Genomic DNA, 72,089 nt, shown 5'->3' with positions numbered 1-72,089 from the left:
AAATTTTACAACAAGTAAGGCATGACGTAGCTGAATGCGTTTGTAAACATTTCAACTATCGTAGGAGTGCGGGTTCGAATCCCACTCCCGGGAGAAAAGCCTTTGAAGAGATTTACAAGGTATAATCGAAGCAACTGTCGCTTTGTCCTTCTTGATGTCACGTTGTTTAAAATTTTCCCAATTAATTAACTAAATTATAAAATCAAAAATTGCTTGAAATAAATGTTTTCATACATTTAAAGCAATACTGGCAATCCCCGATTAACTCATACAAACAGACAACATTTGGTTAATTCGCTGTAATTCTATAAATAGAACAAAAACAGCAACAATACCAAGTTTCTTTGAAACCGCCTTACAAACATGCATAACTTCAACACATAATTAAATACGAAGTATGTGATGTGTAGAAGATTAATATATGCAAAAGCAGGCAATTGGGAGAAATTTTACAACAAGTAAGGCATGACGTAGCTGAATGCGTTTGTAAACATTTCAACTATCGTAGGAGTGCGGGTTCGAATCCCACTCCCGGGAGAAAAGGCTTTAAAGAGATTTACAAGGTATAATCGAAGCAGCTGTCGCCTTGTCCGTCCTGATGTCACTTTTTTAAAATTTTCTGAAATTATTAACTAAATTATAAAATTAATAATTGCTTGAAATAAATGTTTTCATACATTTAAAGCAATATGGGCAATCCCCGATTAACTCAAAAAAACAGACAACATTTGGTTAATTCGTTGTAGTTCTATAAAAATAGAACAAAAACAGCAACAATACCAAGTTTCTCTGAAACCGCCTTAGAAACATGCATAACTTCAACACATAATTACATATGAAATAAGTGATGTGTAGAAGAAAGGCAATTGTGAAAAACTTTACAACAACTAAGACATGACGCAACAGAATGCGTTTGTAACCATTTCAACTATCGTAGGAGTGCAGGTTCGAATCCCACTCCCGAGAGAAAAGGCTTTGAAGAGATTTACAAGGTATAATCGAAACAGATGTCGCCTTGTCCGTCCTGATGCCACGTTGCTTAAAATTTTCCCAATTAATTAACTAAATTATAAAATCAAAAATTGCTTGAAATAAATGTTTTCATACATTTAAAGCAATACGGGCAATCCCCGATTAACTCATACAAACAGACAACATTTGGCTAATTCGTTGTAGTTCTATAAATAGAACAAAAACAGCAACAATACCAAGTTTCTCTGAAACCGCCTAACAAACATGCATAACTTCAACACAAAATTACATACGAATTATGTGAGGTGTAGAAGATTAATATATTCAAAAGAAGGAAATTGGGAAAAACTTTACAACAACTAAGGCAAGACGTTGCTGAATGCGTTTGTAACCATGTCAAATATCGGAGAAGTGCGGGTTCAAATCCCACTCCCGGGAGAAAAGGCTTTGAAGAGATTTACAAGGTATAATCGAAACAGATGCCACCTTGTCCGTCCTGATGTCACGTTGTTTAAATTTTTGCCAAATTTTTAAATAAAATTATAAAATTAAAAATTGCTTGAAATAAATGTTTTCATACATTTAAAGCAATACGGGCAATCTCCGATTAACTCATACAAACAGAAAACATATGGTTAATTCGTTGTAGTTCTATAAATAGAATAAAAACAGCAACAATATCAATTACTCTGAAACCGTCTTACAAACATGCATAACTTCAACACATAATTACATACGAAGTATGTGATGTGTAGAAGATTAATATATGCAAAAGAAGGCAATTGGGAAAAACTTTACAACAACTAAGGCATGACGTAGCTGAATGCGTTGGTAACCATGTCAACTATCGGAGGAGTGCGGGTTCAAATCCCACTCCCGGGAGAAAAGGCTTTGAAGAGATTTACAAGGTATAATCGAAACAGCTGTCGCCTTGTCCGTCCTGATGCCACGTTGTTTAAATTTTCCCCAAATTATTGAATAAAATTATAAAATTAAAAATTGCTTGAATTAATGTTTTCATACATTTAAAGCAATACGCGCAATCCCCGATTAACTCATACAAACAGACAACATTTGGTTAATTTGTTGTAGTTCTATAAATAGAACAAAAAGAGCAACAATACCAAGTTTCTCTGAAACCGCCTTACAAATATGCATAACTTCAACACATAATTACATACGAAGTATGTGATGTGTAGAAGATTAATATATGCAAAAAGGCAATTGGGAAAAACTTTACAACAACTAAGGCATGACGTAGCTGAATGCGTTTGTAACCATGTCAACTATCGGAGGAGTGCAGGTTCGAATCCCACTCCCGGGAGAAGAGGCTTTGAAGAGATTTACAAGGTAAACCGTTGTAAATAGAACAAAAACATCAACAATACCAAGTTTCTCTGAAACCGCCTTACAAATATGCATAACTTCAACACATAATTACATACGAAGTATGTGATGTGTAGAAGATTAATATATGGAAAAAAGGCCACTGGGAAAAGCTTTACAACAACTAAGGCATGACGTAGCTGAATGCGTTTGTAACCATTTCAAATATCGTAGGAGTGCGGGTTCGAATCCCACTCCCGGGAGAAAAGGCTTTGAAGAGATTTACAGGGTATAATAGAAACAGCTGTCGCCTTGTCCGGTCTGATGTCACGCTGTTTAAAATTTTCTCAAATTATTAACTAAATTATAAAATTAAAAATTGCTTGAAATAAATGTTTTTATTCATTTAAAGCAATACGGGCAATCCCCGATTAACTCATACAAACAGAGAACATTTGGTTAATTCGTTGTAGTTCTATAAATAGAACAAAAATTGCAATAATACCAAGTTTCTCTGAAACCGCCTGACAAACATGCATAAATTCGACAAATAATTACATACGAAGTAAGTGATGTGTAGAAGATTAATATATGCAAAAGAAGGCCATTGGGAAAAACTTTACAACATCTAAGGCATGACGTAGCTGAATGCGTTTGTAACCATTTCAACTATCGTAGGAGTATGGGTTCGAATCCCATTCCCGGGTGAAAAGCTTTGAAGAGATTTACAAGGTATAATCGAAATAGCTGTCGCCTTGTCCGTCCTGATGTCACGTTGTTTAAAATTTTCCCAAATTATTAACTAAATTATAAAATTGCTTGAAATAAATGTTTTCATACATTTAAAGCAATACGGGCAATCCCCGATTAACTCATACAAACAGATAACTTTTGGTTAATTTGTTGTAGTTCTATAAATAGAACAAAAACAGCAATAATACCAAGTTTCTCTGAAACCGCCTAACAAACATGCATAACTTCAACGCATAATTACATACGAAGTAAGTGATGGGTATAAGATTAATATATGCAAAAGAAGGCCATTGGGAAAAACTGTACAACAACTAAGGCATGACGTAGCTGAATGCGTTTGTAACCATTTCAACTACCGTAGGAGTGCGTAGGCATGACGTAGCTGAATGCGTTTGTAACCATTTCAACTATCGTAGGAGTGTGGGTTCGAATCCCACTCCCGGGAGAAAAGGCTTTGAAGAGATTTACAAGGTATAATCGAAACAGCCAAGTTTCTCTGAAATCGCCTTGCAAACATTCATAACCTCAACACATAATTACATACGAAGTATGTGATGTGTAGAAGATTAATTTATGCAAAAGAAGGCCACTGGGAAAAGCTTTACAACAACTAAGGCATGACGTAGCTGAATGCGTTTGTAACCATTTCAAATATCGTAGGAGTGCGGGTTCGAATCCCACTCCCGGGAGAAAAGGCTTTGAAGAGATTTACAGGGTATAATAGAAACAGCTGTCGCCTTGTCCGGTCTGATGTCACGCTGTTTAAAATTTTTCCAAATTATTAACTAAATTATAAAATTAAAAATTGCTTGAAATATGTGTTTTCATACATTTAAAGCAATACGGGCAATCCCCGATTAACTCATACAAACACACAACATTTGGTTAATTCGTTGTAGTTCTATAAATAGAACAAAAACAGCAACAATACCAAGTATCTCTGAAACCGCCTTACAAACATGCATAATTTCAACACATAATTACATACGAAGTATGTGATTTGTAGAAGATTAATATATGCAAAAGAAGACAATTGGGAAAAACCTTACAACAACTAAGGCATGACGTAGCTGAATGCGTTTGTAACCACTTCAACTATCGTAGGAGTGCGGGTTCGAATCCCAGTCCCGGGAGAAAAGGTTTTGAAGAGATTTACAGGGTATAATAGAAACAGCTGTCGACTTGTCCGGTCTGATGTCACGTTGTTTAAAATTGTCCCAAATTATTAACTAAATTATAAAATTAAAAATTGCTTGAAATAAATGTTTTCATACATTTAAAGCAATACGGGCAAACCCCGATTAACTCATACAAACAGAGAACATTTGGTTAATTCGTTCTAGTTCTATAAATAGAACAAAAATAGCAATAATACCAAGTTTCTCTGAAACCGCCTGACAAACATGCATAAATTCAACACATAATTACATACGAAGTAAGTGATGTGTAGAAGATTAATATATGCAAAAGAAGGTAATTCGGAAAAACTTTACAACATCTAAGGCATGGCGTAGCTGAATGCGTTTGTAACCATTTCAACTATCGTAGGAGTACGGGTTCGAATCCCACTCCCGGGTGAAAAGCTTTGAAGAGATTTACAAGGTATAATCGAAATAGCTGTCGCCTTGTCCGTCCTGATGTCACGTTGTTTAAAATTTTCCCAAATTATTAACTAAATTCTAAAATAAAAATTGCTTGAAATAAATGTTTTCATACATTTAAAGCAATACGGGCAATCCCCGATTAACTCATACAAACAGATAACATTTGGTTAATTTGTTGTAGTTCTATAAATAGAACAAAAACAGCAATAATACCAAGTTTCTCTGAAACCGCCTAACAAACATGCATAACTTCAACACATAATTACATACGAAGTAAGTGATGGGTAGAAGATTAATATATGCAAAAGAAGGCCATTGGGAAAAACTGTACAACAACTAAGGCATGACGTAGCTGAATGCGTTTGTAACCATTTCAACTACCATAGGAGTGCGTAGGCATGACGTAGCTGAATGCGTTTGTAACCATTTCAACTATCGTAGGAGTGCGGGTTCGAAACCCACTCCCTGGAGAAAAGGCTTTGAAGAGATTTACAAGGTATATTCGAAACAGCTGTCGCCTTGTCCGTCCTGATGTCACGTTGTTTAAAATTTTCCCATATTATTAACTAAATTATAAAATTAAAAATTGCTTGAAATGAATGTTTTCACACATTTAAAGCAAAAGGCAATCCCCGATTACTCATACAAACAGAAAACATTTGGTTAATTCGTTGTAGTTCTATAAATAGAACAAAAACAGCAACAATACCAACTTTCTCTGAAACCGCCTAACAAACATGCGTAACTTCAACACATAATTACATACGAAGTATGTGATGTGTAGAGAATTAGTTTATGCAAAAGAAGGTAATTGGGAAAAACTTTACAAAAACTAAGGCATGACGTAGCTGAATGCTTTTTCAACAATTTCAACCATCGTAGGAGTGCGGGTTCGAATACCACTCCCACGAGAAAAGGCTTTAAAGAGATTTACAAGGTATAATCGAAGCAGCTGTCGCCTTTTCCGTCCTGATGTCGCTTTGTTTAAAAATTTTTGAAATTGTTAACTAAATTATAAAATTAAAAATTGCTTAAAATAAATGTTTTCATATATTTAAAGCAATAAGGGCAATCCCCGAATAACTCATACAAACAGACAACATTTTGTTAATTGGTTGTAGTTCTATAAATAAAACAAAAACAGCAACAATACCAAGTTTCACTGAAACTGCCTTACAAACATGCATAACTTCAACACATAATTACATACGAAGTATGTGATGTGTAGAAGATTAATATATGCAAAAAGGCAATTGGGAAAAACTTTACAACAACTAAGGCATGACGTAGCTGAATGCGTTTGTAACCATTTCAAATATCGTAGGAGTGCGGGTTCGAATCCCACTCCCGGGAGAAAAGGCTTTGAAGAGGGTTACAAGGTATAATCGAAACAGCTGTCGCCTGGTCCGTACTGATGTCACGTTGTTTTAAGTTTTCCCAAAATATTAACTAAATTATAAAATTAAAATAAAATTTAACGCAATACGGGCAATCCCCGATTAACTCATACAAACAGGCAACATTTGGTTAATTCGTTGTAGTTCTATAAATAGAACAAAAACAGCAACAATACCAGGTTTCTCTGAAACCTCCTTACAAACATGCATAACTTCAACACATAATTACATACGAAGTATTTGATGTGTAGAAGACTAATATATGCAAAAGAAGACCGTTGGGAAAAATTTTACAACAACTAAGGCATGACGTAGCTGAATGCGTTTGTAACCATTTCAACTATCGTAGGAGTGCGCGTTCGAATCCCACTTCCGGGAGAAAACGCTTTGAAGAGATTTACAATGTATAATCGAAACAGCTGTCGCCTTGTCCGTCCTGATGTCACGTTGTTTAAAATGTTCCCAAATTATTAACTAAATTATAAAATTAAAAATTGCTTGAAATAAAGGTTTCCATACATTTAAAGCAATAAGGGCAATCCCCGATTAACTCATACAAACAGACAACATTTGGTTAATTCGTTGTAGTTCTATAAATAGAACAAAAACAGCAACAATGCCAAGTTTCTCTGAAACCGCCTAACAAACATGCATAACTTCAACACATATTTACATACGAAGTATGTGGTATGTAGAAAATTAATATATGCAAAAGAAGGCAATTGGGAAAAACTTTACAACAACTAAGGCATGACGTAGATGAATGCGTTTGTAACCATTTCAAATATCGTAATAGTGCGGGTTCGAATCCCACCCCCGGGAGAAAAGGCTTTGAAGAGGGTTACAAGTTATATTCGAAACAGCTGTCGCCTTGTCCGTACTGATGTCACGTTGCTTAAAATTCTCCCAAATTATTAACTAAATTATAAAATGAAATAAATGTTTTCATACATTTAAAGCAATACGGGCAATCCCCGATTAACTCATACAAACAGACAACATTTGGTTAATTCGCTGTAATTCTATAAATAGAACAAAAACAGCAACAATACCAAGTTTCTCTGAAACCGCCTAACAAACATGCATAACTTCAACACATAATTACATACGAAGTATGTGATGTGTAGAAGATTAATATTTGCAAAACAATGCTATTGGGAAAAATTTACAACAACTAAGGCATGACGTACCTGAATGCGTTTGTAACCATTTGAACTATCGTAGGAGTACGGGTTCGAATCCCACACCCGGGAGAAAAGCTTTGAAGAGATTTATAAGGTAAAATCGAAACAGCTGTCGCCTTATCCGTCCTGATGTTACGTTGTTTAAAATTTTCCCCAAATTATTAACTAAATGATAAAATTAAAAATTGCTTGAAATAAATGCTTTCATACATTTGAAGCAATACGGACAATCCCCGATTAACTCATACAAACAGACAACATTTGGTTAATTCGTTGTAGTTCTATAAATAGAATAAAAACAGCACCAATACCAAGTTTCTCTGAAACCGCCTTACAAAGATTCATAACTTCAACACATAATTAAATGCGAAGTATGTGATGTGTAGAAGATTAATATATGCAAAAGAAGGCAATTGGGAAAAGCTGTACAACAACTAAGGCATGACGTAGCTGAATGCGTGTGTAACCATTTCAACTACAAACATGCATACGAAGTATGTGATGTGTAGAAGATTAATATTTGCAAAACAATGCTATTGGGAAAAATTTACAACAACTAAGGCATGACGTACCTAAATGCGTTTGTAACCATTTGAACTATCGTAGGAGTACGGGTTCGAATCCCACACCCGGGAGAAAAGCTTTGAAGAGATTTATAAGGTAAAATCGAAACAGCTGTCGCCTTATCCGTCCTGATGTTACGTTGTTTAAAATTTTCCCCAAATTATTAACTAAATGATAAAATTAAAAATTGCTTGAAATAAATGCTTTCATACATTTGAAGCAATACGGACAATCCCCGATTAACTCATACAAACAGACAACATTTGGTTAATTCGTTGTAGTTCTATAAATAGAATAAAAACAGCAACAATACCAAGTTTCTCTGAAACCGCCTTACAAAGATTCATAACTTCAACACATAATTACATGCGAAGTATGTGATGTGTAGAAGATTAATATATGCAAAAGAAGGCAATTGGGAAAAGCTGTACAACAACTAAGGCATGAAGTAGCTGAATGCGTGTGTAACCATTTCAACTACCGTAGGAGTGCGTAGGCATGACGTAGCTGAATGCGTTTGTAACGATTTCAACTATCTAAGAGTACGGGTTCGAATCCCACTCCAGGGAAAAAAGCTTTGAAGAGATTTACAAGGTATATCGAAACAGCTGTCGCCTTGTCCGTCCTGATGTCACGTTGTTTAAAATTTTCCAAAAATATTAACTAAATTATAAAATTAAAAATTGCTTGAAATAAATGTTTTCATACATTTAAAGTAATACGGGCAATCCCCGATTAATCATACAAACAGACAACATTTGGTTAATTCGTTGTAGTTCTATAAATAGAACAAAAACGCAACAATACCAAGTTTCTCTGAAAGCTCCTTACAAACATGCATACCCTCAGCACATAATTACATACGAAGTATGGGATGTGTAGAAGATTAATTTATGCAAAAGAAGGCAATTGGGAAAAACTTTACAGAAACTAAGGCATGACGTAGCTGAATGCGTTTGTAACCATTTGAACTATCGTAGGAGTGCGGGTTCGAATCCCACTCCCGGGAGAAAAGGCTTTGAAGAGATTTACAAGGAATAATCGAAACAGCTGTCGCCTTGTCCGTCTTGTTGTTGTTGTTTTTGTAGCAATGCTCGCCCCACCTAATAGCCGCGACCGATCACAAATTGTCATCAATATCCTCTAACGGGAGTCCAAGGAAACTTGCCGTTTCAACAGGGGTGGACCATAAGGAAAGGGGTGTTAGAGGCGTTGGTTCCACATTACAATTAAAGAGATGGTTGGTGTCATGTGGGGACACATTGCAAGCAGGGCATACATTTTGTATGTCGGGGTTGATTCTGGATAGGTAAGAGTTTAACCTGTTACAGTATCCAGAACGAAGTTGAGGATCCCCCGTTTCCCTGGGGAGTATGCGTTCCTCTTCTGCGAGTTCTGGATATTTTTCTTCAAGTACTGGATTCACCGGGCAATTCCCGACATAAAGGTCCGACGCCTGTCTATGGAGTTCACCAAGGACCTACTTGTGTTTTACCGCTTCATACGGCTGGGTTCTCAGGTGCCGTATTTCCTCAAAATGCTTACGGAGATGACTCCTTAGGCCCCTAGGCGGTGCTGGTTGAAACTGTTTGGTCAGCATCTCATTTCTCTCCCTGATGGGGAGTATTCTCGCCTCATTATGCAGATGGTGTTCTGGGGACATAAGAAGACAGCCCGTGGCGATTCTGAGAGCAGTATTTTGGCAGGCCTGTAGTTTCTTCCAGTGGGTGGTTTTTAGGATTGGCGACCATATGGGTGACGCGTAGTACGTAATCGGCTGGCTAATTGCTTTGTATGTGGTCAAGAGCGTTTCTTTATCTTTTCCCCAGGTACTGCCAGCAAGGGATTTGAGGATTTTATTACGGCTCTGAATTCTTGGAACAATTGCGGTTGCGTGCGCACCAAAATGTAGATCCTGATCAAACGTCACACCCAAGATTTTGGGGTGTAGGACAGTCGGTAGCGTAGTGCCATCGACGTGGATGTTCAATATGGTCGACATTTGGGGCGTCCATGTTGTAAATAAGGTCGCGGAAGATTTAGTCGGTGACAGTGTCAGGTTTCGCGAGGTGAAAAAACTGGAGAGATCAGGGAGATACCGTTTATTTTATTGCATAGCTCATCAATCTTTGGGCCTGGGCCTGTGGCCATTATTGTGCAGTCATCGGCGTAGGAAACGATTGTGACTCCTTCCGGTGGTGAAGGTAGCTTAGATATGTAGAAATTAAACAAAAGCGGGGATAGGACACCACCCTGTGGCACCCCTTGTTTAATTCTCCTTTGTTTTGATGTTTCGTTTCTGAATTGCACCGATGCCTGCCGACCACCCAGATAATTTGCGGTCCACCTTTTAAGACATGGGGGAAGGGTGGACCCTTCCAGGTCTTGCAGTAACGAGCCATGGTTGACCGTATCAAAAGCTTTTGATAGGTCTAACGTTACGAGAACTGTTCTATGGTGGGGATATTGATTCAAACCGCAATTTATCTGGGTGCTAATGACATTTAGCGCGGAGGTAGTGCTATGGAGTTTTCTGAAGCCATGCTGATGAGGGGCTAGCTGCAAATGTGCTTGGAAATAAGGGAGCAAAATGGCTTCAAGCGTCTTTGCCACTGGCGATAGGAGAGATATCGGACGATATGACTCACCTACGTTAGCTGGTTTCCCAGGCTAATTGCTTTGTATGTGGTCAAGAGCGTTTCTTTATCTTTTCCCCAGGTACTGCCAGCAAGTGATTTGAGGATTTTATTACGGCTCTGAATTCTTGGAACAATTGCGGTTGCGTGCGCACCAAAATGTAGATCCTGATCAAACGTCACACCCAAGATTTTGGGGTGTAGGACAGTCGGTAGCGTAGTGCCATCAACGTGGATGTTCAATATGGTCGACATTTGGGGCGTCCATGTTGTAAATAAGGTCGCGGAAGATTTAGTCGGTGACAATGTCAGGTTTCGCGAGGTGAAAAAACTGGAGAGATCAGGGAGATACCGTTTATTTTATTGCATAGCTCATCAATCTTTGGGCCTGGGCCTGTGGCCATTATTGTGCAGTCATCGGCGTAGGAAACGATTGTGACTCCTTCCGGTGGTGAAGGTAGCTTAGATATGTAGAAATTAAACAAAAGCGGGGATAGGACGCCACCCTGTGGCACCCCTTGTTTAATTCTCCTTTGTTTTGATGTTTCGTTTCTGAATTGCACCGATGCCTGCCGACCACCCAGATAATTTGCGGTCCACCTTTTAAGACATGGGGGAAGGGTGGACCCTTCCAGGTCTTGCAGTAACGAGCCATGGTTGACCGTATCAAAAGCTTTTGATAGGTCTAACGTTACGAGAACTGTTCTATGGTGGGGATATTGATTCAAACCGCAATTTATCTGGGTGCTAATGACATTTAGCGCGGAGGTAGTGCTATGGAGTTTTCTGAAGCCATGCTGATGAGGGGCTAGCTGCAAATGTGCTTGGAAATAAGGGAGCAAAATGGCTTCAAGCGTCTTTGCCACTGGCGATAGGAGAGATATCGGACGATATGACTCACCTACGTTAGCTGGTTTCCCAGGCTTTAGTAGCGGGACCACCTTGGCCATTTTCCATTTCTCGGGTATGACAAAGGTGGAAAGAGACAGGTTGAAGACATGTGCCAAATATTTGAAACCCTCTTTCCCTAGGTTTTTAAGCATCGGCATGGCTATGCCGTCTGGGCCCACTGCTTTGGATGGTTTAGCGCGACCAATGGCGTCCCCAACCTCTCTAGCGGTGATGGTAATTGGTGACGCGCTGAGTTTGTGTTTATGTGCGTGTCTATTGGCTCTCCGTCTATCTTTGTCGACCGTAGGATGCATTATATATTGTCGGCAGAAAGCGCTCGCGCATTTTTTCGCATCCGACAGCACCTTATCGCCAAAGGCGATGGAAACTTTGTCTTTGTGCTTAGTCGGATTCGATAGGGACTTTACGGTGGACCAAAGTTTACCTACACAGGTAGAGAGGTTACAACCTCTTAGGTGCTCTTCCCATTTCGCCCACTTGTGTTCGTCCACAAGCAATCTGATGCGTTGGTTTATATCCCTTATTTGGGGGTCGCCTGGATCGAGCTGTCTTATAAGGTCGCGTTCCCTCGCTAAGCTCGCGGCCTCCGCCGGGAAGTGGGGCCGGATTTCGGGAATTCTCCCGGCGGGAATGAAATGTGCCGAGGCGGATTCAATGACCTTACGGAAGGCACGCTCCCCTTGGCGGGCATCAGTCGGGATAGGGAGGGCAGCAAATCTGCTGTCTGTTGCAGATTTATATTCTTCCCACTTTCCTTTTTTGAAGTTTATGAAAGTGCGTTTTTCGGTGACGATGAAGTCGGCGGTACGCTCGAACGAAATAAGTATGGGCAGGTGGTCGGATGCCAATGTTACCATCGGCTGCCAGTTGACGCAGTTTACGAGTTCTGCGCTCACGATTGAGATATCTGGCGAGCTATGACAGCTTCCTACCATACGTGTGGGGGCGTCTCCGTTTATTGTCCTACGCTGTTGTACGCTTCCCAAGGCAGTCGGTTCTATGTACCGGAGCGACTCGGGATTTTTCCCGACCAAGGACTGTCATTTCAGTGTGACCCCATTTAATTTGTTTGACCCCTTTTCCGTCTTAATGTCACGTTGTTTAAAATTTTCCCAAATTATTAACTAAATTATAAAATTAAAATTTGCCTGAAATAAATGTTTTCATACATTTAAAGAAATACGGCAATCCCCGATTAACTCATACAAACAGACAATATTTGGTTAATTCGCTGTAGTTCTATAAATAGAACAAAAAGAGCAACAATACCAAGTATCTCTGAAACCGCCGTACAAACATGCATAACTACAACACATAACTACATACGAAGTATGTGATGTGTAAAAGATTAATATATGCAAAAGAAGGCAATTGGGAAAAACTTTACAACAACTAAGGCATGACGTAGCTGAATGCGTTTGTAACCATTTCAACTATCGTAGGAGTGCGGGTTCGAATCCCACTACCGGGAGAAAAGACTTTAAAGAGATTTACAAGGTATAATCGAAGCAGCTGTCGCCTTGTCCGTCCTGATGTCACTTTGTTTAAAATTTTCTGAAATTATTAACTAAATTATAAAATTAAAAGTTGCTTAAAATTGAAGTTTTCATACATTTAAAGCAATACGGGCAATCCCGGATTAACTCATGCAAACAGACAACATTTGGTTAATTCGTTGTAGTTCTATAAATAAAACAAAAGAGCAACAATACCAAGTTTCTCTGAAACCGCCTTACAAACATGCATAACTTCAACACATAATTACATACGAAGTATATGATGTGTAGAAGAATAATACATGCAAAAAAGGCAATTGGGAAAAACTTTACAACAACTAAGGCATGTCGTAGCTGAATGCGTTTGTAACCATTTCAAATATCGTAATAGTGCGGGTTCGAATCCCACTCCCGGGAGAAAAGGCTTTGAAGAGGGTTACAAGTTATATTCGAAACAGCTGTCGCCTCGTCCGTACTGATGTCACGTTGCTTAAAATTCTCCCAAATTATTAACTAAATTATAAAATTAAAAATTACTTGAAATAAATGTTTTCATACATTTAAAGCAATACGGGCAATCCCCGATTAACTCATACAAACAGACAACATTTGGTTAATTCGTTGTAGTTCTATAAATAGAACAAAAACAGCAACAATACCAAGTTTCTCTGAAACCGCCGTACAAACATGCATAACTACAACACATAACTACATACGAAGTATGTGATGTGTAGAAGATTAATATATGCAAAAGAAGGCAATTGGGAGAAATTTTACAACAACTAAGGCATGACGTAGCTGAATGCGTTTGTAAACATTTCAACTATCGTAGGAGTGCGGGTTCGAATCCCACTCCCGGGAGAAAATCCTTTGAAGAGATTTACAAGGTATAATCGAAGCAACTGTCGCTTTGTCCTTCCTGATGTCACGTTGTTTAAAATTTTCTGAAATTATTAACTAAATTATAAAGTTAATAATTGCTTGAAATAAATGTTTTCATACATTTAAAGCAATATGGGCAATCCCCGATTAACTCATACAAACAGACAACATTTGGTTAATTCGTTGTAGTTCTATAAAAAGAGAACAAAAACAGCAACAATACCAAGTTTCTCTGAAACTGCCTTACAAACATGCATAACTTCAACAAATAATTACATACGAAATATGTGATGTGTAGAAGAAAGGCAATTGTGAAAAACTTTACAACAACTAACACTTGACGTAACCGAATGCGTTTGTAACCATTTCAACTATCGTAGGAGTGCAGGTTCGAATCCCACTCCCGGGAGAAAAGCCTTTGAAGAGATTTACAAGGTATAATCGAAGCAACTGTCGCTTTGTCCTTCCTGATGTCACGTTGTTTAAAATTTTCTGAAATTATTAACTAAATTATAAAATTAATAATTGCTTGAAATAAATGTTTTCATACATTTAAAGCAATATGGGCAATCCCCGATTAACTCATACAAACAGAGAACATTTGGTTAATTCGTTGTAGTTCTATAAATAGAACAAAAATAGCAATAATACCAAGTTTCTCTGAAACCGCCTGACAAACATGCATAAATTCAACAAATAATTACATACGAAGTAAGTGATGTGTAGAAGATTTATATATGCAAAAGAAGGCCATTGAGAAAAACTTTACAACATCTAAGGCATGACGTAGCTGAATGCGTTTGTAACCATTTCAACTATCGTAGGAGTATGGGTTCGAATCCCATTCCCGGGTGAAAAGCTTTGAAGAGATTTACAAGGTATAATCGAAATAGCTGTCGCCTTGTCCGTCCTGATGTCACGTTGTTTAAAATTTTCCCAAATTATTAACTAAATTATAAAATTGCTTGAAATAAATGTTTTCATACATTTAAAGCAATACGGGCAATCCCCGATTAACTCATACAAACAGATAACTTTTGGTTAATTTGTTGTAGTTCTATAAATAGAACAAAAACAGCAATAATACCAAGTTTCTCTGAAACCGCCTAACAAACATGCATAACTGCAACGCATAATTACATACGAAGTGAGTGATGGGTATAGATTAATATATGCAAAAGAAGGCCATTGGGAAAAACTGTACAACAACTAAGGCATGACGTAGCTGAATGCGTTTGTAACCATTTCAACTACCGTAGGAGTGCGTAGGCATGACGTAGCTGAATGCGTTTGTAACCATTTCAACTATCGTAGGAGTGTGGGCTCGAATCCCACTCCCGGGAGAAAAGGCTTTGAAGAGATTTACAAGGTATAATCGAAACAGCCAAGTTTCTCTGAAATCGCCTTACAAACATTCATAACCTCAACACATAATTACATACGAAGTATGTGATGTGTAGAAGATTAACTTATGCAAAATAAGGCCACTGGGAAAAGCTTTACAACAACTAAGGCATGACGTAGCTGAATGCGTTTGTAACCATTTCAAATATCGTAGGAGTGCGGGTTCGAATCCCACTCCCGGGAGATAAGGCTTTGAAGAGATTTACAGGGTATAATAGAAACAGCTGTCGCCTTGTCTGGTCTGATGTCACGCTGTTTAAAATTTTCCCAAATTATTAACTAAATTATAAAATTAAAAATTAATAAATAGAACAAAAATAGCAATAATACCAAGTTTCTCTGAAACCGCCTGACAAACATGCATAAATTCAACACATAATTACTTACGAAGTAAGTGATGTGTAGAAGATTAATATATGCAAAAGAAGGTAATTCGGAAAAACTTTACAACATCTAAGACATGGCGTAGCTGAATGCGTTTGTAACCATTTCAACTATCGTAGGAGTACGGGTTCGAATCCCACTCCCGGGTGAAAAGCTTTGAAGAGATTTACAAGGTATAATCGAAATAGCTGTCGCCTTGTCCGTCCTGATGTCACGTTGTTTAAAATTTTCCCAAATTATTAACTAAATTATAAAATAAAAATTGCTTGAAATAAATGTTTTCATACATTTAAAGCAATACGGGCAATCCCCGATTAACTCATACAAACAGATAACATTTGGTTAATTTGTTGTAGTTCTATAAATAGAACAAAAACAGCAACAATACCAAGTTTCTCTGAAACCGCCTAACAAACATGCATAACTTCAACACATATTACATACGAAGTAAGTGATGGGTAGAAGATTAATATATGCAAAAGAAGGCCATTGGGAAAAACTGTATAACAACTAAGGCATGACGTAGCTGAATGCGTTTGTAACCATTTCAACTACCATAGGAGTGTGTAGGCATGACGTAGCTGAATGCGTTTGTAACCATTTCAAGTATCGTAGGAGTGCGGGTTCGAATCCCACTCCCTGGAGAAAAGGCTTTGAAGAGATTTACAAGGTATAATCGAACAGCTGTCGCCTTGTCCGTCCTGATGTCACGTTGTTTAAAATTTTCCCATATTATTAACTAAATTATAAAATTAAAAATTGCTTGAAATGAATGTTTTCACACATTTAAAGCAAAAGGCAATCCCCGATTACTCATACAAACAGAAAACATTTGGTTAATTCGTTTTAGTTCTATAAATAGAACAAAAACAGCAACAATACCAACTTTCTCTGAAACCGCCTAACAAACATGCATAACTTCAACACATAATTACATACGCAGTATGTGATGTGTAGAGAATTAATTTATGCAAAAGAAAGTAATTGGGAAAAACTTTACAAAAACTAAGGCATGACGTAGCTGAATGCTTTTTCAACAATTTCAACTATCGTAGGAGTGCGGGTTCGAATACCACTCCCACGAGAAAAGGCTTTAAAGAGATTTACAAGGTATAATCGAAGCAGCTGTCGCCTTTTCCGTCCTGATGTCGCTTTGTTTAAAAATTTTTGAAATTGTTAACTAAATTATAAAATTAAAAATTGCTTAAAATAAATGTTTTCATATATTTAAAGCAATAAGGGCAATCCCCGAATAACTCATACAAACAGACAACATTTTGTTAATTCGTTGTAGTTCTATAAATAAAACAAAAACAGCAACAATACCAAGTTTCACTGAAACTGCCTTACAAACATGCATAACTTCAACACATAATTACATACGAAGTATGTGATGTGTAGAAGATTAATATATGCAAAAAGGCAATTGGGAAAAACTTTACAACAACTAAGGCATGACGTAGCTGAATGCGTTTGTAACCATTTCAAATATCGTAGGAGTGCGGGTTCGAATCCCACTCCCGGGAGAAAAGGCTTTGAAGAGGGTTACAAGGTATAATCGAAACAGCTGTCGCCTGGTCCGTACTGATGTCACGTTGTTTTAAGTTTTCCCAAAATATTAACTAAATTATAAAATTATAAATTGCTTGAAATAAATGTGTTCATACATTTAACGCAATACGGGCAATCCCCGATTAACTCATACAAACAGGCAACATTTGGTTGATTCGTTGTAGTTCTATAAATAGAACAAAAACAGCAACAATACCAGGTTTCTCTGAAACCTCCTTACAAACATGCATAACTTCAACACATAATTACATACGAAGTATTTGATGTGTAGAAGACTAATATATGCAAAAGAAGACCGTTGGGAAAAACTTTACAACAACTAAGGCATGACGTAGCTGAATGCGTTTGTAACCATTTCAACTATCATAGGAGTGCGCGTTCGAATCCCACTTCCGGGAGAAAAGGCTTTGAAGAGATTTACAATGTATAATTGAAACAGCTGTCGCCTTGTCGGTCCTGATGTCACGTTGTGTAAAATGTTCCCAAATTATTAACTAAATTATAAAATTAAAAATTGCTTGAAATAAAGGTTTTCATACATTTAAAGCAATAAGGGCAATCCCCGATTAACTCATACAAACAGACAACATTTGGTTAATTCGTTGTAGTTCTATAAATAGAACAAAAACAGCAACAATGCCAAGTTTCTCTGAAACCGCCTAACAAACATGCATAACTTCAACACATATTTACATATGAAGTATGTGGTATGTAGAAAATTAATATATGCAAAAGAAGGCAATTGGGAAAAACTTTACAACAACTAAGGCATGACGTAGATGAATGCGTTTGTAACCATTTCAAATATCGTAGGAGTGCGGGTTCGAATCCCAGTCCCGCGAGAAAAGGCTTTGAAGGGATTTACAGGGTATAATAGAAACATGCGGCCACCGTGGTGTGATGGTAGCGTGCTCCGCCTATCACACCGTATGCCCTGGGTTCAACTCCCGGGCAAAGCAACATCAAAATTTTAGAAATAAGATTTTTCAATTAGAAGAAAATTTTTCTAAGCGGGGTCGCCCCTCGGCAGTGTCTGGCAAGCGCTCCGATTGTATTTCTGCCATGAAAAGCTCTCAGTGAAAACTCATCTGCCTTGCAGATGCCGTTCGGAGTCGGCATAAAACATGTAGGTCCCGTCCGGCCAATTTGTAGGGAAAAATCAAGAGGAGCACGACGCAAATTGGAAGAGAAGCTCGGCCTTAGATCTCTTCGGAGGTTATCGCGCCTTACATTTATTTTTTTTTTTAATAGAAACAGCTGTCGCCTTGTCCGTCCTGACGTCACGTTGTTTAAAATTTTCCCAAATTATTAAATAAATTATAAAATTAAAAATTGCTTGAAATAAATGTTTTCATACATTTAAAGCAATACGGGCAATCCCCGATTAACTCATACAAACAAAAAACATTTGGTTAATTCGTTGTAGTTCTATAAATAGAACAAAAACAACAATAATACCAAGTTTCACTGAAACCGCCTAACAAACAAGCATACGAAGTATGTGATGTGTAGAAGATTAATATTTGCAAAACAATGCTATTGGGAAAAACTTTACAACAACTAAGGCATGACGTACGTGAATGCGTTTGTAACCATTTGAACTATCGTAGGATTACGGGTTCGAATCCCACACCCGGGAGAAAAGCTTCGAAGAGATTTATAAGGTAAAATCGAAACAGCTGTCGCCTTATCCGTCCTGATGTTACGTTGTTTAAAATTTTCCCCAAATTATTAACTAAATGATAAAATTAAAAATTGCTTGAAATAAATGCTTTCATACATTTGAAGCAATACGGACAATCCCCGATTAACTCATACAAACAGACAACATTTGGTTAATTCGTTGTAGTTCTATAAATAGAATAAAAACAGCAACAATACCAAGTTTCTCTGAAACCGCCTTACAAAGATTCATAACTTCAACACATAATTACATGCGAAGTATGTGATGTGTAGAAGATTAATATATGTAAAAGAAGGCAATTGGGAAAAGATGTACAACAACTAAGGCATGACGTAGCTGAATGCGTGTGTAACCATTTCAATTACCGTAGGAGTGCGTAGGCATGACGTAGCTGAATGCGTTTGTAACGATTTCAACTATCTAAGAGTACGGGTTCGAATCCCACTCCAGGGAGAAAAGCTTTGAAGAGATTTACAAGGTATATCGAAACAGCTGTCGCCTTGTCCGTCCTGATGTCACGTTGTTTAAAATTTTCCCAAATTATTAACTAAATTATAAAATAAAAATTGCTTGAAATAAATGTTTTCATACATTTAAAGCAATACGGGCAATCCCCGATTAACTCATGCAAACAGATAACATTTGGTTAATTTGTTGTAGTTCTATAAATAGAACAAAAACAGCAATAATACCAAGTTTCTCTGAAACCGCCTAACAAACATGCATAACTTCAACACATAATTACATACGAAGTAAGTGATGGGTAGAAGATTAATATATGCAAAAGAAGGCCATTGGGAAAAACTGTACAACAACTAAGGCATGACGTAGCTGAATGCGTTTGTAACCATTTCAACTACCATAGGAGTGCGTAGGCATGACGTAGCTGAATGCGTTTGTAACCATTTCAACTATCGTAGGAGTGCGGGTTCGAATCCCACTCCCTGGAGAAAAGGCTTTGAAGAGATTTACAAGGTATAATCGAAGCAGCTGTTGCCTTTTCCGTCCTGATGTCGCTTTGTTTAAAAATTTTTGAAATTGTTAACTAAATTATAAAATTAAAAATTGCTTAAAATAAATGTTTTCATATATTTAAAGCAATAAGGGCAATCCCCGATTAACTCATACAAACAGACAACATTTGGTTAATTCGTTGTAGTTCTATAAATAGAACAAAAACAGCAACAATGCCAAGTTTCTCTGAAACCGCCTAACAAACATGCATAACTTCAACACATATTTACATACGAAGTATGTGGTATGTAGAAAATTAATATATGCAAAAGAAGGCAATTGGGAAAAACTTTACAACAACTAAGGCATGACGTATATGAATGCGTTTGTAACCATTTCAAATATCGTAGGAGTGCGGGTTCGAATCCCAGTCCCGCGAGAAAAGGCTTTGAAGGGATTTACAGGGTATAATAGAAACAGCTGTCGCCTTGTCCGTCCTGACGTCACGTTGTTTAAAATTTTCCCAAATTATTAAATAAATTATAAAATTAAAAATTGCTTGAAATAAATGTTTTCATACATTTAAAGCAATACGGGCAATCCCCGATTAACTCATACAAACAAAAAACATTTGGTTAATTCGTTGTAGTTCTATAAATAGAACAAAAACAACAATAATACCAAGTTTCACTGAAACCGCCTAACAAACAAGCATACGAAGTATGTGATGTGTAGAAGATTAATATTTGCAAAACAATGCTATTGGGAAAAACTTTACAACAACTAAGGCATGACGTACCTGAATGCGTTTGTAACCATTTGAACTATCGTAGGAGTACGGGTTCGAATCCCACACCCGGGAGAAAAGCTTCGAAGAGATTTATAAGGTAAAATCGAAACAGCTGTCGCCTTATCCGTCCTGATGTTACGTTGTTTAAAATTTTCCCCAAATTATTAACTAAATGATAAAATTAAAAATTGCTTGAAATAAATGCTTTCATACATTTGAAGCAATACGGACAATCCCCGGTTAACTCATACAAACAGACAACATTTGGTTAATTCGTTGTAGTTCTATAAATAGAATAAAAACAGCAACAATACCAAGTTTCTCTGAAACCGCCTTACAAAGATTCATAACTTCAACACATAATTACATGCGAAGTATGTGATGTGTAGAAGATTAATATATGTAAAAGAAGGCAATTGGGAAAAGCTGTACAACAACTAAGGCATGACGTAGCTGAATGCGTGTGTAACCATTTCAATTACCGTAGGAGTGCGTAGGCATGACGTAGCTGAATGCGTTTGTAACGATTTCAACTATCTAAGAGTACGGGTTCGAATCCCACTCCAGGGAGAAAAGCTTTGAAGAGATTTACAAGGTATATCGAAACAGCTGTCGCCTTGTCCGTCCTGATGTCACGTTGTTTAAAATTTTCCAAAAATATTAACTAAATTATAAAATTAAAAATTGCTTGAAATAAATGTTTTCATACATTTAAAGTAATACGGGCAATCCCCGATTACTCATACAAACAAAAAACATTTGGTTAATTCGTTGTAGTTCTATAAATAGAACAAAAACAACAATAATACCAAGTTTCACTGAAACCGCCTAACAAACAAGCATACGAAGTATGTGATGTGTAGAAGATTAATATTTGCAAAACAATGCTATTGGGAAAAACTTTACAACAACTAAGGCATGACGTACCTGAATGCGTTTGTAACCATTTGAACTATCGTAGGAGTACGGGTTCGAATCCCACACCCGGGAGAAAAGCTTCGAAGAGATTTATAAGGTAAAATCGAAACAGCTGTCGCCTTATCCGTCCTGATGTTACGTTGTTTAAAATTTTCCCCAAATTATTAACTAAATGATAAAATTAAAAATTGCTTGAAATAAATGCTTTCATACATTTGAAGCAATACGGACAATCCCCGATTAACTCATACAAACAGACAACATTTGGTTAATTCGTTGTAGTTCTATAAATAGAACAAAAACGCAACAATACCAAGTTTCTCTGAAAGCTCCTTACAAACATGCATACCCTCAGCACATAATTACATACGAAGTATGGGATGTGTAGAAGATTAATTTATGCAAAAGAAGGCAATTGGGAAAAACTTTACAGAAACTAAGGCATGACGTAGCTGAATGCGTTTGTAACCATTTGAACTATCGTAGGAGTGCGGGTTCGAATCCCACTCCCGGGAGAAAAGGCTTTGAAGAGATTTACAAGGAATAATCGAAACAGCTGTCGACTTGTCCGTCTTAATGTCACGTTGTTTAAAATTTTCCCAAATTATTAACTAAATTATAAAACTAAAATTTGCCTGAAATAAATGTTTTCATACATTTAAAGAAATACGGGCAATCCCCGATTAACTCATACAAACAGACAATATTTGGTTAATTCGCTGTAGTTCTATAAATAGAACAAAAAGAGCAACAATACCAAGTATCTCTGAAACCGCCTTACAAACATGCATAGCTTGAACACTTAATTACATTCGAAGTATGTGATGTGTAAAAGATTAATATATGCAAAGAAGGCAATTGGGAAAAACTTTACAACAAGTAAGGCATGACGTAGCTGAATGCGTTTGTAACCATTTCAACTATCGTAGGAGTGCGGGTTCGAATCCCACTACCGGGAGAAAAGACTTTAAAGAGATTTACAAGGTATAATCGAAGCAGCTGTCGCCTTGTCCGTCCTGATGTCACTTTGTTTAAAATTTTCTGAAATTATTAACTAAATTATAAAATTAAAAGTTGCTTAAAATTGAAGTTTTCATACATTTAAAGCAATACGGGCAATCCCGGATTAACTCATACAAACAGACAACATTTGGTTAATTCGTTGTAGTTCTATAAATAAAACAAAAACAGCAACAATACCAAGTTTCTCTGAAACCGCCTTACAAACATGCATAACTTCAACACATAATTACATACGAAGTATATGATGTGTAGAAGAATAATACATGCAAAAAAGGCAATTGGGAAAAACTTTACAACAACTAAGGCATGTCGTAGCTGAATGCGTTTGTAACCATTTCAAATATCGTAATAGTGCGGGTTCGAATCCCACTCCCGGGAGAAAAGGCTTTGAAGAAGGTTACAAGTTATATTCGAAACAGCTGTCGCCTCGTCCGTACTGATGTCACGTTGCTTAAAATACTCCCAAATTATTAACTAAATTATAAAATTAACAAGTAAGAACGGGACTGTCTTCGGCTGTGCCGAAGACTTCATACCTTTCATGAATGGGGCTGAACAATAATCTTATCCCGTTCGTAATCTCCGAATAATCGGATGTATAAGATAAGAAATATATAGTGAACAGATCTGCATACCTTAACGATTTTTAAGATAAATATAAAATAAAAAACAGGTAGGTACTTTGTGTGAGGATGCAAAGTTTCTGGTTTTTTGTGGTCTGCGTGTAAAAACTACGACTGCTAATCACGTATTTCAACAATATATGACGTAAACGTAACTATTTGATGAAATTTGATGAATTTTGAAGCTTCTAGCCGTAAAAAGGGGGCAAAAATTGAGTTTATATGTGGTATATAATATATATACCACCGATCTCTATGATTTTTTCAGACAACAATATATGCTATACACGTAAGCATTTGGTGAAATTTGAAGCTTCTAGCTGTTAAAATGGGGAAGAAATTGCGCAAAGTTTCTTATCTGAACAATCGGTTGTATGGGATATATACTATATATACCACCGGTATCTATGATTTTCTCAGACAACAATATATGCTATACACGTAAGCATTTAGTGAAATTTGAACATATCTAAACGATTTTTAAGATAAATATAAAATAAAAAATAGGTAGGTAATCTGTGTGAGGATGCAAAGCTTCACGTTTTTTGTGGTCTGCATGTAAAAACTATGACTACGAATCACGTATTTCAAAAATATATGACGTAAACGTAACTATTTGATGAAATTTGATGAATTTTGAAGCTTCTAGCCGTAAAAAAGGGGCAAAAATTACAGTTTATATGAAGTATATAATATATATACCACCGATCTCTATGATTTTTTCAGACAACAATATATGCTATATACGTAAGCATATGGTGAAATTTGAAGCGTCTAGCTGTTAAAAAGGGGCAGAAATTGCGCAAAGTTTCTTAACTGAACAATAGGTTGTATGAGATATATACTATATATACCATCGATCTCAATGATTTTTTCAGACAACAATATATGCTATACACGTAAGCATTTGGTGAAAGTTGAAGCTTCTAGCTGTTAAAATGGGGAAGAAATTGCGCAAAGTTTCTTATCTGAACAATCGGTTGTATGGGATATATACTATATATACCACCGGTATCTATGATTTTCTCAGACAACAATATATGCTATACACGTAAGCATTTAGTGAAATTTGAACATATCTAAACGATTTTTAAGATAAATATAAAATAAAAAATAGGTGGGTAATCTGTGTGAGGATGCAAATCTTCACGTTTTTTGTGGTCTGCATGTAAAAACAATGACTACGAATCACGTATTTCAAAAATATATGACGTAAACGTAACTATTTGATGAAATTTGATGAATTTTGAAGCTTCTAGCCGTAAAAAAGGGGCAAAAATGAGAGTTTATATGAAGTATATAATATATATACCACCGATCTCTATGATTTTTTCAGACAACAATATATGCTATATACGTAAGCATTTTGTGAAATTTGAAGCTTCTAGCTGTTAAAACGGGGCAGAAATTGCGCAAAGTTTCTTATCTGAACAATCGGTTGTATGAGATATATACTATATATACAACCGATCTCTATGATTTTTTCAGACAACAATATATGATATATAGTTAAGCATTTGGTGAAATTTTAAGCTTCTAGCTGTTAAAATAGGGTAGAAATTGCGAAAAGTTTCTTATCTGAACAATCGGTTGTATGAGATATATACTATATATACCACCGATCTCTATGATTTTTTCAGACAACAATATATGCTATATACGTAAGCAATCGGTGAAATTTGAAGCCTCTAGCTCTTAAAATGGGGCAGTAATTACGAAAAGTTCCTTATCTGAACAATCGGTTGCGGGGGATATATACTATATATACGACCGATCTCATCAATTTTTTCAGGCAACAATATGTGCAATATACGAAAGTATATGGTGAAGTTTGAAGCTTCAATCTGTTAAATTGGGTAGGATATTACAAAAATCCTCTTTTTCTGAAAAATCGGTTGTATGGAGGATATATGCTATAGTGGTCCGATCCGGTCGGTTCCGACAAATGTCTAATCGGACACCCAAATACACCCGCTCACCAAATTTTATCAAGATATCTCAAAAATTGAGGGACTAGTTTGCATACAAACAGACAGACGGACAGACGGACATGGCTAAATCAACTCAGCTCTTCAACCTGATTATTTCGGTATACTTAATGGTGGGTCTAGCTATTTTCCTTTAAGGACTTACAATTTTCGGTTTCGTGACGAAATTAATATACCATTTCATTTTCATGAAAGGTATAAAAATTACTTGAAATAAATGTTTTCATACATTTAAAGCAATACGGGCAATCCCCGATTAACTCATACAAACAGACAACATTTGGTTAATTCGTTGTAGTTCTATAAATAGAACAAAAACAGCAACAATACCAAATTTCTCTGAAACCGCCGTACAAACATGCATAACTACAAGACATAATTACATACGAAGTATGTGATGTGTAGAAGATTAATATATGCAAAAGAAGGCAATTGGGAGAAATTTTACAACAACTAAGGCATGACGTAGCTGAATGCGTTTGTAAACATTTCAACTATCGTAGGAGTGCGGGTTCGAATCCCACTCCCGCGAGAAAAGCCTTTGAAGAGATTTACAAGGTATAATCGAAGCAACTGTCGCTTTGTCCTTCCTGATGTCACGTTGTTTAAAATTTTCTGAAATTATTAACTAAATTATAAAATTAATAATTGCTTGAAATAAATGTTTTCATACATTTAAAGCAATATGGGCAATCCCCGATTAACTCATACAAACAGACAACATTTGGTTAATTCGTTGTAGTTCTATAAAAATAGAACAAAAACAGCAACAATACCAAGTTTCTCTGAAACTGCCTTACAAACATGCATAACTTCAACAAATAATTACATACGAAATATGTGATGTGTAGAAGAAAGGCAATTGTGAAAAACTTTACAACAACTAACACTTGACGTAACCGAATGCGTTTGTAACCATTTCAACTATCGTAGGAGTGCAGGTTCGAATCCCACTCCCGGGAGAAAAGGCTTTGAAGAGATTTACAAGGTATAATCGAAACAGCTGCCACCTTGTCCGTCCTGATGTCACGTTGTTAAAATTTTTGCCATATTTTTAAATAAAATTATAAAATTAAAAATGGCTTGAAATAAAAGTTTTCATACATTTAAAGCAATACCGGCAATCTCCGATTAACTCATACAAACAGACAACATTTGGTTAATTCGTTGTAGTTCTATAAAAAAAAAACAAAAACAGCAACAATACCAAGTTTCTCTGAAACCGCCTTACAAATATGCATAATTTCAACACATAATTAAATACGAAGTATGTGATGTGTAGAAGATTAATATATGCAAAAGAAGGCAATTGGGAAAAACTTTACAACAATAAGGCATGACGTAGCTGAATGCGTTTGAAACCATGTCAACTATCGGAGGAGTGCGGGTTCAAATCCCACTCCCGGGAGAAAAGGCTTTGAAAAGATTTACAAGGTATAATCGAAACAGCTGTCGCCTTGTCCGTCCTGATGTCACGTTTTTTAAATTTTTCCCAAATTATTAAATAAAATTATAAAATTAAAAATTGCTTGAAATAAATGTTTTCATACATTTAAAGCAATACCGGCAATCTCCGATTAACTCATACAAACAGACAACTTTTGGTTAATTCGTTGTATTTCTATAAATAGAACAAAAACAGCAACAATAACAAGTTTCTCTGAAACCGCCTTACAAACATGCATAACTTCAACACAAAATTACATACGAAGTATGTGATGTGTAGAAGATTAATATATTCAAAAGAAGGAAATTGGGAAAAACTTTACAACAACTAAGCATGACGTAGCTGAATGCGTTTGTAACCATGTCAACTATCGGAGAAGTGCGGGTCCAAATCCCACTCCCGGGAGAAAAGGCTTTGAAGAGATTTACAAGGTATAATCGAAACAGCTGCCACCTTGTCCGTCCTGATGTGAAGTTGTTTAAAATTTTCCTAAATTACTAACTAAATTATAAAATTAAAAATTGCTTGAAATAAATGTTTTAATACATTTAAAGCAATACAGGCAATCCCCGATTAACTCATACAAACAGACAAGATTTGGCTAATTCGTTGTAGTTCTATAAATAGAACAAAAACCGCCTTAAAAACATGCATAACTTCAACACATAATAATATACGAAGCATGTGATGTGTAGAAGATTAATATATGCAAAAAAGGCAATAGGGAAAACTTTACAACAACTAAGTCATGACGTAGCTGAATGCGTTTGTAACCATTTCTGTAAAAACCTCTTGGGGCTTCGATAGCTCTACAATGAGTTCCCAAGGGGTTTTTGCGCTCGTTGAAAAAAGAGAAAAAAGGAAAAGAACACACCGCAGATTAAATTCAAGAATTTAACAATTTAATTATTTACACTTCAAAGCTAACTCACAATATATATTTCAAAATCTAATTCACAAGTTAATTAATTATACATAGGTTAGGTTATACAAACGAAAAGAAAATCTTACCTATAACAGGGCTGATGGCTGCAGTGATCACGGAGGTTTCCAAAAAAGAAGTGAAAGAGTTTCTTTCTTATAAAACGCGTTCAACCCTCAATTCCGTCGAAAAGCGGTTTTGAGGGGTAATTGAACGAAAGTAAGTTAAATTGGAAAGTTAAATTGGAAAGTCGCGCACCAACACATACACATACGTCTGCACGGATATATATAGCCGTTGGTGTTATTGCGCGAAAGTAGATAGAAGCAAACGCAGATAGTTTAATTTAGGCTGGGTCACTATTGGCCGTGCTCATTCTTGGGTTTAGCTTGATGGCCTAAACATGCCGGCCCCCCTTGCTAGAAGCAACATCGGTAGACTCCTGCGGCCATCTTCCCTGATCAACTTAATACTAACTAATATATATAAATGAACAAAATTCATGGATGTCCCAATAAGGGCAGCGGCATGGCGGTCTTTTGCTTGACACAGTAATTAGTATTTCGGTTCCATCCGTAAACCGTGGAGCGGTAGTAAAGAAAAAATAAGCGTTAGGAAATAGTACGTGGTTGAGTTCAATTTTTTGCACCTCTTCTCACACGAATGGGACGTGAAGCTAGTTCGAATGTTGGGGAAGATTTAGGAGCGGCATGCCCCAGACAAGAGCCAGCCAAATATACTGCTCTGCGCTAAAAAAGGGCCAAACGTAGATGGCAATGTGCCCGGCAGTATCAGCTCCGGATATATATCGGCTCCCAACACGAGTCGAACCGGACTTGACACAAAAAAGGTTGGATCGGCAAGCTTCATATGGGTATACGGTGTCGCGACCGAGGGGTCGACATTCGCGCTTGGACTCACACGGACGTAGTTGGGAACGATCGTAGCGTGAATCGTGAGGCTACGGTTCTGCCCATGTTTACCCCTTATTCGCAAGAGGCACCTTTGTTGTGATCCGTAGTTTTCCTCGTCGAGGTGTAACTGTCGAGCCAGGTCGCGTGAAATTATCGAAGTTGTGGCGCACGCGTCGATGAGTGCGCGTATCAGGTGCAATCGCCCTCGCGCCTCGATTTTGATCACGGCAGTTGGCGATATTGATGTAAAGGGCCGAAGTGCTACGATCTCCCGCGTGATTTGCCCCGTTCTGAAGGCCGCTGGCAGTCGTCGAGAGTGCCGTTCAAGCTGGGCCTGCGAACCTATTCTCTCCAACTCGTATCCTTGACGGGGGCGGAAAGTCCGGGATTCCGCTCCTCGTGCGTGTTGACGCCGGTTCGGGCTGCGGAAAATCCGTGATTCCGCTACTCCCTTGTGACGATCTGAGCCCCGCTTCCTCGCTCTTTGATGACGTTGGTGTGTAATTGATGGGCGGAAAGTCCGTGATTCCGCTCCATCTTTGCGGCGTTCTTGTGCGAGTGGGGGCCGAAACTTCCTTGGTTCCACCTTCCTACTGGTGGCTGGGCGGAAAGCCCGTGATTCCGCTCCGGCTTCGTCCAACTCTCCTTCTTCTAGCTCGCGTGGCCCGCTGTCAGTTCCTATTTCGGATGCTTGAAGAGACAAAATGTGTTCGTCTTCTCTATCCATCTGAACGCTCCATGGCCTGGTATCAACTTCCTGGGGCTCCGGATTGTCGAAGCTCTGGTGCAACGTGGTGTGATGGTCCCCTTGGCACTGGTGACAACGTCCTTTGCTCGTGCAGTCGGCGGTGCGGTGTGCTACTGATAGGCAGTTGCCGCAGTATCGTCCTAATGCGGCTTCCCTTTGCCTTTCCTCGGGCGATTTGGCTCGGTAGACCGGGAATAACCGGATCGGGTGTCGCTTGTCGCACAGGTGGCATTGTTTCGGGTACCGCTGGGCCATGCGTTCCGCCCTCCTGCGTAGAGTCGTATACCGGGTCATATTGGACCTGAAAAAGGGTAATTGTCATTGGTCAGGGTTTAGAAGTTGAGGGGATTTCATCATGCTTGAGGGGAGTTGGGTGTTGAGAAGATATTCACAAGAGGTTGGCAACAAGCTACAATTACTTAGGCAGTTAGCTGCACAAGAGCTTTGATTTTGTGTTTTTTTTTTTTTTTTTTAACACAAATCCGATATACAACGTGGTTTTTATTTAAATTATCTTAATGTCCACGCGATTTGTTTAAAAAGGCAAACGGGCAAAAGGGGGGTTGGGGGGGGGGGGGGGGGAGGGCATCGGTTGAGGCGTTCTGCCCATAGCATTATTTAGTTGATTTTTTGTATGCCGATCAGGAAATTATTCAAATTTGGAGGAATTTGTACGACAGATAGGCTATGAAGCTTACAGAATTAGACAAATGCTAGAGCAATTTAATGAGTATGTCCTTCGTTGCCCATCACTAACCAATAAGCAAAAGGCTTTAATCTGCGATAAACTGGGTGAATGCTCATTTCGTCTACAGGATGGTGGCTCTGAATATCTCCGAATCATGGATTTGGGATGCGCAATCATACTAGCACTTAAGTGAAAATACAAACTTATACTTTGAAAGCAAAGTTTTCCGCCAGGAGGGTAGAATCGGGCTTGGAAGAGGTGCTCACAAAGTGTTTGTCACGTTTCGCAGACGAGGAGCGATACTTCCAGGATAGGCGAATGGTGAAATTGTATATGAAATTTATTGAGGGTCATCAGCATCCTATGGAATGCTATGAACAACTATTCAATGCAGGTATCGGAACCATGGTTGCGGATTTTTATATATGCTGGGCATATCATTATGATTCATGTGATAATACACGTAAAGCCGATGTAATCTTTCGCCGTGGCATAGCATGAGGGACAACGTTCAGTAATTTTTTTGTTTAATTTTATTTACTCATTCTCTAATTTTTGGCTTTCTTTTTTATAGATATCAAAATCGTCTACCTTTAACGTCACTATGCAAGGCCAAACTCGGAGTAATTCCGGTGCAGAGTGTCCTCCACCTCCACCACCAATGGCCATATCTTCCACCAGCTGTAAATGAAGATAATTTAATGCGTTCTTCTGGTGGTGAAAGTCCACATAAACAAGGATCAGCAATCCAGCCGAATCCAGTAGGGGCCACCACCACCATTTCCAGCACGCCGTGGATCGCCGCCAATTCCAAATCGAAGCGGAAATGCACCACATTTACCTACTAGTCCAAATAATAACAATTAAAGGCCGAAGTGAGAACGGATTCAGCGAGGCTGTGCATCAATGCCACAAGGTAATATTTCTGGCTGTTAAATAACTGCGATTTTGCTTTAAAAGGGGGGGAGGGGGCTTAACTCTCATAATTAGTGGCGAACCTGCAGAACTACATGGCAATGTTTCATTTTTCATTTCATTTCATTTATTTAACAAATTTGTACAACTAAGAACTTAAGTCTTTTATATGTATTTTAGTCAAAATATAGAGGAAATATCAACTTCTGCGAAGTATTTCAATATAATGCTTTTGAAGTTTCTATTATTCAGCTCTACTTTAATTGATTCGGGAATAGCGTTCCAAAGTCTAACAGCGCTAATAAAAAACAATCTGCTAGACCCTAAGTATTTGAACATCGGAACCACCAATTTACGGTTTCTTTGAGACCTGGTAAAATGCAGTTTGTCATAAAGATACTTGGGGAGCTTACATTCTAATAGTTTAAACATGAACATGCAGTTTCTGGCAGCCAAGTAATTAAGGATGTTGCATCCCAGAATTTTATCCCTCCAGGGTGATATGTGATCGTATCGACCTACCCCATACACGTACCTGGTAACATTATGAAGGTTACATTGATCTTGTTGGCTGACTCCGAGTCAAGTTTAGTATACACAAGTTCAAAGTATGTGAATTGGGGTACAATTAGCTGCATTGCAAGCTTGCGACGAGTTTCCTGTGGTGTGAACGGTGCCGATATGCGTAAGGTCCGCAGTATAACATAAACATTGCGGACTACTTTATTAACGTGGTCGAAAGAAGTAAATTTGTTATTTAATACAAAGCCTAAATTTTTAACTTTGTCAGTGGTACTAAGTGCCTGCGAGCCAATCTTTAAAGATGGAATACTTTCAGGGTCGATTTCATTTTTGGATATCGGCATAACGTACGATTTTGCAGCGTTAAGACATAAAGCATTGTTTTTAGCCCAACAGAAAACAGCAGACAGATCACAGTTTACTTTGAAGCATAAGTCTTCAACGAGGCCAACACGAATGTTCTTCCTGAAAACTTGGTTTTAGTCGCTAACTTCAGATTTTGGGACTATATTAGAAGTTCTGAGTATACAGTTTTTGTATACTTTATTGTCGCACAGTGTAATCAAGACGAATTTTATTCCAGAAATTTTATGCAAATAACGAAGCGAACTCTGATATAGAACGCACGAAATGTCACTCAATGGCAATTCATCACTATATTTAATCGATTTACGTGCAGAAGGTTGTATGTTTCGGTTCTGGGTCGTGGGTTCGGTTACTGCTCTCTGGATCCCTGATCCTCTTCGCTGGATGGGAGTAGCACGAGTTTAGTGAGGGATCTTGTAAACTTTTCCTTTGCTGTCATGAGATCCACTACTCGTACTCGTCCACCCGATCCCGGATGGAGGTTGATAACCCTCCCGAGCCTCCACTCATTGGGTTGCAGGTTGTCTTCTTTTATGACAACTAGATTGTCAAGCTTCATATTTGCTTTAGGGTTGGCGCCATTTGTTCCTTTTTTGAAGTTCGACGAGGTATTCCGTCTTCCATCGTCGACAAAAGGTGTGGTGTAGGGCTTTTAGTCGCTGCCAGCGGTTAATAATTGATGCGGGGTTTTCGTCCGCGTCTGGCTCCAGGGTGCTAATAGGTGTCCCCCTATTAAAAAGTGACCCGGGGTTAATGGTTCTAGGTCGGACGGTTGATTTGAAGAGGGCGTTAGGGGGCGGGAGTTGAGGCAGGATTCTATCCTGCAAAGCAGGGTAGAGAATTCCTCAAAGGTGTATTTAAGGTTGGATGCTACCCTTTTGAAGTGAAATTTAAAACTTTTCACTCCCGCTTCCCACAATCCCCCCATGTGAGGAGCAGACGCAGGAATAAAATGCCAGTTCAGATTTTGGTATGTATAGGTTGTTCATGTTTAGGCCATCTAGCTAAACCCAAGAATGAGCACGGCCAATAGTGACCCAGCCTAATGTAAACTATCTGTGTTTGCTTCTATCTACTTTCGCGCACTAACACCAACGGCTATATATATCCGTGCAGACGTATGTGTATGTGTTGGTGCGCGACTTTCCAATTTAACTTTCCAATTTAACTTACTTTCGTTCAATTACCCCTCAAAACCGCTTTTCGATGGAATTGAGGGTTGAACGCGTTTTATAAGAAAGAAACTCTTTCACTTCTTTTTGGAAACCTCCGTGATCACTGCAGCCATCAGCCCTGTTATAGGTAAGATTTTCTTTTCGTTTGTATAACCTAACCTATGTATAATTAATTAACTTGTGAATTAGCTTTTGAATTATATATTGTGAGTTAGCTTTGAAGTGCAAATAATGAAATTGTTAAATTCTTGAATTTAATCTGCGGTGTGTTCTTTTCCTTTTTTCTCTTTTTTCAACGAGCGCAAAAACCCCTTGGGAACTCATTATAGAGCTATCGAAGCCCCAAGCGGTTTTTACATGGTCCTACTACACCGGAATAATTATAGAAACCATTGAATTACCAACGACCAACTGGATAACCACAGCACACAAAAGCGTTTCAAAAGTCAACCATTAATATTACCACACAAAATCGTTTCAAAAGCCAGCTGTTAGCAGCACCACACGAAAGCATTTCAAAAGCTAGCCGTTAGCAGCACCTGAGCGTTTCAAAAGCGACAAGCACTACACCAGCAAACAAACACGAGCGGTCAAACAAAGGCACAAATGTACGTGGTTTGAGTTCAACTTTTTTTTGTTCTTTGCACTAGTAGGGAAATTACAATTAATTTAACTTCCCGGCGTACCAATATCGCGATTTTATTAATAAAAACAAATTATACGTATGTGTGGCAATTAAGTTACACAGATTTACATAAAGTCTTTGATTTAGTAGTTTGTTTGCTGTAACGCATATTTTCGAGGAATATCGCAACCAGCTGCACAAATTCAACATAACCCCACTTTTCACTGTAGTGTGGCAATTTATTTGCAACAACACTTTAACGCAATTTATCGCAAGTCACTGCCAATATTTTAGCACCATTAAACACTTAAGTGTAATAAATTTAACCAGTTCTTTAAGTTGTGACATAAATCAGCGTTACTGCCATTAAATCAAAGTCACTTAACCTTATCTTCTTATACACACAACACTAACACTGCAGTGAGATTGGTGACAAGAGTGTTCGCATAAAGCATAATTAGCTGAAAAAATTAAAGGCAATATACACAGAGAATAATTTGCGTGTTTACCCCTTGGCGACAATCCATTATATTGGGCATATACCCACTAGCTACATCGTCCTATCTTAAGCTGAACGTGCCTTCGTGAGCTGCCCTATAACAAGTTAGATCCATTTTGCCCTTAATCTCAGTACTGATATCATGTCGAAAGCGATGGAAAATTACATAAGGATGGCTGATGAAGTCATAGAATTTGAAGCTGACTTCAACACCACACCCGACTCCGAGCATACCAAGTATACTCTGGCTATCCAACAAGAAGAGTTAAAGGCAAAGTGGAAAAAAGCAAAAACAGCCCATGACGACATAATAGCTGGGGACACTCTAGAGGGAAAAAATATATCAGCTGTTAAGATAAAACACAAAAGTGCTTACGCAGTCTACTTGCGTTGCATGTCAAACATATCAAAGCGACAGGCCACATTCAACAAACCCGACCCTAAGCCCGAAGAACAGCACGAACGGGATACAAATATGCGTCTACCCCCGTGTGACACTGATGTGTTTAAAGGAGATTACTTATCTTGGCCTACATTCAGAGACCTCTTTACGGCCATATATATTTTATATAGGCGACTCACCCCGGTAGAGAGATTGTACCACTTGATACAAAAGACCCAGGGTGAGGCTAAAGAGATAGTGCAAAAGTGCCCACTCACAAACGAAGGCTTCGGTATAGCGTGGCAAAATCTGGTAGACAGATACGAAAACAAACGCATACTAGTGAATACTCAGCTGAAGACACTGTTCAGCTTAGAGGCGGTCGAAAAGGAATGCGGCACTTCAATTAAAAAGCTGCAGCGAGACATCAACAACTGTATCGCCTCCTTAAAGACACATCAAATCGATGTGTCAAATTGGGATGCGATTATAACTTATTTGTGCTCAACGAAATTACCAAAAAGCACACTAGCCTTATGGGGGCAAACGGTTCAAAATAAAATAGAAATATCCAAGTGGGAAGACATGGATAAATTCTTACAGAACCGTTTCCAGACACTTGAGTTAGTCTCTGGCATAACTGAGGATAGCCTGGAAACCAAGAACCCGAAAACCAATAATGGTAGACAATCCACTGAAAACTCTCACAGGAAGCTAGGTGCTTTTAAGACGAGTGTAACCAAAGGTGCGTGCAAGATGTGTAAATCCACTGAGCACAAACTACAACATTGCCAACGGTTCCGCACATTGGCGGTTTCCGATAGTATCACCTTCATTAAAAACAAGAAAGGGTGTATTAACTGCCTATCCTCAGGACATACTGTGTCTAGGTTTTCAAGCTCCTATAATTGCGCCACCTGCAAGCAAAGACACAATACGCTCCTACATATTCAGGCAACGGACAGCAACTAAAACGCAAACAACAATAACACCCACCCTGGCCCATCAGCCCAAGCGCAACAAAGGCGCACCTATTCCAATAATCAAAGCACTGGAAATAACCAAAGCAATGGAAATAACCACTTCAAGGCCTGCTTTACAAACACAAGTAAAGGGGTTTTACTAGGTACGGCCCGCATCAATATATTCTACAACAACACCAACTTCTCCGCGCGGGCACTTATAGATTCGGGGTCAGAATGTACTTTCATAACTGAAAGACTTAAACGTCGCATAAACTTGCCATCTCAGCGGATGTCTGCGCATGTTTCAGGAATCACCAATCAAGTGTCAGCACAAGTAAAGGAGGCGTGTCATATACAACTGCGGTCTCCAATTGATCCGACAATAAACATTGCCACCACCGCGCTTGTACTGCCGCAACTAACTGGCAATCTACCAACATGCAAGGTGGATGCCATGGCCATGCAGGCCTTCCCGAACCTAGTATTAGCTGACAAACGTTTTTTTTGTCAATTAGCAAGTCGACCTGATATTAGGAGGCGACATTTATGCACAGGTGATGCTAGGGGGAATAAAAAAAGACGTGTTAGGAACACTGCTAGCCCAAGAGACGGTATTCGGCTGGATATTGACCGGCCAAACCGAAACAATCTCACCCAGCGAGAAATATGTGTCGTTTGTCAGTGAAGTGCAATTAGACAGAGAGCTACGATCATTTTGGGAAACAGAGGAAGTCCCCAAGGACAAAACGTACAACCATGATGACAAGTATTGTGAAGAATTGTATAAGAATACAACGATTCGAAATGATAAGTGTAAATATATTGTATCCTTGCCTTTTAAACAGGAATTCCAAAATATAAACAATTAGGTCCCTCATTAAAAATTGCGCGATTTTTCCTAATGGAAACGCGTTTAGCTAAAGACCCACCATTACAGTCAGTTAATTAATTATACATAGGTTAGGTTATACAAACGAAAAGAAAATCTTACCTATAACAGGGCTGATGGCTGCAGTGATCACGGAGGTTTCCAAAAAAGGAGTGAAAGAGTTTCTTTCTTATAAAACGCGTTCAACCCTCAATTCCGTCGAAAAGCGGTTTTGAGGGGTAATTGAACGAAAGTAAGTTAAATTAGAAAGTCGCGCACCAACACATACACATACGTCTGCACGGATATATATAGCCGTTGGTGTTAGTGCGCGAAAGTAGATAAAAGCAAACACAGATAGTTTACATTAGGCTGGGTCTCTATTGGCCGTGCTCATTTTTGGGTTTAGCTTGATGGCCTAAACATGCCGGCCCCCTTGCTAGAAGCAACATCGGTAGACTCCTGCGGCCATCTTCCCTGATCAACTTAACACTAACTAATATATATAAATGAACAAAATTCATGGATGTCCCAATAAGGGCAGCGGCATGGCGGTCTTTTGCTTGACACAGTAATTAGTATTTCGGTTCCATCCGTAAATCGTGGAGCTGTAGTAAAGAAAAAATAAGCGTTAGGAAATAGTACGTGGTTGAGTTCAATTTTTTGCACCTCTTCTCACACGAATGGAACGTGAAGCTAGTTTGAATGTTGTGGAAGATTTAGGAGCGGCATGCCCCAGACAAGAGCCAGCCAAATATACTGCTCTGCGCTAAAAAAGGGCCAAACGTAGATGGCAATGTGCCCGGCAGTATCAGCTCCGGATATATATCGGCCCCCACACGAGTCGAACCGGACTTGACACAAAAAATGTTGGATCGGCGAGCTTCTTATGGGTATACGGTGTCGCGACCGAGGGGTCGACATTCGCGCTTGGACTCACACGGACGTAGTTGGGAACGATCGTGGCGTGAATCGTGAGCCTACGGTTCTGCCCATGTTTACCCCTTATTCGCAAGAGGCACCCTTGTTGTGATCCGTAGTTTTCCTCGTCGAGGTACAACTGTCGAGCCAGGTCGCGTGAAATTATCGAAGTTGTGGCGCACGCGTCGATGAGTGCGCGTATCAAGTGCAATCGCCCTCGCGCCTCGATTTTGATAACGGCAGTTGGCGATATTGATGTAAAGGGCCGAAGTGCTACGATCTCCCGCGTGATTTGCCCCGTTCTGAAGGCCGCTGGCAGTCGTCGAGAGTGTCGTTCAAGCTGGGCCTGCGAACCTATTCTCTCCAACTCGTATCCTTGACGGGGGCGGAAAGTCCGGGATTCCGCTCCTCGTGCGTGTTGACGCCGGTTCGGGCTGCGGAAAGTCCGTGATTCCGCTACTCCCTTGTACTCCCTTGCTTCCACCTTCCTACTGGTGGCCGGGCGGAAAGGCCGTGATTCCGCTCCGGCTTCGTCCAACTCTCCTTCTTCTAGCTCGCGTGGCCCGCTGTCAGTTCCTATTTCTGATGCTTGAAGAGACAAAATGTGTCCGTCTTCGCTATCCATCTGAACGCTCCATGGCCTGGTATCAACTTCCTGGGGCTCCGGATTGTCGAAGCTCTGGTGCAACGTGGTGTGGTGGTCCCCTTGGCACTGGTGACAACGTCCTTTGCTCGTGCAGTCGGCGGTGCAGTGTGCTACTGATAGGCAGTTGCCGCAGTATCGTCCTAATGCGGCTTCCCTTTGCCTTTCCTCTGGCGATTTGGCTCGGTATACCGGGCATAACAGGATCGGGTTTCGCTTGTCGCACAGGTGGCATGGTTTCGGGTACCGCTGGGCCATGCGTTCCGCCCTCCTGCGTAGAGTCGAATACCGGGTCATATTGGACCTGAAAAGGGGTAATTGTCATTGGTCAGGGTTTAGAAGTTGAGGGGATTTCATCATGCTTGAGGGGAGTTGGGTGTTGAGAAGATATTCACAAGGTTGAGGCGTTCTGCCCATATACGCCGCTACATCAAACTATTCACTTCCGCCCCTAAGTTTACATTTGTATAGTGTAATCAACAAAAAAAAAAAATTGTAAGGTCTGACAAATAAATTATACATTGACCGCACTATAAGAAATCAGGTGTATTTGATCTGGGTGGTAATAGGATATTTGAAGAAGATCATTTATTTCAGGTTATAAATTCATAAAACACGGCCCAAAAAAAGAAGGCAGGGGGAAAAAAAAAATGTGATCGCGTTTTTCCCGGTTTGCCGCCTTAGCATCTGGCAACACCATATGAATTTTTGTAGTGTACATTGTGTTATTGTGAAAGTGGATTGTGTTACCCTTCAATGAAATTCCTGTCATTGATGAGAAAAAACGAGGTACGCATCAGTTTATTTTTTTACACACAATACTAATTCTCTTTTCTTTCTTTTTCTTTCAGGTGAGCTGCACAGTTTGGGAGCAACATGAATTTAAATCCATTACAATGAGATATGGTTTGGAAAAACACCATATACCATTGTAATGGATTTTTTTGGACCATTTAAAGGGTTTGCAAAGCTTATGGCGCGATCGAAACAAAGATTATGACAACTACGATAGAGATCTTACCAGTCTTAAAAAAAAATAATGAAAATTAAATGGGAACTTAATCTGACAGTGAATTCGTTACATGAACGATTAGAAAATATTAAAACCTGGTTTTACAATATAAGAGCAGCGATGGATATTAATGGAAATAATAAAATACATACTTTTTTCCATGAATATTATGAAAAATGTGCCGAATTTTTACCATTTGGCAAAGGTAACACTAGACATACTTTCAAATGTGATTTGTGCAATTCTTGCCATGTTAAGCTCATAAAATTGCAAGCGCACAGATATCGCAAACATGGTATAGGTGAATTACATTTTAGTTGTAGTAAATGTTGCAAACGTTTTAGTCGTATCCAAATTTTGCTTAATCACAAAAAAAAGGCATTTACTAAAACGGCCGTTAAGGAAGAGAAACAAGAGGCTTGTTAAGGAAAAAAATACAAAAGGAAGCCAAATTATTGAGAAACCAACACAGTCTGAACTAACGTTCAAATGTTATATGCGATAAGAGTTTTGAATGTGCAAATGAATACAAACTACATTTGGATATACATCCAAAAGGCGATCGCAAATACGCTTGTGAGGAATGTGGAGGTACGCACAAAAATCAAAAGCTTCGCACAATTAACCGCAAGCAATACGCGGCCGGATGGTCGTCCTTGTCCGCCCTTCAAAATTATCATACTCGATGGAGCTGATTCAATGACACATGCTGCACAGGCTGCCCTACGTCGAACCATGGGGAAGGAAAGTCGTAGTACACGTTTCTGTTTAGTGCGCAATTATGTGTCGCGCATTATTGAGCCGATTACATCGCGTTGCACAAAATTTCGTTTTAAAGCGTTGGGTGATGAACAAATCATTGCGCGTTTGCGTCATATTTGTGAGTTGGAGGGCGTCAAGATAGATGATACTGCTTTTCAGTCGATTGTACAAATACCTGGTGGTGATATGAGGCGCGCCATAACAACACTTCAATCATGTTAGCGCCTCAAAGGAACAACAAATACTATAAGCACTGCAGATTTGTTGGAAATGTCTGGCATTGTGCCCGAGCATTATTTAGTTGATTTTTTTTTTTTGGATGTATGCCGATCAGGAAATTATTCAAATTTGGAGGAATTTGTACGACAGATAGGCTATGAAGCTTACAGAATTAGACAAATGCTAGAGCAATTTAATGAGTATGTCATTCGTTGCCCATCACTAACCAATAAGCAAAAGGCTTTAATCTGCGATAAACTGGGTGAATGCTCATTTCGTCTACAGGATGGTGGCTCTGAATATCTCCGAATCATGGATTTGGGATGCGCAATCATACTAGCACTTAAGTGAAAATACAAACTTATACTTTGAAAGCAAAGTTTTCCGCCAGGAGGGTAGAATCGGGCTTGGAAGAGGTGCTCACAAAGTGTTTGTCACGTTTCGCAGACGAGGAGCGATACTTCCAGGATAGGCGAATGGTGAAATTGTATATGAAATTTATTGAGAGTCATCAGCATTCTATGGAATGCTATGAACAACTATTCAATGCAGGTATCGGACCCATGGTTGCGGATTTTTATATATGCTGGGCATATCATTATGATTCATGTGATAATATACGTAAAGCCGATGTAATCTTTCGCCGTGGCATAGCATGAGGGACAACGTTCAGTAATTTTTTTGTTTAATTTTATTTACTCATTCTCTAATTTTTGGCTTTCTTTTACTAGAGATATCAAAATCGTCTACCTTTAACGTCACTATGCAAGGCCAAACTCTGAGTAAATCCGGTGCAGAGTGTCCTCCACCTCCACCACCAATGGCCACATCTTCCACCAGCTGTAAATGAAGATAATTTAATGCGTTCTTCTGGTGGTGAAAGTCCACGTAAACAAGGATCAGCAATCCAGCCGAATCCAGTAGGGGCCACCACCACCATTTCCAGCACGCCGTGGATCGCCGCCAATTCCAAATCGAAGCGGAAATGCACCACCTTTACCTACTAGTCCAAATAATAACAATTAAAGGCCGAAATGAGAACGGATTCAGCGAGGCTGTGCATCAATGCCACAAGGCAATATTTCTGGCTGTTAAATAACTGCGATTTTGCTTTAAAAGTTTTAGGGACGTTTTCTGAAGTAGACTTCAAAGATTTTTCAAAATTTGTGCTTATAAGGTAGATCAATTTTTAAATTCATATAAGAAAACGGCCTTAGTTTTAATTTTTTTTGTTTTATGCTTGTGCTCAAACAAATATTGTTTAACTTTGCAACATCGTATAAATAAGAAGGTAGTCCACTCAAATTTTTTTGACGTATTTGAGGATTTTTGAAGTTTCACAATGTTTGTTGTTTTGCTAAAAGCATTGGCATACTATTACTGTTTAGGTCGAAATTGTGGTTTTCCGGGATTGAAATTTTCTTCAGGATGAAAACGCCATGGTCGTCTGAGACAATAATAATATGCTTTAGTACGATTTATGTGCATATATATCGATTTAGAATACAGTAAAACATGCAAGTTTCATATCAGTGCTAAAAAGGCACAGAATATGTGTCGGGGGGGCTTAACTCTCATAATTAGTGGCGAACCTGCAGAACTACATGGCAATGTTCTCCCTGCAAACTTGGTTTTAGTCGCTAACTTCAGATTTTGGGACTGTATTAGAAGTTCTGAGTATACAGTTTTTGTATACTTTATTGTCGCACAGTGTAATCAAGACGAATTTTATTCCAGAAATTTTATGCAAATAACGAAGCGAACTCTGATATAGAACGCACGAGATGTCACTCAATGGCAATTCATCACTATATTTAATCGATTTACGTGCAGAATGGTGCTTCCATACAATCTCGTGAGCCAATCATTCTGAATTACGAGATGAACAATGACAGCAATTCCTATTTAAAATGTAGTATGTAAGTATGAATTAATATTATATATTTCCATTAAATTGCATCTAATTTTTTATTAAAGTAGCATCTTTTATCTGCATGCCAGTTAATAACTAGCATGCAGCACAACAGATAGATATATCTTTGAAAAGGGGGGGTCGTAGGTTGTATGTTTCGGTTCTGGATCGTGGGTTCGGTTACTGCTCTCTGGATCCCTGATCCTCTTCGCTGGATGGGAGTAGCACGAGTTTAGTGAGGGGTCTTTTAACCTTTTCCTTTGCCGTCATGAGATCCACTACTCGTACTCGTCCATCCGATCCCGGATGGAGGTTAATAACCCTCCCGAGCCTCCACTCATTGGGTTGCAGGTTGTCTTCTTTTATGACAACTAGATTGTCAAGCTAAATTTTTGATTTAGGTTGGCGCCATTTGTTCCTTTTTTGAAGTTCGACGAGGTATTCCGTCTTCCATCGTCGACAAAAGGTGTGGTGTAGGGCTTTTAGTCGCTGCCATCGATTAATAATTGATGCGGGGTTTTCGTCCGCATCTGGCTCCGGGGATGCTAATAGGTGTCCCCCTATTAAAAAGTGCCCCGGGGTTAATGGTTCTAGGTCGGACGGTTGATTTGAAGGGGGCGTTAGGGGGCGGGAGTTGAGGCAGGATTCTATCCTGCAAAGCAGGGTAGAGAATACCTCAAAGGTGTATTTATTTATTTATTTATTTATTTATTTATTCATATTATAGTCCAGGACAATCAGAACCTCCTTACAGACTATTTACTAATATATCTTCACTAATAAATATAAAATATTCAAATAATTTCATTCAATAGCAGTTTAAACCTAAATTTATTTAATGCAAAATCAATATCTATAGAATACAGCAAATTAAACTCCCTCATTGCCCTAGCAATTGGAGAGTTGGAAGCATAAGTCGTTCTAAATCTATCTAACCAGAAAAAATCGTGACATCGAAGGGTTCGCGATGGTACATTGAACCGTATACGTTCTAAAAGATAGGGCGAGTCAACCATCCCATTGATGATATCATATAAAAATGTCAATGAAAGCATTGATCTTCTACTCACTAAAGATTTAAGGTTAATTAAAAGACACCTAGAACTGTATGATGGAACAGGGTCCTGAAAACGCAAAGACCGGAGGGCAAATCGCAAAAATATTTTTTGAATACGCTCAAGTCGGTCTATATGGCAGGCATGGCCTCCAAATGAAAGCAGCATATTCTAGTTTAGACCGCACTAGGGTTGTAAATAAAAGTTTTAAAGTATAAGGATCACTAAAATCCATACTGAAACGGCGAATGAACGCGAGTGTGGAATAAGACTTCGCAATGACATAATTAATCTGACTGTGGAATAGAAACTTCGCATCAAAGACTACACCAAGATCTGATATTTCATCAACAACCCTCAGCGTAGAGTCCCCAATATGATAAGAAACAGGAAGAACATTTCGAGTTTTAGCAAAGGTAATACTAAAACATTTACTTATATTTAAAAGCAGACGATTCCGTTTACACCAGTCCATTACGTTATCAAGATCAGCTTGGAGCATAGTGGACTCAGATTGAGTCGTGATTGCTGCAAAAATTTTCAAGTCATCAGCAAACAATAAGAATTCAGCATAACTGAAACAATGACGTATGTCATTAATAAAGATAACAAATAATAAGGGCCCAACACACTCCCTTGGGGTACACCAGAATTGGCAGTAAACGACCGCGAAGAAATACCATCTACCACAACAACACAGCTACGATCTGCCAAGTAAGATCTCACCCAAGATAGCATACTAGTATGGAAGCCGAAGCCAGCAAGTTTAGATATTAGTAATGAATGGTTGACTTTGTCAAAAGCCTTCGAAAAATCGGTATAGATAGTATCAACTTGCACCCTCCTATTAAATGAAGAAATACAGTATTCAGAAAATACTGCTAGATTAGTTACAGTTGATCTGCCAGGCATGAATCCATGCTGATTAGGTGAAATCAAGGTCTTTACTGCGAAGAATATTTTATCCTTAACTACAATTTCAAACAATTTCGAGACAGTGGAAAGTTTAGAAATAGGACGGTAGTTGGCAACATTACTTTTATTACCACTCTTGAATATCGGGGTAATAGACGTTACCTTCCAAGCGTTTATGAAATCTCCATTCCTGAGAGATTTATTAAAAATTAATAAGATTGGATACGCAACTGCTGCAATATTTTTAAACAAAAAAGAACAGAACCCATCTACATCCATTTGCACTGACGACTTGATCACCGAGATGCCACAAATGACATCTTCAAGAGTCAGGGAGAATTGACCAAAATTAATAGGGGTGTCATTTTCCGTATCTAGTTCCTCGGTGAGAAACGTCCCAGTCTCAAAATTCGCCCCGAAAAAATCAGCAAAGAGGTTGACAGCTTCGCCGACGGAATACTTCATATTTGCTTTAGGTTGGCGCCATTTGTTCCTTTTTTGAAGTTCGACGAGGTATTCCGTCTTCCATCGTCGACAAAAGGTGTGGTGTAGGGCTTTTAGTCGCTGCCAGCGGTTAATAATTGATGCGGGGTTTTCGTCCGCGTCTGGCTCCAGGGTGCTAATAGGTGTCCCCCTATTAAAAAGTGCCCCGGGGTTAATGGTTCTAGGTCGGACGGTTGATTTGAGGAGGGCGTTAGGGGGCGGGAGTTGAGGCAGGATTCTATCCTGCAAAGCAGGGTAGAGAATTCCTCAAAGGTGTATTTAAGGTTGGATGCTACCCTTTTGAAGTGAAATTTAAAACTTTTCACTCCCGCTTCCCACAATCCCCCCATGTGAGGAGCAGACGCAGGAATAAAATGCCAGTTCAGATTTTGGTATGTATAGGTTGTTCATGTTTAGGCCATCTAGCTAAACCCAAGAATGAGCACGGCCAATAGTGACCCAGCCTAATGTAAACTATCTGTGTTTGCTTCTATCTACTTTCGCGCACTAACACCAACGGCTATATATATCCGTGCAGACGTATGTGTATGTGTTGGTGCGCGACTTTCCAATTTAACTTTCCAATTTAACTTACTTTCGTTCAATTACCCCTCAAAACCGCTTTTCGACGGAATTGAGGGTTGAACGCGTTTTATAAGAAAGAAACTCTTTCACTTCTTTTTTGGAAACCTCCGTGATCACTGCAGCCATCAGCCCTGTTATAGGTAAGATTTTCTTTTCGTTTGTATAACCTAACCTATGTATAATTAATTAACTTGTGAATTAGCTTTTGAATTATATATTGTGAGTTAGCTTTGAAGTGCAAATAATGAAATCGTTAAATTCTTGAATTTAATCTGCGGTGTGTTCTTTTCCTTTTTTCTCTTTTTTCAACGAGCGCAAAAACCCCTTGGGAACTCATTATAGAGCTATCGAAGCCCCAAGCGGTTTTTACATGGTCCTACTACACCGGAATAATTATAGAAACCATTGAATTACCAACGACCAACTGGATAGCCACAGCACACAAAAGCGTTTCAAAAGTCAACCATTAATATTACCACACAAAATCGTTTCAAAAGCCAGCTGTTAGCAGCACCACACGAAAGCATTTCAAAAGCTAGCCGTTAGCAGCACCTGAGCGTTTCAAAAGCGACAAGCACTACACCAGCAAACAAACACGAGCGGTCAAACAAAGGCGCAAATGTACGTGGTTTGAGTTCAACTTTTTTTTGTTCTTTGCACTAGTAGGGAAATTACAATTAATTTAACTTCCCGGCGTACCAATATCGCGATTTTATTAATAAAAACAAATTATACGTATGTGTGGCAATTAAGTTACACAGATTTACATAAAGTCTTTGATTTAGTAGTTTGTTTGCTGTAACGCATATTTTCGAGGAATATCGCAACCAGCTGCACAAATTCAACATAACCCCACTTTTCACTGTAGTGTGGCAATTTATTTGCAACAACACTTTAACGCAATTTATCGCAAGTCACTGCCAATATTTTAGCACCATTAAACACTTAAGTGTAATAAATTTAACCAGTTCTTTAAGTTGTGACATAAATCAGCGTTACTGCCATTAAATCAAAGTCACTTAACCTTATCTTCTTATACACACAACACTAACACTGCAGTGAGATTGGTGACAAGAGTGTTCGCATAAAGCATAATTAGCTGAAAAAATTAAAGGCAATATACACAGAGAATAATTTGCGTGTTTACCCCTTGGCGACAATCCATTATATTGGGCATATACCCACTAGCTACATCGTCCTATCTTAAGCTGAACGTGCCTTCGTGAGCTGCCCTATAACAAGTTAGATCCATTTTGCCCTTAATCTCAGTACTGATATCATGTCGAAAGCGATGGAAAATTACATAAGGATGGCTGATGAAGTCATAGAATTTGAAGCTGACTTCAATACCACACCCGACTCCGAGCATACCAAGTATACTCTGGCTATCCAACAAGAAGAGTTAAAGGCAAAGTGGAAAAAAGCAAAAACAGCCCATGACGACATAATAGCTGGGGACACTCTAGAGGGAAAAAATATATCAGCTGTTAAGATAAAACACAAAAGTGCTTACGCAGTCTACTTGCGTTGCATGTCAAACATATCAACGCGACAGGCCATATTCAACAAACCCGACCCTAAGCACGAAGAACAGCACGAACGGGATACAAATATGCGTCTACCCCCGTGTGACACTGATGTGTTTAAAGGAGATTACTTATCTTGGCCTACATTCAGAGACCTCTTTACGGCCATATATATTTTATATAGGCGACTCACCCCGGTAGAGAGATTGTACCACTTGATACAAAAGACCCAGGGTGAGGCTAAAGAGATAGTGCAAAAGTGCCCACTCACAAACGAAGGCTTCGGTATAGCGTGGCAAAATCTGGTAGACAGATACGAAAACAAACGCATACTAGTGAATACTCAGCTGAAGACACTGTTCAGCTTAGAGGCGGTCGAAAAGGAATGCGGCACTTCAATTAAAAAGCTGCAGCGAGACATCAACAACTGTATCGCCTCCTTAAAGACACATCAAATCGATGTGTCAAATTGGGATGCGATTATAACTTATTTGTGCACAACGAAATTACCAAAAAGCACACTAGCCTTATGGGGGCAAACGGTTCAAAATAAAACAGAAATATCCAAGTGGGAAGACATGGATAAATTCTTACAGAACCGTTTCCAGACACTTGAGTTAGTCTCTGGCATAACTGAGGATAGCCTGGAAACCAAGAACCCGAAAACCAATAATGGTAGACAATCCACTGAAAACTCTCACAGGAAGCTAGGTGCTTTTAAGACGAGTGTAACCAAAGGTGCGTGCAAGATGTGTAAATCCACTGAGCACAAACTACAACATTGCCAACGGTTCCGCACATTGGCGGTTTCCGATAGTATCACCTTCATTAAAAACAAGAAAGGGTGTATTAACTGCCTATCCTCAGGACATACTGTGTCTAGGTTTTCAAGCTCCTATAATTGCGCCACCTGCAAGCAAAGACACAATACGCTCCTACATATTCAGGCAACGGACAGCAACTAAAACGCAAACAACAATAACACCCACCCTGGCCCATCAGCCCAAGCGCAACAAAGGCGCACCTATTCCAATAATCAAAGCACTGGAAATAACCAACGCAATGGAAATAACCACTTCAAGGCCTGCTTTACAAACACAAGTAAAGGGGTTTTACTAGGTACGGCCCGCATCAATATATTCTACAACAACACCAACTTCTCCGCGCGGGCACTTATAGATTCGGGGTCAGAATGTACTTTCATAACTGAAAGACTTAAACGTCGCATAAACTTGCCATCTCAGCAGATGTCTGCGCATGTTTCAGGAATCACCAATCAAGTGTCAGCACAAGTAAAGGAGGCGTGTCATATACAACTGCGGTCTCCAATTGATCCGACAATAAACATTGCCACCACCGCGCTTGTACTGCCGCAACTAACTGGCAATCTACCAACATGCAAGGTGGATGCCATGGCCATGCAGGCCTTCCCGAACCTAGTATTAGCTGACAAACGTTTTTTTGTCAATGAGCAAGTCGACCTGATATTAGGAGGCGACATTTATGCACAGGTGATGTTAGGGGGAATAAAAAAAGACGTGTTAGGAACACTGCTAGCCCAAGAGACGGTATTCGGCTGGATATTGACCGGCCAAACCGAAACAATCTCACCCAGCGAGAAATATGTGTCGTTTGTCAGTGAAGTGCAATTAGACAGAGAGCTACGATCATTTTGGGAAACAGACGAAGTCCCCAAGGACAAAACGTACAACCATGATGACAAGTATTGTGAAGAATTGTATAAGAACACAACGATTCGAAATGATAAGGGTAAGTATATTGTATCCTTGCCTTTTAAACAGGAATTTCCAAAATATAAACAATTAGGTCCCTCATTAAAAATTGCGCGATTTTTCCTAATGGAAACGCGTTTAGCTAAAGACCCACCATTACAGTCAGTTAATTAATTATACATAGGTTAGGTTATACAAACGAAAAGAAAATCTTACCTATAACAGAGCTGATGGCTGCAGTGATCACGGAGGCTTCCAAAAAAGGAGTGAAAGAGTTTCTTTCTTATAAAACGCGTTCAACCCTCAATTCCGTCGAAAAGCGGTTTTGAGGGGTAATTGAACGAAAGTAAGTTAAATTGGAAAGTCGCGCACCAACACATACACATACGTCTGCACGGATATATATAGCCGTTGGTGTTAGTGCGCGAAAGTAGATAAAAGCAAACACAGATAGTTTACATTAGGCTGGGTCTCTATTGGCCGTGCTCATTTTTGGGTTTAGATTGATGGCCTAAACATGCCGGCCCCCCCTGCTAGAAGCAACATCGGTAGACTCCTGCGGCCATCTTCCCTGATCAACTTAATACTAACTAATATATATAAATGAACAAAATTCATGGATGTCCCAAAAAGGGCAGCGGCATGGCGGTCTTTTTGCTTGACACAGTAATTAGTATTTCGGTTCCATCCGTAAATCGTGGAGCTGTAGTAAAGAAAAAATAAGCGTTAGGAAATAGTACGTGGTTGAGTTCAATTTTTTGCACCTCTTCTCACACGAATGGAACGTGAAGCTAGTTCGAATGTTGTGGAAGATTTAGGAGCGGCATGCCCCAGACAAGAGCCAGCCAAATATACTGCTCTGCGCTAAAAAAGGGCCAAACGTAGATGGCAATGTGCCCAGCAGTATCAGCTCCGGATATATATCGGCCCCCACACGAGTCGAATCGGACTTGACACAAAAAATGTTGGATCGGCGAGCTTCATATGGGTATACGGTGTCGCGACCGAGGGGTCGACATTCGCGCTTGGACTCACACGGACGTAGTTGGGAACGATCGTGGCGTGAATCGTGAGCCTACGGTTCTGCCCATGTTTACCCCTTATTCGCAAGAGGCACCCTTGTTGTGATCCGTAGTTTTCCTCGTCGAGGTACAACTGTCGAGCCAGGTCGCGTGAAATTATCGAAGTTGTGGCGCACGCGTCGATGAGTGCGCGTATCAGGTGCAATCGCACTCGCGCCTCGATTTTGATAACGGCAGTTGGCGATATTGATGTAAAGGGCCGAAGTGCTACGATCTCCCGCGTGATTTGCCCCGTTCTGAAGGCCGCTGGCAGTCGTCGAGAGTGTCGTTCAAGCTGGGCCTGCGAACCTATTCTCTCCAACTCGTATCCTTGACGGGGGCGGAAAGTCCGGGATTCCGCTCCTCGTGCGTGTTGACGCCGGTTCGGGCTGCGGAAAGTCCGTGATTCCGCTACTCCCTTGTGACGATCTGAGCCCCGCTTCCTCGCTCTTTGATGACGTTGGTGTGTAATGGATGGGCGGAAAGTCCGTGATTCCGCTCCATCTTTGCGGCGTTTGTGTGCGAGTGGGGGCCGAAACTTCCTTGGTTCCACCTTCCTACTGGTGGCCGGGCGGAAAGGCCGTGACTCCGCTCCGGCTTCGTCCAACTCTCCTTCTTCTAGCTCGCGGGGCCCGCTGTCAGTTCCTATTTCTGATGCTTGAAGAGACAAAATGTGTCCGTCTTCGCTATCCATCTGAACGCTCCATGGCCTGGTATCAACTTCCTGGGGCTCCGGATTGTCGAAGCTCTGGTGCAACGTGGTGTGGTGGTCCCCTTGGCACTGGTGACAACGTCCTTTGCTCGTGCAGTCGGCGGTGCAGTGTGCTACTGATAGGCAGTTGCCGCAGTATCGTCCTAATGCGGCTTCCCTTTGCCTTTCCTCGGGCGATTTGGCTCGGTATACCGGGCATAACAGGATCGGGTTTCGCTTGTCGCACAGGTGGCATGGTTTCGGGTACCGCTGGGCCATGCGTTCCGCCCTCCTGCGTAGAGTCGAATACCGGGTCATATTGGACCTGAAAAGGGGTAATTGTCATTGGTCAGGGTTTAGAAGTTGAGGGGATTCCATCATGCTTGAGGGGAGTTGGGTGTTGAGAAGATATTCACAAGGTTGAGGCGTTCTGCCCATATACGCCGCTACATCAAACTATTCACTTCCGCCCCTAAGTTTACATTTGTATAGTGTAATCAACAAAAAAAAAAATTGTAAGGTCTGACAAATAAATTATACATTGACCGCACTATAAGAAATCAGGTATATTTGATCTGGGTGGTAATAGGATATTTGAAGAAGATCATTTATTTCAGGTTATAAATTCATAAAACACGGCCCAAAAAAAGAAGGCAGGGGGAAAAAAAAATAAATGTGATCGCGTTTTTCCCGGTTTGCCGCCTTAGCATCTGGCAACACCATATGAATTTTTGTAGTGTACATTGTGTTATTGTGAAAGTGGATTGTGTTACCCTTCAATGAAATTCCTGTCATTGATGAGAAAAAAAGAGGTACGCATCAGTTTATTTTTTTACACACAATACTAATTCTCTTTTCTTTCTTTTTCTTTCAGGTGAGCTGCACAGTTTGGGAGCAACATGAATTTAAATCCATTACAATGAGATATGGTTTGGAAAAACACCATATACCATTGTAATGGATTTTTTTGGACCATTTAAAGGGTTTGCAAAGCTTATGGCGCGATCGAAACAAAGATTATGACAACTACGATAGAGATCTTACCAGTCTTAAAAAAAAATAATGAAAATTAAATGGGAACTTAATCTGACAGTGAATTCGTTACATGAACGATTAGAAAATATTAAAACTTGGTTTTACAATATAAGAGCAGCGATGGATATTAATGGAAATAATAAAATACATACTTTTTTCCATGAATATTATGAAAAATGTGCCGAATTTTTACCATTTGGCAAAGGTAACACTAGACATACTTTCAAATGTGATTTGTGCAATTCTTGCCATGTTAAGCTCATAAAATTGCAAGCGCACAGATATCGCAAACATGGTATAGGTGAATTACATTTTAATTGTAGTAAATGTTGCAAACGTTTTAGTCGTATCGAAATTTTGCTTAATCACAAAAAAAAGGCATTTACTAAAACGGCCGTTAAGGAAGAGAAACGAGAGGCTTGTTAAGGAAAAAAATATAAAAGGAAGCCAAATTATTGAGAAACCACCACAGTCTGAACTAACGTTCAAATGTTATATATGCGATAAGAGTTTTGAATGTGCAAATGAATACAAACTACATTTGGATATACATCCAAAAGGCAATCGCAAATACGCTTGTGAGGAATGTGGAGGTACGCACAAAAATCAAAAGCTTCGCACAATTAACCGCAAGCAATACGCGGCCGGATGGTCGTCCTTGTCCGCCCTTCAAAATTATCATACTCGATGGAGCTGATTCAATGACACATGCTGCACAGGCTGCCCTACGTCGAACCATGGAGAAGGAAAGTCGTAGTACACGCTTCTGTTTAGTGCGCAATTATGTGTCGCGCATTATTGAGCCGATTACATCACGTAGCACAAAATTTCGTTTTAAAGCGTTGGGTGATGAACAAATCATAGCGCGTTTGCGTCATATTTGTGAGTTGGAGGGCGTCAAGATAGATGATACTGCTTTTCAGTCGATTGTACAAATACCTGGTGGTGATATGAGGCGCGCCATAACAACACTTCAATCATGTTAGCGCCTCAAAGGAACAACAAATACTATAAGCACTGCAGATTTGTTGGAAATGTCTGGCATTGTGCCCGAGCATTATTTAGTTGATTTTTTTTTTTTTGATGTATGCCGATCAGGAAATTATTCAAATTTGGAGGAATTTGTACGACAGATAGGCTATGAAGCTTACAGAATTAGACAAATGCTAGAGCAATTTAATGAGTATGTCATTCGTTGCCCATCACTAACCAATAAGCAAAAGGCTTTAATCTGCGATAAACTGGGTGAATGCTCATTTCGTCTACAGGATGGTGGCTCTGAATATCTCCGAATCATGGATTTGGGATGCGCAATCATACTAGCACTTAAGTGAAAATACAAACTTATATTTTGAAAGCAAAGTTTTCCGCCAGGAGGGTAGAATCGGGCTTGGAAGAGGTGCTCACAAAGTGTTTGTCACGTTTCGCAGACGAGGAGCGATACTTCCAGGATAGGCGAATGGTGAAATTGTATATGAAATTTATTGAGAGTCATCAGCATTCTATGGAATGCTATGAACAACTATTCAATGCAGGTATCGGAACCATGGTTGCGGATTTTTATATATTCTGGGCATATCATTATGATTCATGTGATAATATACGTAAAGCCGATGTAATCTTTCGCCGTGGCATAGCATGAGGGACAACGTTCAGTAATTTTTTTGTTTAATTTTATTTACTCATTCTCTAATTTTTGGCTTTCTTTTACTAGAGATATCAAAATCGTCTACCTTTAACGTCACTATGCAAGGCCAAACTCGGAGTAAATCCGGTGCAGAGTGTCCTCCACCTCCACCACCAATGGCCACATCTTCCACCAGCTGTAAATGAAGATAATTTAATGCGTTCTTCTGGTGGTGAAAGTCCACGTAAACAAGGATCAGCAATCCAGCCGAATCCAGTAGGGGCCACCACCACCATTTCCAGCACGCCGTGGATAGACGCCAATTCCAAATCGAAGCGGAAATGCACCACCTTTGCCTACTAGTCCAAATAATAACAATTAAAGGCCGAAATGAGAACGGATTCAGCGAGGCTGTGCATCAATGCCACAAGGTAATATTTCTGGCTGTTAAATAACTGCGATTTTGCTTTAAAAGTTTTAGGGACGTTTTCTGAAGTAGACTTCAAAGATTTTTCAAAATTTGTGCTTATAAGGTAGATCAATTTTTAAATTCATATAAGAAAACGGCCTTAGTTTTAATTTTTTTTGTTTTATGCTTGTGCTCAAACAAATATTGTTTAACTTTGCAACATCGTATAAATAAGAAGGTAGTCCACTCAAAATTTTTTGACGTATTTGAGGATTTTTGAAGTTTCACAATGTTTGTTGTTTTGCTAAAAGCATTGGCATACCATTACTGTTTAGGTCGAAATTGTGGTTTTCCGGGATTGAAATTTTCTTCAGGATGAAAACGCCATGGTCGTCTGAGACAATAATAATATGCTTTAGCACGATTTATGTGCATATATATCGATTTAGAATACAGTAAAACATGCAAGTTTCATATCAGTGCTAAAAAGGCACAGAATATGTGTCGGGGGGGCTTAACTCTCATAATTAGTGGCGAACCTGCAGAACTACATGGCAATGTTCTCCCTGCAAACTTGGTTTTAGTCGCTAACTTCAGATTTTGGGACTGTATTAGAAGTTCTGAGTATACAGTTTTTGTATACTTTATTGTCGCACAGTGTAATCAAGACGAATTTTATTCCAGAAATTTTATGCAAATAACGAAGCGAGCTCTGATACAGAACGCACGAGATGTCACTCAATGGCAATTCATCACTATATTTAATCGATTTACGTGCAGAATGGTGCTTCCATACAATCTCGTGAGCCAATCACTCTGAATTACGAGATGAACAATGACAGCAATTCCTATTTAAAATGTAGTATGTAAGTATGAATTAATATTATATATTTCCATTAAATTGCATCTAATTTTTGATTAAAGTAGCATCTTTTATCTGCATGCCAGTTAATAACTAGCATGCAGCACAACAGATAGATATATAAAAGTGCGAACGTCAAGCTGTGAAGTTGTGTTTTGATTTCTACTGTGCCTTATTTTGTCTTAAATAAATAAATTTGTTTGTTTAAATAATTATTGTGCTAAAAATAAGTGTAAACACGTTGTGTACTGCATTCGCAATTTAAAGTTCTGCTTTTCTTTACTAAAATAAATTGTATCTTAAAAATAATTGATAAAGTGTGTATATCCATACATACATACATATTTGCCGAGTCACTTTGCATATTTGTTGTTGCATTTGATTGGCATTTACATATTTTCAGTTTTCAATTGTTATTTGCTCGTGCACATTTACTTCATTTTCTTTTCACTGCCACAGCTGTTTGCATTGTGTGTTGTTAAGCGTCAGTTAATAGCGATCTTAAACTGCACATACAGTGATCTTCAAACTGCTCAAACAGTGATTTTCTTACTGTGATCTCCAAACTATTTTCACTGCCTCCGTCTGTTTAATCAATTTTACTTTAACTTATAATGTCTTGCAATTTTGTTAACTGCCAATTGAAAGGTGATACCGAGCGTTTCGTGTCGTGCTGGTTTTGTGATGAGCTTGCTCATATGAAGTGCGCTAGTTTGACAGCAAGGGTGTGTGATGCGATCAACGATAACAAGGGTGTGCGTTGGTCGTGCTTGAAATGCAGATCCACCGAAGTGGATCTTTTTAAGCTTTTCAAACATACCCGAAACGCATTCTCCGAAATCGGTAAGGAACTTTCTACATTAGGGGATAAATTCAAGTATTATGAAAACTTGTTTAAAACTTTCAAATGTATTACCGATTCAGCTGCTAATGCTAACAGCGACAGTCGTGACAGCAAACGAAAACGAACTGATGTCTCGGCTGGCGTATTGACCCTAGACCCCGTTCAAAACATCCAGAACCCAATCGTTCCTACACCTAGCACGATAGAATTAATAAACTTAGCATCTCCAAGTCCTCTTACAGTAGAGCCTTCAACATCAAAGGCACCTCCAACAAAACTAGCAGCTAGAAAAAATATTGAACCTGCAAACCGTTCTCAGGCGACTGAGCCTGGAACTAGGAAGTTGGTTGTAGTCCCTCCTCAAAAATCGATATTCGTGTCAAGATTCGACAGGGATACTACTGAGGAGGATCTGAAATCGTATATCTTCTCAAAAAGGAAAACCCATGACGTAACAATTCGGAAATTTAATTTTAGTTATGAAAGAAACGTATCTTCCTTTAGATTAGATGTACCTATTGACCATTTTGACACTATCTTGAGTAACGATTTTTGGCCTTCTGGGGCACTTGTGCGGGAATTTGAATATAGGCGGAATAAGAGTGTTCCAAACTTGGCAAAGATCACTGTTAATAACACTGAGTCAAAAAACTGAACGAAAAATCTGCTTTAGATATACTTTACCAAAATGTTAGAGGCTTAAACACCAAGTTAACAGAACTGTTTTTAAAATCATTTAACTCAAGCTACGATATAATTGCTTTAACCGAAACCTGGCTGAAACCTCATGTTTTTAACTCAGAGATCCTCTGTAATGACTACCAGATATATCGAAATGACCGGGGTTCTGCTTGCTGTACACTCTTCAATACCATCTGAAGAGATTTGCGTAACCGCCACCGATACAACTGAGTTCTAGTGCATACGCACACAACTAGCAAATATCCACATTTATTTGGCCATCTGTTATATCCCGCCATCTTCTGAACTGTTCGTTTATATGAATCACATTTCCTTGCTAAGAACTGTTAATTCGATGCTAAAGCCTTCCGATTCCATTATTGTCTTGGGTGACTTCAATATGCCACACATATCATGGTGCATCTCTGACTTTAATATCGTACCAGTTTCGTCAAAGTCTTCCAACAATGAATTTCTAGACGGAATGTCTGAGCTGTGCCTTCAACAAATCAACATCCAATCGAATAAATTCGGAAGAGTGTTGGATTTAGCCTTTGTGGATGATGAATCTAAATATTCCATTAGTCGATGCGAACCCATTATTGAACCTGAAGATGCTTACCACCCTTCCCTCAAAATAGTTTACGAAGTTGTAAATTATGCTTGTAACAGCGGAAATAAACGATACGACTCCAGTTATCGCTTCGACTTTGCGAAGGCCAATTTTAAAAAATTAAATCGTGATCTATCTCGAATAGTGTGGCCAACATTTAATGCTGATGTGGAGCAAAGCGTTTCTCACTTTTACAATACCATTTACTGTCTTTTTGAAAAATACGTACCTAAGCGGATTTGTGTACATTCCGATACAAGCCAAGTATGGTTCACTAAAGAGCTGAAAATTTTAAAGAATAAAAAGTCTCGATCTTTCAAGTTGTTCAAAAAGACGGGTTTACATAACCATTACTTACAGTACTCGATTCTACGCTGCAAGTATTTTCAATTGAACAAAAAGTGTTACAAAGCTTATCTTTGTAAAATGAAAAGAAATATAACTTGCAACCCGAAGGCATTTTACGGATTCGTAAACTATAAACGCAGGGTGAAAGGGTTTCCATCATCCATGTAATTCCAAGATAATATTTCCAGCGATGATCAAGAGATCGCCGACTTCTTTGCGGAATTTTTCAAATCAAATTACTCTATTGAGACCAACGTTCCACCTAATGAATACCCATACCATATTGATTCATGTTATTCAATCAGAGCTCCATTTATATCTTCAGAAGATGTATTATCTTATTTAAAAACTTTAAAACTATCATATTCATACGGCCCCGACAGGATCCCGACACACTTTCTTAAAAAATGTGCCGCAAACATCTATCAGCCGATAACAGATTTATTTAATTTATCTTTAATTTATGGCGTTTTCCCAACAATATGGAAGGAATCTTTTCTTATTCCGCTTCATAAAAATGGAAGCAGGTCTTCAATAGAAAACTACCGGGGCATAGCAAAGTTATCCGCTATCCCAAAGTTATTTGAGGCTATTGTTACCCACCACCTAACATTCCCTATTTCCCCCATAATTGCAAGCTCGCAGCATGGGTTCTGTAAGGGCAAATCACCTATCACCAATTTACTAGAATTTACCACCCACGTTTCTAATGGATTTACACTGATGTAATTTACACCGATTTCAGTAAAGCTTTCGACAAAGTATCACACCCATTACTTATTCATAAGCTCAGTCAACTCGGTTTTCAACCCCGTCTTATATGTTGGATTTCTTCGTATCTTGGTTATCGTACGCAAAAAGTAATCTTTAAAAATACACTTTCTGGGGTCATCAATGTTTCTTCTGGTGTTCCTCAGGGCAGCCATCTTGGTCCGATTCTGTTCTTGTTGTTCATAAACGATATATCTGGTACAATTAAATACTCAAAAATCTTGATGTACGCAGACGATGTAAAACTTTTCAAATCATGTGCCTCGGTTGAGGAACATTCCTTGCTTCAAATGGATTTAAATCACTTGGTAACCTGGTGCAATGTAAATTATATGCCGCTCAATCTCAAAAAATGTAAATTCATGTGTTTTTCTCGGAGAGTTTCGCCACCAGCTTCATATACAATTAACAACTATAGTCTAGAAACTGTAAATAATTTTATTGACTTGGGAGTCATGATGGATTCCAAACTTAGTTTCAATCTTCATATTAATGCTACAGTGAATAAAGGCAAAGGTGTTTTTGCATTTGTTAAACGGTGGTCAAAAGAATTTAACGACCCTTACATAACTAAAGCACTTTTTACAACATTAGTTAGGCCAATATTAGAATACGGCTCGATAATTTGGAATCCGCGTTATCAAGTCCATGCAGACAGTCTCGAATCAATACAAAAACAATTTTTACTATTTGCCTTAAGAAATTTCCAATGGGACTCTTTAACTAATCTTCCACCTTATACTAATCGATTAAAGCTTATCAATCTTCCAACTCTTGCTAGTCGAAGGGAAATGCTTGGTGTGATATTTATGACAAAACTTTTAAATGGATCAATTTCGAGCCCATTCCTTCTGAATGAAGTGAACTTTTGCGTTCCCTCTCGGACATCGAGACACTTCAAACCTCTTCTGCTGAAACAATGTAGAACGAATTTCGAACAAAATGAACCTTTTCGGCGTTTATGCCAAGATTATAACTCTCACTCAAACACATTTGATAGCTCGGACTCCCTTTTTTCTATAAAAAAGATTGTTCTCACCTCTCTAAATTAATGTATAATACGTTTGCTTCTGTTCTCTTTAAGTATTACGCTTGGCTGATGAAATTTCTTCTGTAGCTGAGCAGTCTCAGATCGTGACGCTTGACAAACCGCTGCCCATCAAAGACTCGGCAAAATAAAAAAAATAAAAAAAGGGGGGGGGGTGTCGTAGGTTGTATGTTTCGGTTCTGGATCGTGGGTTCGGTTACTGCTCTCTGGATCCCTGATCCTCTTCGCTGGATGGGAGTAGCACGAGTTTAGTGAGGGGTCTTTTAACCTTTCCCTTTGCCGTCATGAGATCCACTACTCGTACTCGTCCATCCGATCCCGGATGGAGGTTGATAACCCTCCCGAGCCTCCACTCATTGGGTTGCAGGTTGTCTTCTTTTATGACAACTAGATTGTCAAGCTAAATTTTTGATTTAGGTTGGCGCCATTTGTTCCTTTTTTGAAGTTCGACGAGGTATTCCGTCTTCCATCGTCGACAAAAGGTGTGGTGTAGGGCTTTTAGTCGCTGCCATCGATTAATAATTGATGCGGGCTTTTCGTCCGCATCTGGCTCCGGGGATGCTAATAGGTGTCCCCCTATTAAAAAGTGCCCCGGGGTTAATGGTTCTAGGTCGGACGGTTGATTTGAAGGGGGCGTTAGGGGGCGGGAGTTGAGGCAGGATTCTATCCTGCAAAGCAGGGTAGAGAATTCCTCAAAGGTGTATTTATTTATTTATTTATTTATTTATTTATTTATTTATTTATTTATTCATATTATAGTCCAGGACAATCAGAACCTCCTTAAAGACTATTTACTAATATATCTTCACTAATAAATATAAAATATTCAAATAATTTCATTCAATAGCAGTTTAAACCTAAATTTATTTAATGCAAAATCAATATCTATAGAATACAGCAAATTAAACTCCCTCATTGCCCTAGCAATTGGAGAGTTGGAAGCATAAGTCGTTCTAAATCTATCTAACCAGAAAAAATCGTGACATCGAAGGGTTCACGATGGTACATTGAACCGTATACGTTCTAAAAGATAGGGCGAGTCAACCGTCCCATTGATGATATCATATAAAAATGTCAATGAAAGCATTGATCTTCTACTCACTAAAGATGTAAGGTTAATTAAAAGACACCTAGAACTGTATGATGGAACAGGGTCCTGAAAACGCAAAGACCGGAGGGCAAATCGCAAAAATATTTTTTGAATACGCTCAAGTCGGTCTATATGGCAGGCATGGCCTCCAAATGAAAGCAGCATATTCTAGTTTAGACCGCACTAGGGTTGTAAATAAAAGTTTTAAAGTATAAGGATCACTAAAATCCATACTGAAACGGCGAATGAACGCGAGTGTGGAATAAGACTTCGCAATGACAGAATTAATCTGACTGTGGAATAGAAACTTCGCATCAAAGACTACACCAAGATCTGATATTTCATCAACAACCCTCAGCGTAGAGTCCCCAAGATGATAAGAAACAGGAAGAACATTTCGAGTTTTATCAAAGGTAATACTAAAACATTTACTTATATTTAAAAGCAGACGATTCCGTTTACACCAGTCCATTACGTTATCAAGATCAGCTTGGAGCATAGTGGACTCAGATTGAGTCGTGATTGCTGCAAAAATTTTCAAGTCATCAGCAAACAATAAGAATTCAGCATAACTGAAACAATGACGTATGTCATTAATAAAGATAACAAATAATAAGGGCCCAACACACTCCCTTGGGGTACACCAGAACTGGCAGTAAACGACCGCGAAGAAATACCATCTACCACAACAACACAGCTACGATCTGCCAAGTAAGATCTCACCCAAGATAGCATACTAGAATGGAAGCCGAAGCCAGCAAGTTTAGATATTAGTAATGAATGGTTGACTTTGTCAAAAGCCTTCGAAAAATCGGTATAGATAGTATCAACTTGCACCCTCCTATTAAATGAAGAAATACAGTATTCAGAAAATACTGCTTGATTAGTTACAGTTGATCTGCCAGGCATGAATCCATGCTGATTAGGTGAAATCAAGGTCTTTACTGCGAAGAATATTTTATCCTTAACTACAATTTCAAACAATTTCGAGACAGTGGAAAGTTTAGAAATAGGACAACATTACTTTTATTACCACTCTTGAATATCGGGGTAATAGACGTTACCTTCCAAGCGTTTATGAAATCTCCATTCCTGAGAGATTTATTAAAAATTAATAAGATTGGATACGCAACTGCTGCAATATTTTTAAACAAAAAAGAACAGAACCCATCTACATCCATTTGCACTGACGACTTGATCACCGAGATGCCACAAATGACATCTTCAAGAGTCAGGGACAATTGACCAAAATTAATAGGGGTGTCATTTTCCGTATCTAGTTCCTCGGTGAGAAACGTCCCAGTCTCAAAATTCGCCCCGAAAAAATCAGCAAAGAGGTTGACAGCTTCGCCGACGGAATACGCAGAGTTTCCATTGTAAGAAACTTTAGGTTGGATGCTACCCTTTTGAAGTGAAATTTAAAACTTTTCACTCTCGCTTCCCACAATCCCCCCATGTGAGGAGCAGACGGAGGGATAAAATGCTAGTTCAGATTTTGGTATGTATAGGTTGTTATTACCTCGGCGCGTGAGTCAGCCATGAAGGTTTTGAACTCCGCCTTGAGGGCTCTGGATGCCCCGACAAAATTGGTTCCGTTGTCGGAATACACATTCTTCGGGCAGCCTCGTCGCGCGACGAATCTGGCAAAGGCCGCCAAGAATGACCGGGTGCTCAGATCGGTAGTCGCTTCCAAGTGGATGGCCTTAGTGGAGAAACACACAAAGAGGCAGACATATCCCTTGGACACGCGACAGCCTCGCCCTTGATAATTCTTTATTTCAAAGGGGCCGGCAAAATCTACCCCGGTGTTAGTGAATGCCCGGGTATAGGTGGTTCGCTCGGTCGGTAGAATGCCCATCAATTGTGTTTGCGCCTGTTTCCTATGCACTGCGCATACCTTGCACTTGTGAATTTCTGATCTTATCATATTTTTCACGCGAGGTATCCAGTACTGTGTTCGGATCAGGCGCAGCATAAGCTGATTCCCCCCATGTAACGAGATTTTATGGACAAATCGTGTGATGAGACGAGACAGTCCACTATGATAGGGCAGAATTATGGGGTGGCGTTCGTTATACGAGAGGTCCTTGGACGCCGCGAGCCGCCCCCCGACTCTGATTGTCTCGTCCTCATCGAGTAATGGGTGCAAGGATTGTAAATCGCTCTTTGGCTTGATTGACCCTTTTTCTTTGAGTGTTCTGTACTCTTCCGCATAATGGTTTCGTTGGGCATTGACGATCAGTCGACACATCGTTGCTTTGATCTCAATGGGTGAAATCGTCAGTGATGTTTCATTGAAGGAGGTTTTGAGATGAGTCCTTTTGTAGAACCGTAGGACGTAGGACACAGCTTTTAAAGCCCGGGAAAGGTCGGAAAACCTGTCTACAAGATCTTCGTCTTTATGGTTAACCGAGGTTGTGTGGACTTGTAACCTTTTTTCTTCCATGGTTGTGGTGTAGTTTATTTCCTGGTTTGGCCATTCTTTGCCATCTTGCTGCAGCCAAGATTGGCCTTCCCACCACAAGGAATTGTTTACTAGCTCTTGCGCTAATATCCCTCTAGTGGCTAAGTCTGCAGGGTTTGACGCTAAGTCCACGTGTCGCCAGTCCGTGTTCCCAACTTGGTCTATTATCTTTGTCACACGGTGGGCCATGAAGGTTGACCATGAACACCGAGGTTTCCGTAACCAAGCTAAGACAATAGTTGAGTCAGTCCATGATAAGGTTTTATGTTTGCCTAAATTAAGGTTCTTGTTGATAGATTCTAAGGTTTCTGCAAGGAGAACTGCTCCACAAAGTTCTAGCCTTGGTAAGGAGATAGTTTTTACGGGCGCGACTCTTGATTTGGCTAATAGCAGGCTCACAAATACTTGCTCATTAATATTGACGCGCAGGTAAACGGTGGCTGCGTATGCTTTTTCTGACGCGTCACAGAATCCGTGGATCTCCACTGTGGCTGTTGGTGAAAAGTGTACCCAGCGTGGGATCTTAATTTTTTCTATGTGATGGTAACTTTCAATGAAACTTTGCCACCGATCCAGCGAGACTGGTGACACGGTTTCATCCCATCCTGTTTCCTCTAACCAGATGCCTTGCATCAACATTTTGGCGGTAACCACGAATGGTGCCAGCCACCCTAATGGGTCAAATAATTTTGCTATCGCCGACAGAATTTTCCGTTTTGTAAAGCTAGACTGTTCCTCTATGGGTTTCGTTTTGAAGTTAAAGGTATTTGAGTGGGCGTTCCACCTGATGCCAAGTGCTTTAACCATATTGGTATCTTCGAAGTCTAGGAAATCTTCGTTTAGGAGGTGAGCCTTTGGTAGGCCTTTAAGTAGTTTGTTCGAGTTGGCGGTCCATTTCCTCAGCGAGAATCCTGCTGTCCCCAGGGCTGTAGTTATTTGATCCATTGCTTTAATGGTGTCGGTAATAGTGTGACCTGCTAGCACGTCGTCAACGTACATTGCATTTCGTAGTATATCTGATGTTATAGGGTGGCTGTGCTCCACGTCGTCCGCTAACTGGAGCAGTGGTCGTATTGCAAGGTACGGTGCACAGTTAACTAAGAAGGTGACCGTTTTCAACTCATATAGTTGTATAGGCTGCGTACTTTCTGTTCGAAATACAATCCGTTGATACTTAGTGTGATCATCGTGCAACAGAATCTGTCTGTATATTTTCTTTATGTCGCTGTTGAAGACATATTTAAGAAACGCCACCTTAATATGAGAATGGTTAAATCATTCTGTAGAAATGGCCCCGGATGGAGGATGTCGTTGAGGCTGACTCCGTTTGCAGTTGATGATGACGCATTGAACACCACTCTCACTTTGGTTGTTGTGCTTTCTTCCTTTTTGACGGCATGATGTGGTAAAAAATAGGTATCACAGTCTTCAGCGGGGATGTGTGTTGGTACCCGGGACATATGCTCCAAGGTTTCATACTCTGCTAAGACCCTGTTGTATTCTGACTGTAATGGTGGGTCTTTAGCTAAACGCGTTTCCATTCGGAAAAATTGTGAACACGCAATTGTTAATGAGGGACCTAATTGTTTATATTTTGGAAATTCCTGTTTAAAAGGCAAGGATACAATATATTTACCCTTATCATTTCGAATCGTTGTGTTCTTATACAATTCTTCACAATACTTGTCATCATGGTTGTACGTTTTGTCCTTGGGGACTTCCTCTGGTTCCCAAAATGATCGTAGCTCTCTGTCTAATTGCACTTCACTGACAAAGGACACATATTTCTCGCTGGGTGAGATTGTTTCGGTTTGGCCGGTCAATATCCAGCCGAATACCGTCTCTTGGGCTAGCAGTGTTCCTAACACTTCTTTTTTTATTCCCCCTAACATCACCTGTGCATAAATGTCGCCTCCTAATATCAGGTCGACTTGCTCATTGACAAAAAAAACGTTTGTCAGCTAATACTAGGTTCGGGAAGGCCTGCATGGCCATGGCATCCACCTTGCATGTTGGCAGATTGCCAGTTAGTTGCGGCAGTACAAGCGCGGTGGTGGCAATGTTTATTGTCGGATGAATTGGAGACCGCAGTTGTATATGACACGCCTCCTTTACTTGTGCTGACACTTGATTGGTGATGCCTGAAACATACGCAGACATCCGCTGAGATGGCAAGTTTATGCGACGTTTAAGTCTTTCAGTTATGAAAGTACATTCTGACCCCGAATCTATAAGTGCCCGCGCGGAGAAGTTGGTGTTGTTGTAGAACATATTGATGCGGGCCGTACCTAGTAAAACCCCTTTACTTGTGTTTTTAAAGCAGGCCTTGAAGTGGTTATTTCCATTGCTTTGGTTATTTCCAGTGCTTTGATTATTGGAATAGGTGCGCCTTTGTTGCGCTTGGGCTAATGGGCCAGGGTGGGTGTTATTGCTGTTTGCGTTTTAGTTGCTGTCCGTTGCCTGAATATGTAGGAGCGTATTGTGTCTTTGCTTGCAGGTGGCACAATTGTAGGAGCTTGAACACCTAGACACAGTATGTCCTGAGGATACGCAGTTAATACACCCTTTCTTGTTTTTAATGAAGGTGGTACTATTGGAAACCGCCAATGTGCGGAACCGTTGGCAATGTTGTAGTTTGTGCTCAGTGGATTTACACATCTTGCACGCACCTTTGGTTACACTCGTCTTAAAAGCACCTAGCTTTCTGTGAGAGTTTTCAGTGGATTGTCTACCATTATGGGTTTTCGGGTTCTTGGTTTCCAGGCTATCCTCAGTTATACCAGAGACTGTCTCAAGTGTCTGGAACGGTTCTGTAAGAATTTATCCATGTCTTCCCACTTGGATATTTCTGTTTTATTTTGAACCGTTTGCTCCCATAAGGCTAGTGTGCTTTTTGGTAATTTCGTTGAGCACAAATAAGTTATAATCGCATCCCAATTTGACACATCGATTTGGTGTGTCTTTAAGGAGGCGATACAGTTGTTGATGTCTCGCTGCATCTTTTTAATTGAAGTGCCGCATTCCTTTTCGACCGCCTCTAAGCTGAACAGTGTCTTCAGCTGAGTATTCACTAGTATGCGTTTGTTTTCGTATCTGTCTACTACGTATCTTGCCACGCTATACCGAAGCCTTCGTTTGTGAGTGGGCACTTTTGCACTATCTCTTTAGCCTCACCCTGGGTCTTTTGTATCAAGTGGTACAATCTCTCTACCGGGGTGAGTCGCTTATTTAAAATATATATGGCCGTAAAGAGGTCTCTGAATGTAGGCCAAGATAAGTAATCTCCTTTAAACACATCAGTGTCACACGGGGGTAGACGCATATTTGTATCCCGTTCGTGCTGTTCTTCGGGCTTAGGGTCGGGTTTGTTGAATGTGGCCTGTCGCGTTGATATGTTTGACATGCAACGCAAGTAGACTGCGTAAGTACTTTTGTGTTTTATCTTAACAGCTGATATATTTTTCCCTCTAGAGTGTCCCCAGCTAATATTTCGTCATGGGCTGTTTTTGCTTTTTTCCACTTTGCCTTTAACTCTTCTTGCTGGATAGCCAGAGTATACTTGGTATGCTCGGAGTCGGGTGTGATGTTGAAATCAGCTTCAAACTCTATGACTTCATCAGCCATCCTGATGTAATTTTCCATCGCTTTCGACATGATATCAGTACTGAGATTAAGGGCAAAATGGATCTAACTTGTTAATAGGGTAGCTCACGAAGGCACGTCAGCTTAAGATAGGACGATGTAGCTAGTGGATATATGCCCAATATAATGGATTGTCGCCAAGGGGTAAACACGCAAATTATTCTCTGTGTATATTGCCTTTAATTTTTCAGCTAAATATGCTTTATGCGAACACTCTTGTCACCAATCTCACCGCAGTGTTAGTGTTGTGTGTATAAGAAGACAAGGTTAAGTGACTTTGATTTAATGGCAGTAATGCTGATTTATGTCAGAACTTAAAGAACTGACTAAATTTATTACACTTAAGTGTTTAATGGTTCTAAAATATTGGCAGTGACTTGCGATAAAGTGCGTTAAAGTGTTGTTGCAAATAAATTGCCACACTACAGTGAAAAGTGGGGTTATGTTGAATTTTGTGCAGCTGGTTGCGATATTCCTCGAAAATATGCGTTACAGCAAACAAACTACTAAATCAAAGACTTTATGTAAATCTGTGTAACTTAATTGCCACACATACGTATAATTTGTTTTTATTAAGAAAATCGCGATATTGGTACGCCGGGAAGTTAAATTAATTGTAATTTCCCTACTAGTGCAAAGAACAAAAAAAAGTTGAACTCAAACCACGTACCTTTGTGCCTTTGTTTGACCGCTCGTGTTTGTTTGCTGGTGTAGTGCTTGTCGCTTCTGAAACGCTCAGGTGCTGCTAACGGCTAGCTTTGGAAACGCTTTTGTGTGGTGCTGCTAACAGCTGGCTTTTGAAACGCTTTTGTGTGGTTATATTAATGGTTGCTTTTGAAACGCTTTTGTGTGGTTATATTATTGGTTGACTTTTGAAACGCTTTTGTGTGCTGTGGTTATCCAGTTGGTCGCTGGTAATTCAATGGTTTCTATAATTATTCCGGTGTAGTAGGACCATGTAAAAACCTCTTGGGGCTTCGATAGCTCTATAATGAGTTCCCAAGGGGTTTTTGCGCTCGTTGAAAAAAGAGAAAAAAGGAAAAGAACACACCGCAGATTAAATTTAAGAATTTAACAATTTAATTATTTGCACTTCAAAGCTAACTCACAATATATAATTCAAAAGCTAATTCACAAGTTAATTAATTATACATAGGTTAGGTTATACAAACGAAACTAAAATCTTACCTATAACCGGGCTGATGGCATTACATTAGGCTGGGTCACTATTGGCCGTGCTCATTCTTGGGTTTAGCTTGATGGCCTAAACAATTTCAAATATCGTAGGAGTGCGGGTTCGAATCCCACTTCCGGGAGAAAAAGCTTTGAAGAGATTTACAAGGTATAATCGAAACAGCTGTCGCCTTGGCCGTCCTGATGTCATGTTGTTTAAATTTTTACCAAATTGTTAAATAAAATTATAAAATAAAAAATTGCTTGAAATAAATGTTTTCATCTATTTAAAGCAATACGGGCAATCCCCGATTAACTCATACAAACAGACAACATTTGGTTAATTCGTTGTAGTTCTATAAATAGAACAAAAACAGCAACAATACCAAGTTTCTCTGAAACCGCCTTACAAACATGCATAACTTCAACACATAATTACATTCGAAGTATGTGATATGTAGAAGATTAATATGTGCAAAAGAAAGCAATTGGGGAAAAGCTTTACAACAACAAAGGCATGACGTAGCTGAATGCGTTTGTAACCATTTCAACTATCGTAGGAGTGCAGGTTCAAATCCCACTACTGGGAGAAAGGGATTTGAAGAGATTTACAAGGTATAATCGAAACAGCTGTCGCCTTGTCCGTCCTGATGGCATGTTGTTTAAATTTTTCCCAAATTATTAAATAAAATTATAAAATTAAAAATTGCTTGAAAAAAATTGTTTCATACATTTAAAGCAATACGGGCAATCCCCGATTAACTCATACAAACAGACAACATTTGGTTAATTCGTTGCAGTTCTATTAATGGAACAAAAACAGCAACAATACCAAGTTTCTCTGAAACCGCCTTACAAACCTGCATAACTTCAGCACATAATTACATACGAAGTATGTGATGTGTAGAAGATTAATATATGCAAAAAAGGCAATTGGGAAAAACTTTACAACAACTAAGGCATGACCTAGCCGAATGCGTTTGTAACCATTTCAACTATCGTAGGAGTGCGGGTTCGAATCCCACTCCCGAGAGAAAAGGCTTTGAAGAGATTTACAAGGTATAATCGAATCAGCTGTCGCCTTGTCCGTCCTGATGTCACGTTGTTTAAAATTTTCCCAAATTTTTAACTAAATTATAAAATTAAAAATTGATTGAAATAAATGGTTTCATACATTTAAAGCAATACGCGCAATCCCCGATTAACTCATACAAACATACAAAATTTGGTTAATTTGTTGTAGTTCTATAAATAGAACAAAAACAGCAACAATACCAAGTTTCTCTGAAACCGCCTTACAAACACGCATAACTTCAACACATAATTACATACGAAGAATGTGATGTGTAGAAGATTAATATATGCAAAAGAAAGCAATGGTAAAAACTTTACAACAACTAAGGCATGACGTAGCTGAATGCGTTTGTAACCATTTCAACTATCGCAGGAGTGCGGGTTCGAATCCCACTCACGGGAGAAAAGGCTTTGAAGAGATTTACAAGGTATAATCGAAACAGCTATCGCCTTGTCCGTCCTGATGTCACGTTGTTTAAAATTTTCCCAAATAATTAACTAAATTATAAAATTAAAAATTGCTTGAAATAAATGTTTTCATACATTTAAAGCAATACGGGCAATCCCCGATTAACTCATACAAACAGACAACATTTGGTTAATCCGTTGTAGTTCTATAAATAGAACAAAAATAGCAACAATACCAAGTTTCTCTGAAACCGCCTTACAAACACGCATAACTTCAACACATAATTACATAAGAAGTATGTGATGTGTAGAAGATTAATATATGCAAAAGAAGGCAATTCGGAAAACTTTACAACAACTAAGGCATGCCGTAGTTGAATGCGTTTATAACCATGTCAACTATCGGAGTAGTGCGGGTTCAAATCCCACTCCCGGGAAAAAATGTTTTGAAGGGATTTACAAGGAATAATCGAAACAGCTGTCACCTTGTCCGTCCTGGTATCACGTTGCTTAAATTTTTCCGAAATTATTAAATAAAATCATAAAATTAAAAATTGCTTGAAATAAATGTCTTCATACATTTAAAGCTATACGGGCAATCCCCGATTAACTCATACAAACAGACAACATTTGGTTAATTCGTTGTAGTTCTATAAATAAAAAAAAACAGCAACAAACCAAGTTTCTCTGAAACCGCCTTACAAACATGCATAACTTCAACACATAATTACATACGAAATATGTGATGTGTAGAAGATTAATATATGCAAAAGAAGGCAATTGGGAAAAACTTTACAACAACTAAGGCATGACGTAGCTAAATGCATTTGTCAACATGTCAACTATCGGAAGAGTGCGGGTTCGAATCCCACTCCCGGGAGAAGAGGCTTTGAAGTGATTTACAAGGTATAATCGAAACAGCTGTCGCCTTGTCCGTCCTGATGTCACGTTGTTTAAAATTTTCCCAAATTATTAACTTAATTATAAATTAAAAAATTGCTTCAAATAAATGCTTTCATACATTTAAAGCAATACGGGCAATCCCCGATTAACTCATACAAACAGAGAACACTTGATTAGTTCGTTGTAGTTCTATAAATAGAACAAAAACAGCAACAATACCAAGTTTCTCTGAAACCGCCTTAAAAACATGCATAATTTCAATACATAATTACATACCAAGTATGCGATGTGTAGAAGATTAATATAAGCAAAAGAAGGCAATTGGGAAAAACTTTACAACAACTAAGGCATGACGTAGCTGGATGCGTTTGTTACCATGTCAACTATCGGAGGAATGCAGGTTCAAATCCCACTCCCGGGAGAAAAGGCTTTGAAGAGATTTACAAGGTATAATCGAAACAGCTGTCGCCTTGTCCGTCCTGATGTCACGTTGCTTAAATTTTTCCCAAATTATTAAATAAAATAATAAAATTAAAAATTGCTTGAAATAAATGTTTTCATACATTTAAAGCAATACGGCCAATCCCGATTAACTCATACAAACAGACAACATTGGGTTAATTCGTTGTAGTTCTATAAATAGAACAAAAACAGCAACAATACCAAGTTTCTCTGAAACCGCCTTACAAACATGCATAACTTCAACACAAAATTATATACGAAGTATGTGATGTGTAGAAGATTAATATATGCAAAAAAGGCAATTGGGAAAAACTTTACAACAACTAAGGCATGACGTATCTGAATGCGTTTGTAACCATTTCAAATATCGTAGGACTGCGGGTTCGAATTCCACTCCCGGGAGAAAAGGCTTGGAAGAGATTTACAAGGTATAATCGAAACAGCTGTCGCCTTGTCCGTCCTGATGTCACGTTGTTTAAAATTTTCAAAAATTATTAACTAAATTATAAAATTTAAAATTGCTTGAAATAAATGTTTTCATACATTTATAGCAACACGGGCAATCCCCGATTAACTCATACAAACAGACCACATTTGCTTAATTCGTTGTAGTTCTATAAATAGAACAAAAACAGCAACAATACCAAATTTCTCTGAAACCGCCTTACAAACATGCATAATTTCAACACATAATTACATACGAAGTATGCAATATGTAGAAGATTAATATGTGCAAAAGAAAGCAATTGGGAAAAACTTTACAACAACTAAGGCATGACGTAGCTGAATGCGTTTGTAACCATTTCAAATATCGTAGGAGTGCGGGTTCAAATCCCACTACCGGGAGAAAAGGCTATGAAGAGATATACAAGGTATAATCGAAACAGCTGTCGCCTTGTCCGTCCTGATGTCCCGTTGTTTAAATTTTTCCCAAATTATTAAATAAAATATTAAATTAAAAATTGCTTGAAATAAATGTTTTCATACATTTAAAGCAATACGGGCAATCCCCGATTAACTTATACCAACAGACAACATTTGGTTAATTCGTTGTAGTTCTATAAATAGAACAAAAACAGCAACAATACCAAGTTTCTCTGAAACCGCCTTACAAACATGCATAACTTCAACACATAATTACATACGAAGTATGTGATGTGAAGAAGATTAATATATGCAGAAGAAGGCAATTGGGAAAAACTTTACAACAATTAAGGCATGACGTAGCTGGATGCGTTTGTAACCATGTCAACTATTGGAGGAGTGCGGGTTCAAATCCCAATCCCGGGAGAAAATTCTTTGAAGAGATTTACAAGGTATATTCGAAATAGCTGTCACCTTGTCCGTCCTGATGCCACGTTGTTTAAATTTTTCCCAAATTATTAAATAAAATTATAAAATTAAAAATTGCTTGAAATAAATGTTTTCATACATTTAAAGCAATACGGGCAATCCCCGATTAACTCATACAAACAGACAACATTTGGTTAATTGTAGTTCTATAAATAGAACAAAAACAGCAACAATACCAAGTTTCTCTGATAACGCCTTACAAACATGCATAACTTCAACAAATAATTACATACGAAGTATGTGATGCGTAGAAGATTAATATATGCAAAATAAGGCAATTGGGAATATATTTAAAACTAAGGCATGACGTAGCTGAATGCGTTTGTAACCATGTCAAGTATCGGAGGAGTGCGGGTTCGAATCCCACTCCCGGGAGAAGAGGTTTTGAAGAGATTTACAAGGTATAATCGAAACAGCTGTCGCCTTGTCCGTCCAGATGTCAGGCTGTTTAAAATTTTCCCAAATTATTATCTTAATTATAAATTAAAAAATTGCTTCAAATAAATGCTTTTATATATTTAAAGCAATACGGGCAATCCCCGATTAACTCATACAAACATACAACGTTTGGTTAATTCGTTGTACTACTATAAATAGAACCAAAAACAGCAACAATACCAAGTTTCTCTGATAACGCCTTACAAACATGCATAACTTCAACAAATAATTACATACGAAGTATGTGATGTGTAGAAGATTAATATATGCAAAAGAAGGCAATTGGGAAAAACTTTACAACAACTAAGGCATGACGTAGCTGAATGCGTTTTTAACCATTTCAAAAATCGTTGGAGTGCGGGTTCGAATTCCACACCCGGGAGAAATGCCTTTGAAGAGATTTGCAAGGTATAATCGAAACAGCTGTCGCCTTGTCCGTCCTGATGTCCCGTTGTTTAAAATTTTCCCAAATTATTAACTTAATTATAAAATTAAAAATTGGTTGAAATAAATGTTTTCATACATTTAAAGCAATACGGGCAATCCCCGATTAACTCATACAAACAGACAACATTTGTTTAATTCGTTGTAGTCCTATAAATAGAACAAAAACAGCAACAATACCAAGTTTCTCTGAAACCGCCTTACAAACATGCATAACCTCAACACATAATTACATACGAAGTATGTGATACGTAGAAGATTAGTATGTGCAAAAGAAGGCAATTGGGAAAAACTTTACAACAACTAAGGCATGCCGTAGCTGAATGCGTTTGTAACCATGTCAACTATCGGAGGAGTGCGGGTTCAAGTCCCACTCCCGGTAGAAAATGTGTTGAAGGGATTTACAAGGTATAATCCAAATAGCTGTCACCTTGTCCGTACTGATGCCACGTTGCTTAAATTTTTCCGAAATTATTAAATAAAATTATAAAATTAAAAATTGCTTGAAATAAATGTTTTCATACATTTAAAGCAATACGGACAATCCCCGATTAACTCATACAAACAGACAACATTTGGTTAATTTGTTGTAGTTCTATAAATAGAAAAAAAAACAGCAGCAATACCAAGTTTCTCTGACACCGCCTCGCAAACATGCATAACTTCAACACATAATTACATACGAAGTATGTGATGTATAGAAGATTAATATATTCAAAAGAAGGCAATTGGGAACAACTTTACAACAACTAAGACATGACGTAGCTGAATGCATTTGTC

General features: G+C 39.0%; 2 pseudogenes; both read left to right on the top strand.

Annotated features, from left to right (window-relative positions):
- Nucleotides 1-39,167: 39,167 nt before the first annotated feature.
- Nucleotides 39,168-40,010, top strand: LOC137234780 (replication factor C subunit 4 pseudogene; annotated as a pseudogene).
- Nucleotides 40,011-51,179: 11,169 nt separating this feature from the next.
- LOC137234779 (replication factor C subunit 4 pseudogene) lies at nucleotides 51,180-51,989 on the top strand (annotated as a pseudogene).
- The last annotated feature ends 20,100 nt before the right edge of the window (nucleotides 51,990-72,089 follow it).

Source organism: Eurosta solidaginis, chromosome X, assembly GCF_040869045.1.
Source record: "Eurosta solidaginis isolate ZX-2024a chromosome X, ASM4086904v1, whole genome shotgun sequence".
In the NCBI taxonomy this organism is placed as follows: domain Eukaryota; kingdom Metazoa; phylum Arthropoda; class Insecta; order Diptera; family Tephritidae; genus Eurosta; species Eurosta solidaginis.
Note: the sequence above shows the minus strand (reverse complement) of the source record. Positions and strands in the feature narration are given on the sequence as shown.